At 36.8% G+C, this 72,089-nt stretch overlaps 3 protein-coding genes, 1 long non-coding RNA gene, 1 other non-coding gene and 1 pseudogene across 8 annotated transcripts in view; 1 reads left to right on the top strand and 5 right to left on the bottom strand.

Annotated features, from left to right (window-relative positions):
• Nucleotides 1-1,374: 1,374 nt before the first annotated feature.
• LOC125582093 lies at nucleotides 1,375-2,657 on the bottom strand. The gene is made up of 2 exons (XR_007319952.1): nucleotides 2,235-2,657; nucleotides 1,375-1,680 (listed from the first exon to the last, which is right to left on the bottom strand). It is a non-coding gene; the product is annotated as an uncharacterized LOC125582093 (long non-coding RNA).
• An 8,239-nt stretch (nucleotides 2,658-10,896) lies between these two features.
• LOC125582691 lies at nucleotides 10,897-11,003 on the bottom strand. The gene has a single exon (XR_007320147.1). It is a non-coding gene; the product is annotated as a small nucleolar RNA R71 (small nucleolar RNA).
• Nucleotides 11,004-23,602: 12,599 nt separating this feature from the next.
• LOC106442682 lies at nucleotides 23,603-30,826 on the bottom strand (annotated as a pseudogene).
• LOC106361617 lies at nucleotides 29,898-31,716 on the bottom strand. Its single transcript, XM_013801392.3, has 6 exons — nucleotides 31,505-31,716; nucleotides 31,296-31,416; nucleotides 31,008-31,123; nucleotides 30,513-30,907; nucleotides 30,326-30,434; nucleotides 29,898-30,240 (listed from the first exon to the last, which is right to left on the bottom strand). The coding sequence occupies exons 1-4, from the start codon at nucleotides 31,573-31,575 to the stop codon at nucleotides 30,898-30,900; spliced, it is 318 nt and encodes a 105-aa protein (XP_013656846.1). The 5' UTR covers nucleotides 31,576-31,716; the 3' UTR covers nucleotides 29,898-30,240; nucleotides 30,326-30,434; nucleotides 30,513-30,897.
• Nucleotides 31,717-34,136: 2,420 nt separating this feature from the next.
• LOC106423567 (kunitz trypsin inhibitor 4-like) lies at nucleotides 34,137-35,117 on the bottom strand. The gene has a single exon (XM_022708669.2). It carries the CDS (start codon nucleotides 34,877-34,879, stop codon nucleotides 34,262-34,264), a length of 618 nt encoding a protein of 205 aa, XP_022564390.1. The 5' UTR covers nucleotides 34,880-35,117; the 3' UTR covers nucleotides 34,137-34,261.
• Nucleotides 35,118-69,460: 34,343 nt separating this feature from the next.
• BNACNNG50270D overlaps nucleotides 69,461-72,089 on the top strand; it is a 2,644-nt gene continuing 15 nt past the window's right edge. The window contains exons 1-7 of one of the 4 annotated variants that reach the window (XM_048748595.1): nucleotides 69,462-69,819; nucleotides 69,936-70,091; nucleotides 70,662-70,843; nucleotides 70,984-71,218; nucleotides 71,290-71,375; nucleotides 71,450-71,541; nucleotides 71,617-72,089. The exon at nucleotides 71,617-72,089 is cut by the window's right edge and continues 15 nt beyond it. In XM_048748595.1, the coding sequence (XP_048604552.1) occupies nucleotides 69,996-70,091; nucleotides 70,662-70,843; nucleotides 70,984-71,218; nucleotides 71,290-71,375; nucleotides 71,450-71,541; nucleotides 71,617-71,855 (930 nt within the window). In that variant the 5' untranslated portion in view covers nucleotides 69,462-69,819; nucleotides 69,936-69,995 and the 3' untranslated portion in view covers nucleotides 71,856-72,089. Of the gene's footprint in view, nucleotides 70,092-70,655; nucleotides 70,844-70,983; nucleotides 71,219-71,289; nucleotides 71,376-71,449; nucleotides 71,542-71,616 lie in introns of all 4 variants that reach the window. The other 3 variants (XM_013821149.3, XM_013821150.3, XM_022696157.2) reach the window with 3 other exon arrangements.

Genomic DNA, 72,089 nt, shown 5'->3' with positions numbered 1-72,089 from the left:
ATACTTGGTCCACGTAGAATAATTTTAGTGGTGAGAGATTATTTTTTGGCCATTTGGTCCATATGAGATTTTTGTCCGAAGTTGTATGGCCAAGATTAAAACATAGATGTGACGATCCAATGGTTCATATTACTCTTTCATTAATGGCAAAATCGTCATTTCCCTTTAATTGGTCCATATAGATTTTTTTTGGATGTTGTAGATTTTTTTTGGACCATTTGGTCTATAAGAGATTTTTGTCCGTACTACACTTGTATCACAATAGCAAAAAAGGTGAATTGGCTGAATGACTATAATGAACTTTTTTAAAACAAAATAGGCATGTAAAAATAGGGTGGGAAATGGGATAGTTTGACACAAAATTGAACAATCTATTCCCTACTGCAAGTGACCGTACAACTCACAACGTCGACAACATCTCATTCTATATAGATATTTATAAATAGAATTGTATGGTATATTTTTTATTAAAGTACATGAAGGTCTAAAACTTTCAAAACTCAATTTTATGAAATTTCAAAAAATACTAATATAAAATTATAAGTTTATAATGTTTAAATATCATCAAAACCATAAAATACTATTTATCTTATAAATACTCGTAGAATTATTTTATCGTAATGATTTCTGATGACAATGTGAATCCTATAACATGTGTCGATTTGTGGCATTCTTCTGATTGTGATGGCTATTCAGTGTCGGTGCTTGACCTATAGCTGGTAAAACTTGGGCTTTAGGCACCAAATTAGAATAAGAATCAAAGGACATCCAAATTGGCAAAGGTTGTGTGTATTCTAGTGGTTATGTGCCTACGTCTCTGTGTTTAGAGTGCAAGGTTCATAAAACTTTAGAAACATTGATCTGGTAAAGTCAAGGTTCAAGGTTAAGGCTAAGATGATCAAGATGGTTATTGTAAGATTTGACAAGTTTTATCCAATTATCGAAAGATGGCATTGAAAGATTTGTATTTTGTCTTTGTGCTTGGAGTTTAACAGTAGTTTCAAAAGGGTAGCATCTTCGTTAAGTTTCGCAATCAACGATCTTAATGTGTGAACTATATGTCCTCCCCCAAAATAATGTAATGCAGCGCACTATTTCTTCAAAAAAAAAAAAAAAACCAAGTGAGAGAATCACAGAACTAAACTGTGTGTGATTGAATTGAACTAACTCTAGCTCTTATTTTTCTATGCTGGTTATGTCTCCACATCTCAAGCTTGATGCGTTTACGCTTTGTAGTTGTAACTTGTAACAGAAATCGAGAAAATGTTTCTCTCTAATTTCCAAGTTATACGAATCTTAAAGTAGGAAGAGAATTATAAAGAAAAAAAAAATCAAAGGAACGATGTTTTATTCCATTTAAGATGAACGAAGAAAGCATGAAACACAGATAGAGTTTTATTACTATTCGTAGCTTGTAACTCTTATCCTTTTAGTTTTGTTGTCTTTCCTTTTTCTTAGACAATAGACATAGTTTTGGGCAATGCCTCTGTCCCAGAAGCTTTCATGAACACGGCTGTGACACACGTTACCTCCAATCCGGAGAACAGCGGGCCACCAACAATATCTCGTATAATAAAAGTCCATATACCCAATTACACTCACCCAAAGCGGAAATAAAAATCCGAATAAAAAGTCCAGTAGCACCAATCCGTCCAAATATCATATACTCATCTGTCTCACCTGAAATGGGGAATAAAGAGGGGTGAGTAACAGGGGAGTCATTCAGTGAGGTATGAGATACTAAACCCGAAGTCCATGGACCCGGACAGAATACTCCGAATAAATATAATTTAATCCTAACACATTGCAAACACAGTAACTAAAGTACCCAGAGATCAAACAAACTGCCCACTAACAGGCCAAAAACACCACCGAATATGTGCTTGGTAACACACGCCCGTAGACGATTTATCGACCTCCACGCCTTGGCACAACAGGTCGACTACGCTGTGCCGCGGCAAACACCACACCCAATGTACTGTCTCCAGCCGATACACTCATGGTCGGCTTTCATCCAAATCACACAATATACTATATATATATATATATATTATCAATTATAAATAAACAAGTATTGTTGAACCATCTATAACCCTAGTTCCAGTTTAATCAAACCTACAAACTAAACAAGCAATGACAGACTCAATTTCACGCAGACGGAAACACATTATAAATAAATTATACTTATTCGTGATACTAAGCCGTGTAAGAGAAGCTCGAGAAAAGACCCTCACCTTAGCCAAGATCGAATCGGAAAATGCTCGGAAATGCTTGAACTGAAATGGCTCGTCAAACATCTAGGTTTTAAGGAGAATGACTTGGCAAACAAGTCAACCATAAGATCCATGCTTGGTTCCTACGCATGCCATGATAAAGTCATGATAAAATTGTACGTTGAATATATTTCTTGTAAACACAAGAAACAACTAATGATACAATTAACCTTCTTGGAATAGACATTGTTCAAAGGTCTAGATCTCTTGTGACACGGCAAGGCTCTCCTGTTACTAAAAGGATCACACGGCATAGACTGGTGGTTTGAGACGGTGGCTCCGTTTTATTGTTGGGTCTTCTCATCGTCTAGGTACGTAACCACCACGGGCACAAAATAGAAACACAAAACGGAACACTACAAGAAAACAGCGATATTCTGACAGACATTCCGACGGAAAATGAAATCCTCAGAAAATCCCGAGGAATTTCCGAGGAAACACAAAATTTGGTTTCCTCGGAATTTCCTCGGAATATACCGACGGAATTCCGAGGAAATATCAATCCGTCGGAATATTCCGAGGAAATTCCGAGAAAATACATTTTCCTCGGAAAAAACCGATGAATTCCGAGGAAATATTATAGCCGTTGAAAAGCCGTTTGGGGATTTTACAAAATTCCGAGGAAATTCCGACGAACTAACCGTTGGCGTCGGAATTTCCTCGGTCTGTCGGCAGGATTTAACCTATAAATACAATCACTCCTCTTCCTCTTCATTCACTCCATATCTTTATCCTCCCTCTTACTCTATTTACACACGAATTTGATTCATAAAAAATATGTCTTCCTCAAATTATTTTCGTTCTTGGATCGATCGACCTCATTTGGATCCGAACACGAGATTGCTTACGGAAGAATACCAACGAGGTATAACCGAATTCATGGGGTTAGTTCACCGACAACCGGAAGCAAAAACAGGTAAGTTAAGATGTTCTTGCTCTAATTGTAAAAATAGAAAGGTTATTAAAGAGTGAGATGCTTGGACTCATCTATATTTGAGTGGGTTTACACGAAGTTACAAAATTTGGTATCATCATGGGGAAACTGATTATGAACATGGTAGTACTAGCGAACCTCAGCCAGCGGTTAGATTAGAAGAACCAATTAGAACGGATGTAGATTATGGTGTAGGTACTGAGCAGATGGTAAATGATCATTTTAGAGGGGAAAATTTACCCAATGCACAAGCTAGGAGATTTTATGATATGTTGGATGCTGGAAAGCAACCATTGTACGAAGGTTGCAGAGATAGTCATTCAGCTTTATCATCTGCTACAAGATTGATGGGCATTAAAACAGATTATAATTTGGCTGAATACTGTGTGGATGCGATTGCTGATTTTGTAAAAGGTATTCTACCCGAGGATAATGTAGCTCCTGGTTCATACTACGAGGTTCAGAAACTCGTAGCTGGTCTTGGTTTATCGTATCAGGTAATAGATGTATGCAGCGACAACTGCATGATTTATTGGAGGGCGGGTGAACAGCGGGTTACATGCAAATTTTGTGGGAAGCCTCGTTATAAAGATACAAGTGGAAGAGTTCCAGTGCCATATAAAAGGATGTGGTATTTGCCTTTGACGGAAAGGTTGCAGAGGTTGTATATGTCTGAACGCACAGCGCAACCAATGAGATGGCATGCGGAGCACTCAACAGATGGTGAGATCAGACATCCTTCAGGTGCAAAAGTGTGGAAGCATTTCCAATCAAATTATCCCGACTTTGCGTATGAGAGAAGAAATGTCTACCTTGGATTATGTACTGATGGTTTCAGTCCGTTTGGCAAGAGTGGAAGACAGTATTCTCTATGGCCCGTCATTCTTACACCATACAACCTACCCCCAAAATTGTGCTTGCGACGAGAGTTTTTGTTTCTCTCGATTCTCGTTCCCGGACCAGAGCATCCTAAGGGATCACTTGATGTGTTTCTTCAGCCACTAATATATGAGTTACAACAACTATGGGCTCAAGGTGCTGAAACATACGATGTTTCGTGTAAAGAAAACTTTCAAATGCGGGCAGTACTAATGTGGACAATAAGTGATTTTCCAGCATATGGTATGTTGTCTGGATGGACAACGCATGGAAGGCTATCATGTCCATATTGTCAAGATAACACTAATGCTTTCCAACTAAAACACGGAAGGAAAACGTGTTGGTTTGACTGTCACAGGAGATTCCTACCACCTGATCATCCATATCGTAGGAGTAGGAATTTGTTTACGAAAAACAAGAGGGTGTTTGACAGTTCACCTCTGGAAATTTGTGGGAAAGATTTGAAGATACAACTAAGAGATTTTGGTGCAGAAAGGACGCCAAACGTCGGTGGACATGAGCGTTTTCCGGTAGATGCTGTTGGAGAACTACATAACTGGCACAAAAAAGTATTTTTTTGGATCTGCCATACTGGGAGGATCATCTGCTAAGGCATAATTTAGATGTCATGCATATTGAGAAGAACCTTTTTGACAATCTCATGAACACGATCCTTAATGTTCAAGGTAAAACAAAGGATAATTTGAAGTCAAGACTGGATTTAGTCGATATATGCGCTCGTTCAGAACTTCATGTTGATGAGAATGGTAGGGCTCCTTTTCCCATATACCGACTTGACGCAGAGGGCAAAGATGCGTTCTTTGATTGGATTTCAAACGATGTGGAATTTCTAGACGGTTACGCATCAAATTTGCGTAACTGTATCGACAGAAAGGAATGAAAGTTTACTGGCTTGAAAAGCCACGAATGCCATGTAATGATGCAGCGCTTCCTTCCGTTTGCCTTCAAGGAACTATTACCACGAAATGTTCATGAAGCAATTGCAGGGATAAGTGGTTTCTTCCGCGATTTATGCACGAGATCAGTGACTCTTCAAGGTATTGAAAATTTGAAGACTAACATAGCCGTGATTCAGTGCAACCTTGAGAAGATATTTCCTCTTTCATTTTTTGATGTTATGGAGCATCTTGTTATTCACCTGGCAAGAGAATTGGAACTTGGTGGTCCTGTGCAGTATAGATGGATGTATCTGTATGAGCGGTATATGTTCCATTTGAAGAAGATGGTGAAAAATTTAAGTAGGGTGGAAGGTTCTATAGTCGCACAGATGATCAATGAAGAAACTTCAAACTTTGCCGAGTACTACTTTCCAGCAGAAGTTCAGACCAAAAACAGAAGACCTGCTCGGCATGATGATAGAGGCGAACGGGCAACATATCCTGTTACGGTTCCAGACATTTTCACAGACGTTGGGCGACTTAGCGGAAAACCAAAGGACCGTCGACTTACTGAGCAGGAGCGCAGTCATTTGCAAACATATTTGCTCACCAACTGCGAAGATGTTCTTCAATATGAGAGGTAAATAAATTAGCTTACAAATTTTTATTTTAACAAGTTGAAATTTAAATCTTAATTAATTACATTATTGTCATCATATGTACAGGATTTTCATGGCAGAAAAGCGGTTCGAATATAGATACGCCACAGAGGACGAACTAGAAGAAATGAAGCAGAGAGAATTTGCTAGATGGATGTTTATTTATGTGAGTGCTTTAAACAAATTAAAATATCATTTATCACATATTTATACTAATTCACATTTATTGATATAACATATATATGTGCTATTAATAGGTGTCTGCTTGTTTGGCCAGAGGTGAAACATTTGACGATTGGATACGCGATATGGTCGTTGGACCAAACTTTGTTGTGAAGTCATATCCGAGATTTTGTACTCGAGGATATGCATTCACAACTCAGAAGAGGAGACGTTCGAGTACGACTTATGATGCTGGCGTTTGTTCTGCATCAGGAGATGATGTATACTACGGACACATACATGAGATTTTGGAAATCAAGTATTTGAGCATGGTTGGATTGCGCTGTACTGTTTTCTATTGTGATTGGCACGACAACACTCCAGATCGAGGTGTGAGAACAGATGCATTTGGTGTTACATCAGTAAATTCGAGGCGAAAGCTGCAATATTATGATCCTTTCATTCTTGCTTCTCAGGCCGATCAGGTAATTAAATGTTAATTATTCAGAATGATTCATCATCATTTGTATTAATTTATAATTTTTCTAAATGTTACAGGTTTGTTATATCAAGTACCCCCGGGTAAGGAACAGAGATGATCCATGGGTTACTGTTACAAGACTCAACCCGAGAGGCCGAGTTCAGGGAAGTTCTGAGCTGGAAGACCCACTACCACCAAGCACATCCGGCAACTTAGGTGCAGCAGAAGATTTAGCTGGAGTTGGCCTTGTAGTCGATTTAACCGACTTCGGAGAGGAAGCCGTCGTTCACGTAGAGGATGAACCAGTGATTGGAGAGTTTCACCAAGATCCAGATTCAGATTCATCTAGTGATGATGATTCGGAAACAGAATACCACTGATTTTTTTTTTTTTTTTTTTAAGAAATACCGAGGAAATTCCGAGGAACACTTGATATAACCTCTTTCCTCGGATATTAGTTATTTGGTTTATCTAGCAAGGCAAAGCTGAATACGAATTAAAAACTACTCAAAACACAACCAAATAAAACGAAGAAACCATGTAAAAGATATAGGAACTCGTAATTAAGAAAAAAAATAAAATAAAAAACTAAGTTCAAAACTAAGTTCAAAATTAACCGAAAAAAAAACATAGCTCCTACTCCTCGTCTCCTGCTCCAGATGTTCCTGCATCTTTGGCTCTCTTAGACCTCTTTCTTACCTTGTGTGTACCACTCGAACCCGAACCAGAGCTGGATGGAGAGTTGTCCCGATGAACTACATCATCCTTTTGGCAACGACACGGCCTGATACGTGAAATGGCAGCCCAGATCTTGTGTAGCATGTCGTTGTTTGTCTTTATGCTCTGATCTCTCCAATGTTGTTGCTGGCGCGAAATGTCGTTCGGTGGAAGCTCTTGCAGCTTGTACTGGCTGGAGTCTGATGGGGTTGTGAATCATCTGGAATGGCTTGTGCAGCCTCATCTTCTCCTTCTTCATCATCCACGGCCTTGCCTTTGGTCTGATATTTTGGCGTGAAGAAGGATGGCTTGTCTACTAGTGCGGTAGCAGGGGGTAGGAACTCAACTGCAGCCTCTGAAAGTAGAGCAGTCAGGCCGATCTAAGGCAGGTGGCAGTAGAGTGTTTTTTTTTTTCTTCGCTCGGTCCTGGAATACGTAGACGTAAGGACCATCCCGATGGATCCTCGAGTGGGGACCAGCTATGAACTCCTTACTTACTAGATTTATGACATCCAGGTAGTTCCAAGCAATGTTGTTCGATCTGTCCAGTGCTACCTGATGGTTCTCGCAGTCTACACCCACATGTGTAAGGATCCGAGTAATCACTGCACCAAATTCACATGCACTGCTCTTGGATTTGGTTACTTTCCCCTTGTATCCTGCTAAGTTTGCGGCCAGCACCGCTCCCATGTTGAAGGCAGTAGCAGGTGGGAATGTGGAGTTTCCAAATGCCGGTAGCAAATGCCTCACACCTTGGTACAGGAGGCACAACTCCCATTGCGTGACTGATGCGGCTGTGGTTGTCCCGTATAGCAATGAGCCAATGAGGCGTGTGGCATATCTCAGTACTGGGCTCCGGATAAGTGACTCCTTTGCCTGAGAAGATCTATAAACCCCTGTGCCAATCGTTTCCCAGAAGTTCAACAGCTCTGAAGTCCAATAAAGACCAGATGTCCTCTCCCCTGCACTCAATCCAAATAATCCACAGAGGTCTGTGAAAAATACCTCAAAGTATTTTTTCTGCACTACGAATGCCAGAAAACCTTCCTGATGGCTATCATCGGGATGGCTGACGTATGCGGATGCTATGAACTGGCGTACCAACTCCGGATAAGTGGATTCGTTGAGGTTGCATAGTTGGCCTAGACCCATGTTCTGGAACAGCCCTTCAATGTCTGATTTGATTCCCAATATTGTCATCTTCTCAGGACATGCTAGTTGTGTAGCCGGAACGGCTACCTTCTTCATGTTGTTGTAGTGGGTGGTATCAGACTTATCCCACTTCTTTGGCCTTTGCTTCTCTCGCTGAGACGAACCCTCTTCTTGTGTGTTCTTCTTTGCTGATGTTTTCGGGCGGTTCATTCTCTACAAAATAGAATCTTTGAAACAAGTGAGTATGCAGTATATGTTTTGATAAAAAACAAGCGAGTTGTGATAAAAAAAAAATTGAAAAAAATTCTCAATCCCTAAATCATCTCAAATCCTGTTCCAAACTCGTTGATCACAGACAATTGTGTTCTATTCCATGTTTAAACATCTGTTTCATACATATTTGATCAAGGAATCAACACGGAAATAAGAAATTCACAAAACCCAAAAAATTGCTCAAGAACACGATTTGAGAATGTGGAGATTCGCGGAGTATATATGTCTTACGGTGAAAACTGATATCTTGTGAATTTACATGTTTTTAACTTCTTATTCTTGCATGGTTTGGTCATCTAGAGTATCATTTAGGCACATTTAGGTTGCATATCATTGCATTTGTACATATCAGGTGTTGGAGAGCACCATGGATGAGTTAGAAGACCATTGAAGGGATTTTGAGTCCAAAGAGTGAAAGATGAACACGGATGAAGGCCTTAAAGATCTCTTCTGAAGCTCAAAATTTGTGGAGACACTGGAAATTGAGTTAGCTTTACAATGGAGGTGGTTTCAAGTCGTTTGGAGCTGTATTGAGGGATTTATGATCAAAATACTACACACATATCAATATGACATTCCTAGCGGCCAGGCGTAGCGGCAAAAGATGGTCGCTACAGAAGATAGAGCTGAGGCGCCTAAGTACCGTAGCGGGAGTGTGTAGCGGGTTAGAGAGACCGCTATAGTTGAAGCGCTTTCTGTAGCGGTCTTCCGTAGCGGCATAATGAGGTCGCTATGAGTTCAAGAATGCGAAAAAAATCGTCTAAGTGTCCTAGCGGCCACCCGTAGCGGGCATGTCAGGTCGCTACAGGCGTAGTGACCTCTGGTAGCGACCTTTTATGGTCACTACGGAGAAAAATATCTGTTTTTATGGGTCAACCCCAGCTCGAGTTTTAGATATATATAACTACTTTTCAGACAATAATTGGGGATCTATCTACTTTTTATGAAGAACACAAGAACTCTTGAGAGAGAAAGCTTGAATCTTTAGTTTCTTTTCTTCTTATTCTCTTGAATTTGCTTGTTTAATCCTTGTTTATCTTTATTCTCTGTTGTATCTACTTGAATATGCTTCAATCTATTATGAGATTAAGTGTTTTCATGGAGATTAGTGAGTAGTTTCCTTAAGAATTCATGGGTTAGGGAGATTAGAGTAACTTAGTGAAGATCTATGGTGTTATTGTATTAGATCCTTGTATGAACTTGCTTGTTGAGTATTTTTAATGCTTGTTTAGTCTTGATCACTCTAAACCTGATTTCTAAACACTTCTCATCAGACATGATTAGATGAAGTGTTTGAATCAACTCAACTAAGCTCTAGTGAGATTAGCCAAGGACACTTGATGTTAAAATTGCTAGATAGTTATTAAACTTGAACTTAAAGATTGCTTGATTGAATTAAGCCAAAGACATTTGATGTTTAATGATTTCTAAGCAAATGGACATTTACCTAGACATAGGACTTGTCTAAAATTGTGTTTAGACTTAAGAGATTACTTTGATTGAAAGCTTGTCACCTAGATTGGATCTTAGTTACTTGAAGTCAATTCCCAATACCCATGGATTCACTTGTTTAAATTGATTAAAACCTTGTTGTATTGCTCTGTTTGCTATTGTTAGTTGTCACACACTCACCACTATTGAATCTACTTAGCTTAAGAAATGACTTGTATTCTCACTGATTCACATCACTAGGACTGGTTCGACATTCACCCCACTATACTACAACATTTGCAATAGGCAAAAACCCTATTAACAAATTGGCGCCGTTGCCAATCCTAGTCTGATTGTGACATTGAGTTTGAGTCTTTGCTTGAGACTGAGTTTTACTTTTATTATATCTAGTTACTGATACTCTATCCTAGCCATTTTGTATCTCAGGTGCATGAACTTGAGGAGCAGAGGCCCAACAAACCTAGTTCCACCAGTTGAAGACATTAAAGCACTTGAAAGGCAGATCGCAAGGAGAAGAAGAGAAGAAGAGCACCAGGCTCACCTACACAGATTGGGATTTATGATGGAACAACATCAGAATCAGCCTCAAGAAGGAGAGGCCATTGGTCAAGGAGCTGCCAACCTTCGACCTAGACAACCACAACGCCAAGCTAGGGCCATCGGTACATATGATCAACCTAACATAAATGGGAATAGGTTGGGCATTAGGGCACCGCCAGTTGCCAACAACAATTTCGAGATCAAGTCCAGCCTCATCAACATGATTGAAAACAACAAGTACCATGGACTTGCCTTGGAAGACCCACTAGATCACCTGGACAGATTTGATAAGTACTGTGGCTTGTCAAAAACAAATGGAGTTTCAGAGGATGCTTTCAAGCTCAGATTGTTTCCCTTCTCTTTGGGAGACAAGGCTCACACTTGGGAGAAAAACATCTCAAGTGATACTATCACAACTTGGGATGAATGCAAGAAAGCCTTCCTCAACAAGTTCTTCTCTGCTACAAGGACTGCCAACCTTAGAAATCAGATCTCTGGTTTTCAACAAAGAGGACTTGAAGGATTTTCAGAGGCATGGGAGAGATTCAGAAGCTACTTGTCTCAATGTCCCCACCATGGCTTCAACAATGAGAGCTTGCTAAGCACTTTCTACAGAGGAGTCTTGCCTAAATTCAAAAGCCAGCTTGACACTGCAAGCAATGGAAACTTCTTGGGGAGGACTGTCGAAGATGCATTAGAACTCTTGGAGAACATGGCACAGAGTGACTCTGTCTACAATGATGAATATGATAGAAGAGACAGAGGTGGTGGAGGAGAAGATATGACCACAAAGAGAGAGCTGAAAGCACTTCAAGACAAGATTGACATGCTACTATCAGAAAAGACCAAGAAAGAGGAGTTACATATGGTTGCTGAAGTTGATGGAGTAGAATGCCAAGAAGATATGTACTATGTCAATGCTCAGGGTACATGGTACAAGAAGGAGCCTGACTATCAATACCAGAACAACTACCAACAGAAACCCTTCTACAACAACCAACAGAAGCCATTCAACAACTACCAGCCAAGACCATTCTACAACAATCAGCCTAAGCCATTCTACAACAACAACCAAGGTGGTTACCAACCAAAACAGAACTTCCCTCCTGGATTCTCACCAAAACCAAGTCAACCTGCACAAGACCAAGCTGGATCATCAACACAACCTCCACAAGAGAGTAGTACTGAAGCTATGCTGAAACAATTATTGGAGGGACAAACAAGAAGTGAGAAACAATTAGGGTATGAGCTGAAAAATCTCCACAACAAGATTGATGGGAATTACCATGATCTAAACAACAAGTTCAAAGCCTTGGAGAACCAGTTTGTCTCTATGACAGCCAGCTCAAGTCGCCAACAAGGTTCCCTACCTGGAAAGCCTGAACAAAACCCAAAGGAGACAATGAAGGCAATCACCCTAAGGAGTGGAAGAGAGTTGCCTCCTAAAGTTCTCATTAAGGATAATGAGAAACAAGGTGGGGAGGTGGTCATCAATGTAGATGATGATGTGGTGATTGTGGATGAGAAGACTAATGAGGAAATCTTGGAGAAGATAGTTGAAGCTAAGGGCAAGAGAAAGATTGGAGAGGAGAAAGTTGAGAACAAAAATGAGGCTGCTACATCAACAAAGGAGAAATTGTTCACTCCTCCTCCCTATGAGCCAAAGCTTCCCTTTCCTGGAAGATTCAAGAAGCAACTCCTAGAGAAGTACAAAGCCTTGTTTGACAAGCAAATGAGTGAAGTTCAGCTCACCATGCCCATAATTGATGCATTTATGCTGGTTCCACAATACAGCAAGTTCTTGAAAGATGCTGTAGAACAAAAGAAGAAAGAGATGGAAGGGATGGTGATTCTTACTCATGAGTGCAGTGCCATTATTCAGAGACTGACTGTCCCAAGGAAGCTAGAAGACCCTGGTAGTTTCACCCTGCCATGCGCCATTGGACCTTTGACATTTGAGAAATGTCTATGTGATTTGGGAGCAAGTGTCAGCCTCATGCCACTATCCATTGCCAAGAAGCTTGGGTTTACACAATATAAAAAGTGCAAGATCTCTTTGGTGCTAGCTGATCGATCTGTCAAGCTCCCCATTGGCATCCTAGAAGATCTTCCTGTCAAGATAGGAAATTGTGAAGTGCCTACTGACTTTGTAGTGCTTGAGATGGATGAAGAGCCTAGAGATCCTTTGATCTTTGGAAGACCTTTCTTGGCAACTGCTGGAGCAATGGTGAATGTGAGAGATGGCACAATTGATCTCCACCTTGGAAAAGATCACATTCTCCATTTTGATATCAAGGAGATGATGAAGAAGCCCACAACTCAAGGAGAAATATTCTACATTGATGAGATGGATGCCTTGGCTGATGATTTCCTTGAGGAGTTAGCGATTGAGGACTCTCTTCAACATGCCCTGACCATTGAAAGAGAGACCCAAATGATTGAAAACAAGGAGAGTGATGAGCTAGTAAGAAGGCTAGATGTTCACCTTGAGGAGGATGGAGAAGATGAGTTCATGGAGTTGCCACAAATGACTCAACATGCTGCCTCAGCAGACATTCAAGAGAACCTCCATGAAGCTGATTGGAGTGAGCTCAAGGCACCAAAAGTGGAGCTTAAACCTCTTCCCCATGGTGTAAGGTACGCTTTCCTTGGACCTAATGAGACATATCCTGTCATTGTGAGTAGTGAGCTGACTGAGAATGAATTGTCTATGCTTTTAAATGAACTTAAAAAGTATAGAAAAGCACTAGGATACTCACTTGATGACATTAAAGGAATCTCACCATCTTTGTGCATGCATAGGATACATCTAGAGGATGAATCTAAAACTTCAATTGAACACCAAAGAAGATTAAATCCTAATTTGAAAGATGTTGTTAAAAAAGAAATAATCAAATTGTTAGATGCTGGTGTGATCTATCCTATCTCTGATAGCAATTGGGTTTCACCTGTGCATGTAGTTCCTAAAAAAGGTGGCATAACAGTTGTTAAGAACGAAAATGATGAGTTAATACCAACAAGAACAATAACTGGACATAGGATGTGCATTGACTATCGAAAACTGAATGCAGCCTCTAGAAAGGATCATTTCCCTTTACCATTCATTGATCAGATGTTAGAGAGGCTAGCTAACCATCCTTATTATTGTTTCCTTGATGGATACTCTGGATTTTTCCAAATCCCTATACACCCAAATGACCAAGAGAAAACGACATTCACTTGTCCTTATGGTACCTTTGCATATCGAAGGATGCCATTTGGACTGTGCAATGCACCAGCAACATTCCAAAGAGCAATGATGTCAATTTTCTCTGATCTTATTGAGGATGTAATGGAGGTGTTTATGGATGATTTTTCTGTATATGGTTCTTCGTTTGCTACTTGTTTGTCAAATCTTTGCAGGGTATTACAGAGATGTGAGGACACTAACCTGGTGCTCAATTGGGAGAAGTGTCACTTCATGGTCAAGGAAGGGATTGTTCTTGGACACAAAGTTTCTGAGAAAGGAATTGAAGTGGACAAAGCCAAGATAGATGTCATGGTTGGTCTAGCTCCACCAAGAACAGTGAAGGATATAAGAAGCTTTCTGGGTCATGCCGGTTTCTATAGAAGATTCATCATGGATTTCTCTAAGATAGCTAGACCATTGACCAGGCTGTTATGCAAAGAAGCTGCATTTCACTTCGATGGGGAATGTATGGAAGCTTTCAAAAACCTGAAGAATGCACTCATCAGTGCACCCATAGTTCAACCGCCAGATTGGGATCTCCCCTTTGAGATCATGTGTGATGCAAGTGACTTTGCTGTAGGAGCAGTCCTAGGCCAGAAGAGAGACAAGAAGTCACATGTGATCTACTATGCAAGTAGAACCCTTGATGAAGCTCAAGCTAAATACTCTACAACTGAGAAGGAGCTATTGGCCATTGTCTTTGCATTTGAGAAGTTCAGAAGCTACTTGGTTGGGTCAAAGGTGACTGTCTACACTGATCATGCTGCATTGAGACACCTCTTAGCCAAGAAAGATGCAAAACCAAGACTGTTGAGGTGGATTCTGCTGCTACAAGAGTTTGATCTTGAGATCAAGGACAGGCCTGGAGTTGAGAATGGAGTAGCTGATCACCTGTCCAGGTTGAAGGTGGAGTGTGGAATCCCTATTGATGACAGACTTCCAGAAGAGCAAATGATGGCTATTCATGCAGTGGTAGCTGTTTGTGAGACAGGAAAGAAACTTGAAGAGGTGAAGGCGGCTGATGAGAAGGGTCCTTGGTATGCTGATATAGTCAACTACTTAGCTAGTGGAAAAGAGCCATTGAACCTTGAAGGTTATGCCAAGAAGAAATTCTATAAGGATGTGAAGAGATATTATTGGGATGAGCCTTACCTCTACATACTTTGTAGAGATCAACTCTATAGAAGGGCAGTGGCTGAAGAAGAAATTGATGGGATCCTTACACATTGTCATGGATCATCCTATGGAGGCCACTTTGCTACATTTAAGACAGTTGCAAAGGTGCTACAAGCTGGATTTTGGTGGCCTCACATGTTTAAAGACACCCAAGACTTTGTCTCAAGGTGTGACTCTTGTCAAAGAAGAGGAAACATCACCAAGAGGAATGAAATGCCTCAAAACCCCATCCTAGAAGTTGAAGTGTTTGATGTCTGGGGTATTGACTTCATGGGGCCTTTTCCTTCATCTTATACCAACAAGTACATACTGGTGGCTGTAGATTATGTCTCTAAGTGGGTTGAAGCAATTGCAAGTCCAACCAATGATGCAAAGGTGGTTCTAAAAATGTTCAAGAGCATAATCTTTCCAAGGTTTGGGATTCCAAGAGTTGTGATCAGTGATGGAGGGTCTCACTTCATCAACAAACTATTTGCAAACCTCCTTAAAAAGAATGGTGTGAAGCACAAGGTTGCAACTCCTTACCACCCCAAACAAGTGGTCAAGTTGAGATTTACAACAGGGAGATCAAGTCCATTCTGGAGAAGATTGTGGGGGTTACAAGAAAAGATTGGTCCGTCAAGCTTGATGATGCATTGTGGGCTTATAGGACAGCTTACAAGACACCTTTGGGAACTACACCTTTCAACCTTCTCTATGGAAAGTCTTGCCATCTACCAGTTGAGCTTGAGTACAAGGCACTATGGGCAGTCAAGTTGCTGAACTTTGACATCAAGAGTGCCAAGGAGAAGAGATTGATCCAGCTGAACGAACTTGATGAGATAAGACTTGAAGCTTTTGAAAGTTCAAAGATCTACAAAGAGAAAACAAAGGCTCTCCATGACAAACATATCCTGAAAAGAGACTTTAAAGAAGGAGATCAAGTTCTTCTCTACAACTCCAGACTGAAGTTGTTTCCAGGCAAGCTCAAGTCAAGGTGGTCTGGTCCTTTCAAGGTTAAAGAGGTTAAACCTTATGGAGCAATAGTTTTGTGGAGTTCTGATGGAAGAGAGTTCACCATCAATGGACAAAGGGCTAAGCTTTACTTGGGAACCAAATCGGAAGACCTGGGAACTTCAGTTCCACTTTCCGATCCAACCACAGTCTAACCTAAAGGAGGCAAAGTCAAGCTAGAGACTTAAAACAAGCTCACTTGGGAGGAAATCCCAAGAGTATCCTTTGTATATATGTGTGAATGTTTTTAATAAATTGTGTGAACTATCCTTGTTTGTGTGTTTGTTTGTGTGAATTGTGTGTGATTTCAGTTTGGAGGGTGCTCAGGAAAAGGAAAGGTTTCAAAAGAGGCTAGGAAAGAAACACAAGTGCTGCGGAGACATGCTCATAGCGACCCACACATGTCGCTATAACCCTTTACGGACAACCTTAGCGACGTGCATAGCGACATACTCATGTTGCTACGACGAAACGAGGAGAATGCAATATTTGGCTAAGGACCGTAGCGACATATCCATAGTGACATGCTCATGTCCCTGCAGTCACAAGGTAACTACTCTAATCCGGTTTAAAATCTCTCCACATCTCTAGTAATTTTTATTTCACCTATCATGTAAACCACTCCAAATTCAAAGTCACACAAGAGACTGTGTGATTCGGGTGTGGTGGAGGTACTATAAAAACTGATCATTTTGCTTGTTTTTATTTGGATGATTTGCATTTGACATATCTAGCACTTTGCATTTTGGATTTTCTTGTGATTTCTAAAAAAAAAAAAAAAAAAAAAAAAAAAATTTAAAAAAAAAAGTTGTGTGTTTTGAATTATGCATAGGGAGCCATGACTGAAATTGCCATGAAAAGAACATATCTACAAGCATCTCTTGAGCCTTGAAAACTCTTTTTGAAACATGTGGCTCATATGATATTGACATTGTTCTTGAAACCAATTACAAACTGAACTTGGGCATAATGAATTTAATCTCTCTTGCATATGGGCACTTGCATACTTGATCATGGATTTCATACACATTTGGGTTATCTTATTCCATGTATTATCCTTTGATTAACCCAAATGGCAGTCCCCTACCCTTGAACCCTTGCCATTCTTTGAAACCAATATTGATTTGTTGAGTGAGGTCTCTTATTGATAGCTTGTTATGTGCAAAATCTTGAGAGTATTGGGAGCGACATATGTTTGTTCTCATCTATTGCTAGCATAAGATCCTCATTTGAACTAGCATCTAGGATGGTGAGTGAGTTTGTGTGTTTTTAAGTTGTTATATCTTGGGTTTGAAAAAAAAAAAAAAAAAAAAAAGATCAAAGAGTGTCAATAAGAAAAGAAAACCAATAGGAACCAAGAAAATAAAAGAAGAAAAACTCTTAAGTGTGTCAATTAGAATTCCCCAAAGTAAAAAAAAAAAAATGAATGAAAGATCATAATGGGGAAAGAAAAAGAGTGTCAAGTTCTTAGTTGGTTGATCATGTAAATAAAAAAAAAATAAGAGAGAGTTCACTTGGTGAGAAATGTGAGTGAAGTGTATATACTTGGGTTTTGAAATATAAAAGATGGGTAGAATTTGTAATCACTTAGGAAGAAGAGTAGAATGATGAGAATGAGCTATGTATGCATGAATTGCTCCTAGTCTTAGATAAATTTTGCATAATGATCATGCTCCTTGTTCTTGAGTGATTACCACCATTAAAAAGATTGTATTTGAACCTTTCTTTTCATTCATAAAAGACCATTAATCTACCAAGCCAAGTGATTGAGATCATGTGCCCATTTGTGAGAATCCACCTTGTGTGTGTGTGTGTGAATGAATGTGAGAATTGGTTGAAGTTACTTGTTGATTGATGAGCATTGCACTTTGTATAAAAAAATAAAAAGAGTTTGATAGGCATTGAGAGGCTAGACTGATAAAAGAATGACCAATGATTGTTTGCTATGATCATTTGGAATGTTGTAGAAGAGCTAGGATGTGTGTCTTTTGGCTATGAGCTCCCTTTTTCAAACTTCTTCCTTCTTAGGACTTAAAGTTTACTTGAGGACAAGTAAAGGACTAGTGTGGGGGAGTTGATATCTTGTGAATTTACATGTTTTTAACTTCTTATTCTTGCATGGTTTGGTCATCTAGAGTATCATTTAGGCACATTTAGGTTGCATATCATTGCATTTGTACATATCAGGTGTTGGAGAGCACCATGGATGAGTTAGAAGACCATTGAAGGGATTTTGAGTTCAAAGAGTGAAAGATGAACACGGATGAAGGCCTTAAAGATCTCTTCTGAAGCTCAAAATTTGTGGAGACACTGGAAATTGAGTTAGCTTTACAATGGAGGTGGTTTCAAGTCGTTTGGAGCTGTATTGAGGGATTTATGATCAAAATACTACACACATATCAATATGACATTCCTAGCGGCCAGGCGTAGCGGCAAAAGATGGTCGCTACAGAAGATAGAGCTGAGGCGCCTAAGTACCGTAGCGGGAGTGTGTAGCGGGTTAGAGAGACCGCTATAGTTGAAGCGCTTTCTGTAGCGGTCTTCCGTAGCGGCATAATGAGGTCGCTATGAGTTCAAGAATGTGAAAAAAATCGTCTAAGTGTCCTAGCGGCCACCCGTAGCGGGCATGTCAGGTCGCTACAGGCGTAGTGACCTCTGGTAGCGACCTTTTATGGTCACTACGGAGAAAAATATCTGTTTTTATGGGTCAACCCCAGCTCGAGTTTTAGATATATATAACTACTTTTCAGACAATAATTGGGGATCTATCTACTTTTTTATGAAGAACACAAGAACTCTTGAGAGAGAAAGCTTGAATCTTTAGTTTCTTTTCTTCTTATTCTCTTGAATTTGCTTGTTTAATCCTTGTTTATCTTTATTCTCTGTTGTATCTACTTGAATATGCTTCAATCTATTATGAGATTAAGTGTTTTCATGGAGATTAGTGAGTAGTTTCCTTAAGAATTCATGGGTTAGGGAGATTAGAGTAACTTAGTGAAGATCTATGGTGTTATTGTATTAGATCCTTGTATGAACTTGCTTGTTGAGTATTTTTAATGCTTGTTTAGTCTTGATCACTCTAAACCTGATTTCTAAACACTTCTCGTCAGACATGATTAGATGAAGTGTTTGAATCAACTCAACTAAGCTCTAGTGAGATTAGCCAAGGACACTTGATGTTAAAATTGCTAGATAGTTATTAAACTTGAACTTAAAGATTGCTTGATTGAATTAAGCCAAAGACATTTGATGTTTAATGATTTCTAAGCAAATGGACATTTACCTAGACATAGGACTTGTCTAAAATTGTGTTTAGACTTAAGAGATTACTTTGATTGAAAGCTTGTCACCTAGATTGGATCTTAGTTACTTGAAGTCAATTCCCAATACCCATGGATTCACTTGTTTAAATTGATTAAAACCTTGTTGTATTGCTCTGTTTACTATTGTTAGTTGTCACACACTCACCACTATTGAATCTACTTAGCTTAAGAAATGACTTGTATTCTCACTGATTCACATCACTAGGACTGGTTCGACATTCACCCCACTATACTACAACATTTGCAATAGGCAAAAACCCTATTACCAAAAACGAGTGTAGGAATCAGGTAGAGCTCGAAAATCAAGGGGAATAGAGCCCAAAATTGTTCAAATCGGATGATTATAGAGAGAGAAAAGGGGGGGGGTTGAATTATAGGGGAAATCAGAGGGGATGAGAGTTCTGAGATTTAGATCCAAAAAGTTCGGGTTTTGCCTTATAATTCTGTTCGCACACGCATCGATCGATGCATTTTTTTACACAAACGCATCGATCGATCCGTTTATAACAAAACGTACAAGATTTTCCGAGGATATTCCGAGGAACGCTTCAGATTTTGTTCGATCGATCGATGGTATAATCTAATCGATCGATCACATTCTTACGGCTTTCGTCCATCTGGTGATCGATCGATGCGTTTTTTTACACAAACGCATCGATCGATCCGTTTATAACAAAACGTACAAGATTTTTCGAGGATATTCCGATGAACGTTTGAGATTTTGTTCGATCGATCGATGGTATAATCTAATCGATCGATCACATTCTTACGGCTTTCGTCCATCTGGTGATCGATCGATGCGTTTTTTTTACACAAACGCATCGATCGATCCGTTTATAAAAAACGTACAAGATTTTCCGAGGATATTCCGAGGAATGTTTGAAATTTTGTTCGATCGATCGATGGTATAGTCTAATCGATCGATCACATTCTTACGGCTTTCGTCCATCTGGTGATCGATCGATGCGTTTTTGTACAAAAACAAATCGATCGATCCGTTTATAAAAAAACGTACAAGATTGAAACACCAAACACTAGTTCCTCGGAATTTCTTCGGAATATTCCGACGGAATTACGAGGAATAATAGGGTTTCCTCGGAATTCCCTCGGAATAGTCCGAGGAAATTCCGAGGAAATAGGGGTTTTAAACCGAAAACAACTTTTGCGGTTTGAATAACACCTATATAACCCTTATTAAGTGTCTTACGTTAATTATGAAGTCTAAAATTTGTTCCTTACCCTTTAATTAACACTTTTCCAATTGTATGAACGAAATCCCACAACATAAGAGAAACACTTATACGTTTTAATGAACGATATAGGGAATACATTCAATTAGTTTTGAAATTTGTTATTTCATGGTTTATGCTAATCTATACAAAGAATCCTCAATGGTATACATTACAATTGTATAAGAAATGAAATACGGCAAAAAAAATTGATGTTTTGAAACCCCAAACACTAGTTCCTCGGTATTTCTTCGGAATATTCCGAGAAATATTCTGAGGAAATTCCGACGGATATTTTACTATCCGTCGGAATGTCCTCGGAATATTTTCATTTTACCGGGCAAATATTTCGCGAAAATTGAAATTATAATTCCGACGGAATTCCGACGGATAATATCCGTCGGACCCTAGGTTTTATAACCACGAGCCCCTTCTTCTTCCCCATTTCTTTCTTCTTCCTCTGCGCGACTCCTCTCTTTTTTCTCCGGCGATTTCCCCCTGAAATCCGACGATATCTCCAGCGATCTCCCCCTTTTCTTACACAAATCATGTAAGGACCCTATCCCTCTCTCTTAGGTTCTATTTGTTAGGTTTTTGTGTAGTTTTGATAGATTTTTGTTAGGGTGATTGGTTAGGACTGTGATTTTTGGTTGTATAATAGGTTTAGAATTGTGATTTGGTTGAATAATTTGTTTTGTTGAATTGATTTATAATTTTTTTATAATTTTTTTATTTTTTTTGTATTTATAAAATCGATTTTTGTATTTTACAAAACGATTTTTCTATATAAATTCGATTTTTTGGATTTCACAAAATCTTTTTTGTATATAAATTCGATTTTTTGGATTTTACAAAACATTTTTTAATATCTATACAACTTTTTTTTTGATTAAAAACTATTATTTGGGATTTAAAAATACTTTTAATATATATATATATATTATTAAAACTATTTTTTGTAACTATTAAACTATTTTTTATTTATTAAAACTATTTTTTTATTAGAACTATTTTTATATATTTATTAAGTATTTTTAATATCTATAAATATTTTTTTTTGATTAAATTATTTGAGACTTTTTAAAAAATAATAATAATTTATATATTTCTGTATTTATTAAATATTTTTTTTTAATTTACAGGTGTTATGATGATCAGATCCGGCCTCGACAGCGTCGTGGTCGTGGTGGTACGGGGAGCCAGTCTCGGGATTCCAGCCATTTTCAGTATTCTCCTTCGCCCAACAGCTCCAACCACAGATCCCTCTGCAGCACCCGCTCCTGCTCCTCTCGCTCCCGCTGCTGCATCCGCTCCTCCTCCTCCGGGTCCTCCGGGAGTGATGAGTGTTGCGGAGTTGGTTCAACAGCCCGGTCGTGACCATCTTCCGTATCTCACTCCGTATCCACATGGACGGGGTCAAACAAGGTAATTAAACATTTTTTTTCTTTAAATTTGGATTCAATATTAACCGTTTGTTCTTTTTATTAGGTTCAACCGATCCGGGAACGGGATCAGCGCATGGATCAACCGTATGATGTACTCAGCCCTCGACAAGGGACATCCGACTTTCACTCACTTCCCTACCGACAAGCAGGTTCTGTGGTTTCGTCAGTTTGCGGCAAGTATTCTAATTTTTTACTTATATTTTTAATCTTTAATATAAATTTTCTACTAATTGTGTTTTTTTTCAGCAAGAGTTCAACTGGAATTCCAATGAGACGCTCTTTATCTATCAACACTTCGTCCATAAAGTTATGGACAACTATGGGAAGCAGATCCACGAGTGGAAGAAGAAGTGGGAAATCAATAAGGTTCGATTTAATTTATTAAACAATTTTTTAAATTATTAAACTATTTTTAAATTTAATAAACTATTTTTTTTTATTATTAAAAGGTCCCAAAGTCGATGAACGACACGGTCTGGAATGAGTTGTGTGCGCATTGGGATAAGGAAGAGACGAAAGAAACTTCTTCCACCAACTCCACCAACCGCAGGAGCGACCGTAAAGGGAAGGGCATCTACAAGCATAACTTGGGTGCTCAATCTATTGCCACTCTGGGAGATCGCATGGTAAGTTCAAACGTTTTTTCTTCAATTATTTGAGTTTCAGAATTTTAATTTATTGTGCATTTCTTCTAATTTCTAATGTTTCTTTAATTTATGTTTTTTTTCAAGGCGGAAGAAAATGATGGCGAGCCGGTTGATGATCTCGCCCTAATGAGGAGGGCGTATACCAACAAGAAGACCGGCCAGATTGATGACGATCTTGTGAGGGACGTGGTCGACCTGGTCCAAACTCAGGTGGTAGACGAAGTGTCTCAGCTTCAAACCGAGGATGACGCTTCGACGGCTTCGACCAACTTGTCCCGATTTCGAATCAACGAAATCGTTGAATCCGTAAGTTTTTTTTTTTAAAAGTTCAATTCATTTATTTCTTGGTTTAAATTTGTAAATTTGGCTATTTTCTATTCAGTCGGTTCCAAAGAAGAAGGGACGTTTGGTCGGTTTGGGTCGTCGCACCCGGTCGGTTCCTCCTTCTTCTGCACCACCGCCCTTTGTTGATCCAGAAGTACTTACGGCTCAGTTGAAAGACAAGGATGATCGCATATCTTTGTTGGAGACCCAGATGGCGGCTCAACAGGCGGGCTATGAGGCACAGAGGAGGCTGAACCAGCAAATGATGGAGATGATACAGAGGATGTACCCGAACGAGGTGTTCCCGGACGTGCCAGACCCGTAGTTTTTTTTTTCCCAAAAACTCAGAATGGGTTCCCGCGGTGGACATAGCTTTCCGTTCAACAAGGCATAGTGATGATCCTTCAAGAGATGATAGGTCGTGATGAAATGCCCCGGTCAAGGTTTCCGCTTGTGAAAAATGTCGGCTAGGTTTTAAAAAGATGGAGATGTATACAACTTATATATAGGCATGGGCATAAAATCCGGAACCCGAAATCCGAACCGAACCCGAACCGAAAAACCCGACCCGTTATCCGACCTGAAACGTAAAAATACCCGAACGGGTATTGTAGGGTGGTACAAAAAATATCCGAACCCAAAGTGTTATTAACCGAACCCGGACAGGTAACCCGAAAAATCCGAAATTAATAGTCAATATAAATATTTTGAAATATATATAAGTATTCCAATTATTAAATTCAATATTTGTGGTAATATTATATATAATAATAAATATTAAAATTCTAATAAATGCTTTAAGTACACAATTAGTTATAAATAAGTATTTTATAATTTGCTCATTGAAATAAAAAGTCTACTCTCTATAAGGTAATACATATTGTTTACAAATGATGTTTGTTTTCATGTTTGATTTAACATTTTATTATTATTTTATCAATTTTATATGTGATAGATTAATTTTTATTTAATTTAGATATTTTTCTTTATGTTTTACTTCAAAAATTTTGTTTTTTACTTTGGTTATATCCGAACAGAACCGATATAACCTGAATCCGAAAAATATATGATTACTTTATGGGTTTTATGATGCAATACAATTTTGAACCGAACCCGAAGTGTTATTATCCGAACCTGACCCGTACTAATAAAATTTTAGTATGGGACCTAGAAGCGTAAACCCGAAAATCCGAAAACCCGAAAAATCCAACCCGAATGCCAATGGGTACCCGAACGCCCAGGCCTACTTTTATATCTCTTTGGTTTATTTCAAATGGTTTGGTTTAGAGAATAATTAATCAAACTAATTTCTAAATCTGGTTTAGAGAAACCGGGTTGTTACAATTCTTCCCCACAAACGAGGAATTCGTCCTCGAATTCAAGTCTATATACTCGTCAGCTAGTTTTACTCTACAAAATAAAATTTCAATATTCAATCCTCATCTTAGACTCGGTCTCTCAGGTTTCCCCCTGGATCTTATTTCTCTCTTATTGAACTTTGATCAATAAGGTCAACATTTTTTGAACTGCTTCCACTTTTCAATTTGTAATCTCCACAGGCCCGATCGGTGCAGACAATTTTTTCTTTTTTTTTTTAGAGATCATTTGATGACTGCTGCAAATAAGTTTTGCCCTCGCACAGCCTTCCTCAATACTGGGAATACGTCGTGAAAGTTTGACAATTATGCTGATAACTGCAATTTATAAGCCACATCTATAATCCGCTCCACAATAGGGTACAGTCTCATATATCTCGGTTTAAGCTACTTTAACTTGTGAGTCTTAGATCTCCTATGAACTTTCCTCATTTCAAGTACATTAAATTATCCAACTTAACTTCCACGTCTCTCAAGCATTAACAATATATATATATATATATAAATATTTTTTTTCCCATAAGCTTCCTTTAGTTCTTGAGCATTTCTATTTGCTTCAACGTCCCTTAAACCATTGGTTGCTATACCTTAGAGTGCTTCCCCACTTTGGTCTATCATAGCATGTGTGCGAATGATCTTCTATAAAGAGCTGCATAAGGTGATATCTGAATGCTCGAATAATAACTGTTACTGTACATGAACTATTTCGGCGGTAGATACTTAGCTCAATTTTTTTTTTTTTCTTCTCGAGCTAAGCACTAAGTCGTGGGCATGTCCTCTAGATTTTAACTTAGTGATACGGTCCATGATCGCTCATATATTATTCTTCATGAAACTTGACGGTCCATGATCGCTCATATATTATTCTTCATGAAACTTGACTCCGATAGTCCAATGAGTAAACCCATGACATGGAGACACAATGTACCTACATCTTTTTTTTTTTTTCACTCTAGGCCAATGATAGTAACACTTCAGACCTTTGCATATCTTAGGCTTCAACCACTCTGAAAGTGTAGTAATATTTTTTTTGAATCTTTAGCAACTCCTGCTTCTGAAACCACATGATCCAAAAATCCAAATTTTTTTTTTCCTTTGCTAGAAACTACACTTACTCAGCTAGTAAACCATTTTTTTCTCCAAGCTTACCTAACACAATCCATAAATGCTCAGCATGCTCCTCTCTACTCCGAGAATAAATCAGGATGTCATCAATGAATACAATCACGCACTTATCCAACTGTTCACAAAAACGTCATTTATAAGTTTCCTGAATGCTACCGGTGTGTTCATCAACCCAAATGACATCATCACAAACTCATACTGTCCATAATACGGAAGGTTGTCTTTCGCACATCCTCGTCGTTTATCGCAATCTGGTGGTATCGTGATGCCAAGTTGACCTTCAAGAACCATGAACCTCCTGTAGGTAATCCAACAACTCATCAATACGCGGATACCATTTTCAAGTCTATGTAGTCGATACGAAGACTGAAACTCCCATCTTTCTTCTTTACAAAAATAATGATGCTCCCCACGGTGAAGTACTCGGTCTGATAAAACCCTTGTCTGATGAAGCTTCCATATTCTATTTCCATCAGTCATCTATGCGGGCGCTAATTGGTATAGAAAATCATGAAACCGGTGTTGTCCTTGAATCCAACTCGATCATAAGAACGTCTCTTGTGTCCGGTGGTGGTCGTCCCAAAGACCACAATTATATCCTCATAATCTGCAATAACTAGAAGATCTTACAACTAATACTGCCCAACATTCTTACCATCGAAATGGTCGCCAAAAATCCATCTACTCCTCAATCCAATAACTCCTCAGCATGAAGCATGCATGCAATAAAAACTATCATCTGCTCCAGCAACATCAACTATTGCCCTCAGGCAGTCCAACACTACTTGATGTCGTGGTAACTAATCCATCCCAAAGATGACATCGTAAAAAAAAAATGTAGCTCCATCTCTGATGAGTCTCCGAACAAATCACTCCTCCCAGCATAACTGGTACACTGCGATGAATATAAATAGCTCCCACATCCCATGCCAGCGGTTTGAACTGACGCATCTCTGAAACAAACAACAATGCCAACAACTGGCAAACAAAACCAAGCGTAACTCCAATATCAACACAACGCAAGCTGCTGCACCCCAATTCAAGAGCGATCTCCACGAGTTCACAAACCAAATATACCTCCAAAATAGTCAATATACTCGTACACAAAACAACACATGCCAACCAATGGCTCATACGTCACACCATGTAATCTCCAGTAACGAAAACTCGTGGAACGATTGCTTGAAGTAGGGTGGAAGCAAAAACGTCACATATCTACTCATGGTTAATCTCTGAATCATGACCGAAGAAACTGATAACTCCTGAGAATACTGACGAACTGAGACATCACACATCTGCTGCTGAACATCTGGCTAGAACCATGTTAGTCGAAGGATGAATGACGATGATTTTACTCATCGTCATAGAAAGAGACAATTGAGTTAGTAATTACTGGACAAAATGGTGCCAAAAGAACTTCGCAAACATTTTTTGTTATAATATATATATAAATTATTTTATACTTTTTTTTAAAACGTACAAAACCGAATCCCCTAATCGCCATCCCGGGTCGAGGTCAGGATGGAACCTGGCTCTGATACCAAATTGTGACACCCGTCACCTCCAATCCAGAGAACAGCGGGCCACCAACAATATCTCGTATAATAAAAGTCCATATACCCAATTACACTCACCAAAACCCCAAATAAAAATCCGAATAAAAAGTCCAGTAGCACCAATCCGTCCAAATATCATATACTCATCTGTCTCACCTGAAATGGGGAAGAAAGAGGGGTGAGTAACAGGGGAGTCACTCAGTGAGGTATGGGATACTAAACCCGAAGTCCATGGACCGGACAGAATACTCCGAATAAATATAATTTAATCCTAACACATTGCAAACACGGTACCTAAAGTACCCAGAGATCAAACAAACTGCCCACTAACAGGCCAAAAACACCACCGAATATGTGCTCGATAACACACGCCCGTAGACGATTTATCGACCTCCACGCCTTGGCACAACAGGTCGACTACGCTGTGCCGCGGCAAACACCACATCCAATGTACTGTCTCCAGCCGATACACCCATGGCCGGCTTTCATCCAAATCACACAATATACTATATATATATATATTATCAATTATAAATGAACAAGTATTGTTGAACCATCTATAACCCTAGTTCCAGTTTAAGCAAAGAACCTATAAACTAAACAAGCAATGACAGACTCAATTTCACGCAGACGAAAACACATTAGAAATAAGTTATACTTATTCGTGATACTAAGCCGTGTAAGAGAAACTCGAGAAAAAACCCTCACCTTAGCCAAGATCGAATCGGAAAATGATCGGAAATGCTTGAACTGAAATGGCTCGTCAAACATCTAGGTTTTAAGGAGAATGACTTGGCAAATAAGTCAACCATAAGATCCATGCTTGGTTCCTACGCATGCCATGATAAAGTCATGATAAAATTGTACGTTGAATATATTTCTTGTAAACACAAGAAACAACTAATGATACAATTAACCTTCTTGGAATAGCCATTGTTCAAAGGTCTAGATCTCTTGTGACACGGCAAGGCTCTCCTGTTACTAAAAGGATCACACGGCATAGACTGGTGGTTTGAGACGGTGGCTCCGTTTTATTGTTGGGTCTTCTCTTCGTCTAGGTACGTAACCACCACGGGCACAAAATAGAAACACAAAACGGAAGAAGCATGGCAGGTGGGAAACGGAGCGGATGGTGATTGGAGGTGAGTAGCGATGGTGGTGCAAGCATGTGAGTGATCACGATCTCCCTAGCTCGGGTCTCGACGGTGGTGGTGGTTGGTGTTAAACGCCACATCTCCGATCGCTCATGTCTCCTCCACACATCTCGGTAGATAACGGCCATGGGGAGAGATGATAAAGGCTCCGGCGCGGCAAGGACCTCAGACTCTTCTCCGGTGTGGTAAGCATGGCGACTTCCGTAGCACGAGGTGAGATGGTTCATGGTGGTGGCTGATGGTGATGAGATGCATCGGCTTGAATCGTCTTCTTCTTGGCTCATGGTAACAACGCAGTGACGGTGGCTGGTGACAAGAGATGGGTTCCCGCGGTGGACATAGCTTTCCGTTCAACAAGCATAGTGATGATCCTTCAAGAGATGAAATGCCCCGGTAAAGGTTTCCGCTTGTGAAAAATGTCGGCTAGGTTTTAAAAAGATGGAGATGTATACGACTTATATATCTCTTTGGTTTATTTCAAATGGTTTGGTTTAGAGAATAATTAATCAAACCAATTTCTAAATCTGGTTTAGAGAAACCGGGTTGTTACAACGGGAATGGCGTAGAGCTTAAAGCCAAACGCAGAACGCCATGTCGGTCTACAAATATCCCAATATTGCTGCAATCGCTATCGTTAGGACAAAACACAATCTTGTAACCACCAAGAGCATCATTTATTTTCTTGATATGGAATAAACCACTCGACGGTTTAAAACCAGCCGCTATGAAAACGGATCAATGACGCCAGCCTCCGGCGGAGGGACATACCAATAGGTTGACTGACCACATATCGTGGCTGGGACGTCCATCTGGATGTTGAGGCTCGTTGATTCAGGAACAAACGCAAATTGAATCATCCAGTCTGAGAATTTTATGGGAATGTCTGAGAATTTTATGGGAATGCCCCTGTTAACCTCTGAATATTCCTGTCCGATGTAGAGGGGACACCAATTGCCACCACGGGAGGTGAGACTCAGGCCGCCACCTCCAGGGCCAGAAATGCGGGGGAGAACGTAGTAACTGCCATCGAATATGATATCACCATCAGTGTCGAGAACTGGTTTTAGGGCGTTTACGGTTGCGGCCAAAGCAGCGGTCAAGGCAAGAAGGAAGCAAAACCTATGATTCATACTTTTTTAAGTTTACGTAGTTGATTAGATATGAATGTTACTGAATGAAGAAAATGTGAGTTCATGTGATTGGTATTTATACACGACTGTGTATACATGCACATACACCTTTGTAGACACTACGGGTGCAACTGGATTACAAGTTTTTGGAATGAAATTGTTTGGAATGGCTTACTTCTACAGATTCCAAAAAAAATTTACCATTTGAATGGAACAAAAAACGAATCTCATTCCAATGATTCCTTTTAAAATTTCTGAAAAAAAATGAAATGTAATTATAAAATATTCATGATTCAAAAAACTCATAAATAAGTGGAATGCGTGGAATGAAATTCAATTTTTTTTATTCCATAACTTCTTTTATTCCATTCATCTGCGTTTCGTTTTTTTAATTACATTCATTTATGATATTCCTTAAATTGGTAATCAGTTACGGCCTAGGATTAGGTTTTGAGTTATTAAATTTAACATCGGAGATTTGAGAAGATGCCTATCTTGTTTTTACTCCACGCACCTTCCACGCTTCTTAATTTAATTTATGTTTTTGCTACAAACGCTTCTTTAATTTCTTATAGAGTTTTAGCCTGGTCTTGGACGGTTGGTTAACGCATAAGTCTATGTATATTCACTACAGCTCTGGTTTTATAAAAAATTTATTTAAACGTTCTGAAAGGAAAAAGAACAGCTAAGAGCATCATTAACCCAAAAACCCATTTTGGGTCTCTTGATAATTTTGAAGTATTAAATGTTACTTAAGAAACCTAGTTAAGAGACACCAACATATTTATACTCCAATAGGAGTTTCTTATTTAGGGGTTCTTAAAAAAAAAAATTAATAAAAACACATGTGAAAAAAAACACGAGAAGGAAGAACAAACATATGAAAACATCAACGTAGACAATCCAAATTATTATCAAACATCATTCATATTCATAGACAGAAAGTGATGAAAGGGGGAAGAAATAAACTGACTTGAAGGGTGGATTTGCAGCGAGAGCACTTGAAGCAAGACTTGCAGGCGCTGAGATATTATGGAAGCACAGATTGGGATGTTGTCTTGAATTTTCAAAAGCTCTGCCGCGAACACATCTAATCTCTGTGAGTAAGCTATCTGCGAGACTCCATCAAAACGTTTTCGTGAGATTAAATAAGTTTCATAAATCAAGAATTTGGAAACAGAAAAAGGCACTACTCACATATCCAAGCCTCCAACCCATCATGCCATAGGTTTTGGAGAAGGAGAAGACGTTAACTATGTTGTCTCCCTCAACCCAACAATGTTTTAAACCGTCATACATGAAATACCTGCCCATTTTCATAATCCCTTACCTCTCAACTAAACTAACATTCAAATCATAGCAAATGAGTTGAGGAGGAACTCACTCGTATGTGTTATCTACAATCAGCCAACACCCTGCATCTTCGCATATCTTTGAAATCCTCTTAAGAAGCGGTTCAGGGACATAGGTGCCGCTTAGGTTACCAGGATTCACAACAGTTACAACTTCTGGGGTCGGCTTAGACTCAGAGAGCGTCTTCTCTAACCAATCTGGCAAAAAAAAAAAAGACTCACGAGTCAGAACTTCAAGAAAAAATGTGATAGACAGAGACAAGGAGAAATCTGCGTCGGGGTAGAGAGTATCAGGATGGCCAGGACCAACGATGATGTTGGTGACACCAGTCATCTGGAAGGCCATGTAGGCATTGAAGTAGTAGGGCTGGAACATGACAACTGAATCACCAGGATCGCATAGTGCAAGAACAAGATTCACAAACGCCTGCAAAAACACAAGTATGCAAGAAAACAAGAAAGGTTTTGTTTTTATACAGAACTACCTAAACCAAAACGCAATGCAGGAAATCAGAAAAGAAACTAACTCGAGTTCTTGGCGAAGAGTATCAAAGAGTTCTCGTTTAGTCTGTTTCTCAGCACCAGGTGTGTTAAGAACTTTGCTCTCCTCTGCCATCTTAATGGTTGTGCTCTTCAACTCTTCCTGTTACAACAAACATGCACTCAAACGCATTACTTATAATGGAGTAACTTATATACTATTAAGACAATCAAAATCTCCGAACTAAACTAGACCCTGAACGAAAAAAAAAGAGTTGTCTTTTGGTAAGAATTTGGAATCGAAAAGAAAAATTAGGTTTAGTTGGAGAGAATACATTGGCTTTGAGTTGATTGATGATCTCTAATCGAAGGGCATCGATGGTGCCATCGTTCATAAGAGATTCGAGCACGTCTTCTGGTGTAATTACCGAAGAAGAGGACATTGTTCTCCCACCTCTAATCAAAAAAACAAGAAAGGTTTTGTTTTTACGATTGATGCTGTGTCTGAGACATGAGATTCTGGAAAGTTCTAGGTTTCACTGACCTTAGAAGAATCGCGTTGATAGCTGCTTGTTGCTGCTGAGCCGCTTCAAAATCAGCTAGAGTACGATTCATGTGATGCTGGGAAGAGGACGAGAGATTCGACGGAAACAAGAGCCGTCTCTTCCGTCTCTAAATCAAGAGACGTCGCTTGAGATAATTACCTTTTTTCTTCTTTTTTTAATTTCAAAAACACTAAGAGACGGGTTAAGAGACCCGGTTAATGATGGTCTAAACGCTCCTCTTAGTTCTGCAACTTCTGTAGTTTTATCGGTTCAATCTGGTTTGGTTCGAAATTGAGCACCCTGGTCAAAAGTTTGGTTCGATAGTTTCCACACGTGTGTTTTGGTTCTTGTGATACGAGCACAAGTCTTTAGACGATAAGGATAACAACAAGGTTAATTTATTTTTTTTTTAAAAAGAACAACAAGGTTATATTTTTAAAGAGGAATGATACCAAAGCATATGCTTATAGCATAGAAGTAAATTTTTAGCCTCGTGTTATCATAGACTCGCCTCGTGTGATTATTTATATGAGGAAATTGTTTAAGAGAGAAGCTCTTACTAATCACAAATAAACACAATAAAAACTCTATAATATATTTATTCCATTTTCCAAGCACCAATCGCTAACTGGTTTTGTCCTTCTATTCTATTAAAATAGAATCCTATTTTATCGACTATATCGACTATTTTTGGGACTACGACAAAAATTATAACAGTCCAACTAAAATAAATCCACAATTCTTTTTTTTTAATTAATGTTAAATTTAGTTTTTAAAAAAATCTTTGTACAATGTCTGTAACTTGAGCTGAAAGTTTTGCTTAAAGTTTAGAAAAAAACTAACAATTCACTTCTCATCTCACCGAAAACTAGGGGTGGGCGCTCGGATACCCATTCGGATTCGGTTCGGATCTATTCGGGTTTCGGATTTTCGGGTTCAAAGATTTCAGCCCCATTCGGGTATTTCTAAATTTTGGTTCGGGTTCGGTTCGGATCTTTGCGGGTTCGGTTCGGGTTCGGATAACCCATTTAAATTATTTTAAAATTTTTAAAATTCATTATATACTTTAAATTTCTCAAAATCTATAAACAAAACAATATATTACATATAAATTTGAATAGCATATGTCAAAGTACCTAAAATTAACATATAAATTGGTTTGGTTTGAATATTTGGATTGAGAATCAATAATTATTGTTGGTGTTTTGAGTATACTTTAGTTATTTTAGATATGTTACTTTTGACTATTTGTATATATTTATAAGTATTTTGGATAAGTTAAAAGTATCTTATATATTTTGATGTTCTTAATATATATTAAATCTAAAAATAATTAATATATATAGGTATATAAATCAATTTCGGATATAATCGGATACCCGAAATATTTCGGTTCGGTTTCGGTTCTCTAAATACCAAAATTTTGAACCCATTCGGATATTTAATCAATTTCGGTTCGGGTTCGATACTACTTTTTCGGATCGGGTTTGGTTCGGTTTTTCGGATCCGGGTTTTTTGTCCAGCCCTACCGAAAACCATGTTTCCATGGCTTTGACATACTGTTGATCTCCCATCATCCTCATGCTCGAGATCCTATTCCTGACCACCTTATCAATGCGTTTGGTCAGACAAGCAGGATTGTTTGGGTTCTCGCTGTGCCTTCTTCCGTTTCTCTCATTCCAGACTGTTGACAAAGTGTTGGAAAACATATCTGAGAAGAAACAAGTGCAGCTTGCTTCGTGTTTGGTCTGATAAAAGTTGAACGACCTCCTCCCACACATTTGTGTAATGCGATAACATTAAATCCACGATTCATTATCATATAATACTTTTTAAATATAACTAAAATCAGTATGCTCTTATTAAACTAAATATTTCTAATTTTACATAAATAATGGACGCAAGATTTCTTGTTTTTACATAAACAATGAATGAACGATTCCTCTTTCACAACTAAGAATATATCAAATATATACTGAAGCTAGCTTTAATAACATAGTTACAAAATAATATTTGCTTACATATGATTTTTATGAATCGGTTCATATCTTCATGTGAAAGAGAAAATTTTATGTCCAATGTTTTTACTTGGTTCACATAAAGATTATAATCAATTCAAATTTCTTTACAATTTTGTAGAACATTAAAAAAACTTTCACATATTTAGACTAGTGACTATGTGGTTTATTTGGGGTTTATGTGGAACCTATGCGTTAGCGAATTGTACAAATATATTACCTTTATATAAGATATTTTAGTTTTGAGTTTAACTATAAATTATTTTGATGAATTATCAAACTGTAATATTCCAAATAAAATAAATTAGATAAATTTGTGGATTTTTGTTAACATTATTACTTACTGTAATGTATTTAGACTAATTTATATTGATTTAAACTGATTTAGAATTGTTTAAACCGATTGTGAGTTATATATATCTGATTTTCAGAAAATTATTTTGGCTATAACCAATTTGCCGTCTAGACGTGGCCTATACAATTTTAAGAACCATAATAACACATGATTAAAAGGTTAGGTCTAATTTGTGATCTTGTTTCATTGAGATAGATGTTTATGTTTAGTTTCCAAGTTATGTGAATCTTAAACTAGAGAAAGAATTAAAAAGAAAAAGAAACAAAGGAAACATGTTTTATTCCATTTATGATGATTGGTGAACAAAGAAACAAAAAAACACACAGATAAAGTTTTATTATTATTAGGATGTTATCCTTTTAATTTGCAGTCTTAAATTTCTCTTAGATAATAGACATAATAGGCTTGGACGAAGTCTTTGTCTCGGTAGCTTTCACGAACACAACCTCGAATGACGTAGAGCTTAAAGCCAAACGTCGAACGCCCTGTTTGTCCACAAATATCCCGATATCGCTGTAATAGCTACCGTTAGGACAATACACAATCTTGTAACCCGCAAGAGCATCTTTAATTTTCTTGATTTGGAATAAACCATTCGATGGTTTAGGGCCAGCCGGTAAGTACACCTCCTTCATGACAATGTCGGGCCCAGCGACATTCCAATAGGTTGACTGGGCACATATCGTGGCTGCGACGTCCATCTTGATGTTGAGGTTTGCTGATTCGGGAACAAACGCAACTTTAATCCTCCAGTCTGAGAATCTTACGGGAATGCCCATGTTGACCTCTGAATATTCCTGTCCAATATAGAGGGGACAATGGTTGCCACCACGGGGGGCGAGAGTCAAGCCGCCACCTCCAGGGCCGAAGATGCGAGGAAGGACGTAGTAACTGCCGTCGAATATGATATCACCATTAATGTCGAGAACTGGTCCGCCAGCGTTTGCGGTCGCGGCCAAAACAGTGGTTATGGCAAGAAGGAAATAAAACATAGGATTCATCTTTTTTTTTAGTTTATGCAGTTGATTAGATTTTAACTTATAGGATGACGAAAATGTGAGTTCATGTGTTCGGTATTTATACACGTATGTGTATACATGCACATAACGCTACGCTTAGGGTTTGAATTATTAACTTTAAAATTAAGCAAGTACATCGAGATTTGAGAAGATTGCCTATCTTAATTCACTCCACTTTCTTTCAACGCTTCTTATATTTTTAATATTTTTTTGTTGCTATGAACGATTTTATTAGTTTGTTTAGTTATTTCTTATAGTGGGAGAGTTTTAGCCTGGTCTCGGACAGTTTTTTCTTTTTTTTTTTTGTCTCGGACAGTTGCTTAACGAATATGATTATGAATGTTATAGCTCTGGTTTCATAAGTTTTGACTTAAACGTTATGAAAGAAACAGAAAAAAAAACAACAACTAAAAGCTCCCCTTGCTTCTGTAACTTAATTTACTCGGTTCAATCTGGTTTGGTTCGACATAGAGCACCCTGGTCAAAAATTTGGTTAACCATCGATAGCTTCCACACAAGTTTTCGATTATTGTGACATGAGCGCAAGTTTTTAGAAGATGAGGATAAGAACAAGGTTATTTTAAAGAGTAAAGATCCAAAGCATATACTTATATAGTATAGACGTAAGTTTTAGCCTCGTTTTTCCTACTCGCCTCATGTGCGAAATTGTTCAAGTGGGAAGTTTTAAAAGCGCCAAGAGCAACACTAACTTGACTAATCTAACCCTGTTAACCAATTTACAATTCTAACGCCTTCCAAATTATGTTTAAAAAGTAGCTTTTTATTATACTTGTATCACAAAGACCCCAAAACCTAAATTTTCTAATTTCACGAACTGTATAAATGACCTAAGAATAGAAAGCAAATAGATGGTAGAGACGATGAATACTGACTGACTTACGAGGAGAAGCATGTGATCGAGATAGTCTATTGTAGGAAGTTTTGTTGCAAGAGAAAACATCCTATGAAAATGACATTAATTTAAAATATGAAGGTAATAGAGTTAGTATCTTATTCAAACACTTTTTTTTTACAGGAGGTTGAAAGGCGATTCGTAATCCGCACGTGGTTTCCGTTTGCCCAAAGGCCCGTAATCTGCACACGGTTTCCGATTGCCAACCATCTAATCCCCCTGGCCCGGAACCAGCCGGCACTAATACCCATTACCCAAGGACCCGACACCAACGCCGCGTTAACTTTAAACTTGGGGAAGGCGTAAAGCGTTCCGTGGCCACAGAGTGTATCGAACTCGGGTTCGTATCGATTGTGGTAACTACCTCAAGACTACTAGTCCACCACCCCGTGGTTAAAATATGAAGGTAATAGAGTTAGTATCTTATTCAAACACTTTAGGAGGACATAATATTAGCCTTATTAGGAAATCGTGATAAACTATATTAAACAATAAATGTGATAATATATTAAAAATAAAATATAAGAGAAAATGTTGTAAAAAATATAAGAAAAAACATCCCATATGAAATGACATTAATTTAAAATATGAAAGTAATAGAGTTAGTATCTTCTTCAAACACTTGAGGACATACTATTATAGCCTTATTAGAAAATCGCGATAAAATATATTAAACAATAAATGTGATAAAATATTAAAAATAAAATACAAGAGAAAATGTTGTTCAAAAAAAATACAAGAGAAACATCCTATGAAAATGACATTAATTTAAAATATGAAGGTAATAGAGTTAGTTTCTTGGGTTTTTTTGCAGAATTGACCTATAACTTAAAGTCAAACACAAAACTAACCTTCTTTTTTTTTGAAAATTGGTTTTGCCATATTCACCCCACAAGTTCATATAATTTACGAAAATGCCATCAATTTTTTTTTTCTTTTTTTTTCGAAAATAACATTTTTACTCTCTCACCCTCGTTATTTTCAAGTAATTACAAGATTGCCATTGTCATCAATACCACAACCACCATGAACAACCAATTTGAAGCTCTTAATGCTCCCAAAATCGATTTACCCATCTTCTTTTTCCATTCTTGTGAACTAAACACAACATATCTCTCACTTTCTCTCCACAATGAGCTAAAAAAACCCAAGATTTTGATTCTAAATTTTTTTATGGTTCATAGAGTCATAGAAGCTAACGATTCTGGGTGGGTTACTTTCGTTTGTGATTCTGTGTGCTTGGAGAAGCCTTATGTATGCTAAGGAACTTATCTCACCAATTTAAGGTATGACATCGAGTTTTATTCCAGATCTGTTCGTCAGACAACTTACTTGGGAAGTCGTCTGGCTGTAGACAACTTACCTGGAAGTCGTCTGGTCAACGCAGAGGTTATTTTTGCAATTGACTTTGAAATCTGTAACCTGAGACGACTGAAAGTTAAGTCGTCTATTTTTGTTTGGTTTCAAAAAAATTTCCAAAGAACATAGACGACTTACATTTCAGTCGTCATAGGTTAGTTTTGCATTTGACTGGATAATTTCAGAAGTTTGACTTCCCCAGACGACTTACATTTCAGTCGTCTGGCGAAAATTAAAATAATAATATTTTTTTAAAAGTAGACGACTTACAGTTAAGTCGTCATAGGTTAGTTTTGCAATTGAAAAAAAAACTTCAAAATTTAATTATACACAGACGACTTATAATTCAGTCGTCCACGAGACGACTTACTTGTAAGTCGTCCAGGATTTTTTTCCGAGATTCTGGTCAAACCTCGTAAATCCTGGACGACTTACATTTCAGTCGTCTCGTGGACGACTGAATTATAAGTCGTCTGTATATAATTAAATCTTGAAGTTTTTTTTTCAATTGCAAAACTAACCTATGACGACTTAACTATAAGTCGTCTACTTTTAAAAAAATATTATTATTTTAATTTTCACTAGACGACTGAAATGTAAGTCGTCCAGAAAAGTCAAACTTCTGAAATAATCCAGTCAAATGCAAAACTAACCTATGACGACTGAAATGTAAGTCGTCTAGCTTTTTTGGAGTTTTTTTTTAGCCAAAAAATAGTAGATGACTTATTTTTCAGTCGTCCGAAATAACAGATTTCAAAGTCAATTGCAAAAATAACCTCTGCGTTGACCAGACGACGTATAGTTTAGTCGTCTGGACAACTTAGATTTAAGTCATCCGCGTCTTCTCCGCTAGTTTTTAAGTCTTCTACGTTAGTTTTTGAATAACTTGTATTTTAAAGAGTGATATGTAACTTCAAGATATGTAAAACTCATATTTACAGAATATGTTCTCTCCCTTAGTTTTACTAAATTTGACTAAGTTTTTCAACGTAAACTTATAATAAAATATGATATGCTTTGACTAGTTACTATTGTTTATTTCCATCTCTTAAGTATTATTGTTATAGACAATAATGATGACTATTGTTATGAGTTGGAAGAATGGTTAAAATGCTTCTTAAAATGTTGTATCAATATAAAGCTACCAACATTCACTACAAGAAAACAGCGGTATTCTGACGGACATTCCGACGGAAAATGAAATCCTCGGAATATACCGAGGAATTTCCGAGGAAATTCCGAGGAAACACAAAATTGGGGTTCCTCGGAATTTCCTCGGAATATACCGACGGAATTCCGAGGAAACCTCAGTCCGTCGGAATATTCCGAGGAAATTCCGAGGAACAATGTGTTCCTCGGAAAAAACCGATGAATTCCGAGGAAATATTATAGCCGTTGGAGAGCCGTTAGGGGATTTTACAAAATTCCGAGGAAATTCCGACGAACTAGCCTTTTCCGTCGGAATTCCGTCGGAATTTCCTCGGTATGTCGGCAGGATTTAATCTATATAAACAAGCACTCATCTTCCTCTTCATTCACTCCATATCTTCATCCTCCCTCTTACTCTATTTACACACGAATTTGATTCATAAAAAATATGTCTTCTTCAAATTATTTTCGTTCTTGGATCGATCGACCTCATTTGGATCCGAACACGAGATTGCTTACGGAAGAATACCAACGAGGTATAACCGAATTCATGGGGTTAGTTCACCGACAACCGGAAGCAAAAACAGGTAAGTTAAGATGTCCTTGCTCTAATTGTAAAAATAGAAAGGTTATTAAAGAGTGGGATGTTTGGACTCATCTATATTTGAGTGGGTTTACACGAAGTTACAAAATTTGGTATCATCATGGGGAAACTGATTATGAACATGGTAGTACTAGCGAACCTCAGCCAGCGGTTAGATTAGAAGAACCAATTAGAACGGATGTAGATTATGGTGTAGGTACTGAGCAGATGGTAAATGATCATTTTAGAGGGGAAGATTTACCCAATGCAGAAGCTAGGAGATTTTATGATATGTTGGATGCTGGAAAGCAACCATTGTACGAAGGTTGCAGAGATGGTCATTCAGCTTTATCATCTGCTACAAGATTGATGGGCATTAAAACAGATTATAATTTGGCTGAAGACTGTGTGGATGCGATTGCTGATTTTGTAAAAGGTATTCTACCCGAGGATAATGTAGCTCCTGGTTCATACTACGAGGTTCAGAAACTCGTAGCTGGTCTTGGTTTATCGTATCAGGTAATAGATGTATGCAGCGACAACTGCATGATTTATTGGAGGGCGGATGAACAGCGGGTTACATGCAAATTTTGTGGAAAGCCTCGTTATAAAGATACGAGTGGAAGAGTTCCAGTGCCATATAAAAGGATGTGGTATTTACCTTTGACGGAAAGGTTGCAGAGGTTGTATCTGTCTGAACGCACAGCGCAACCAATGAGATGGCATGCGGAGCACTCAACAGATGGTGAGATCAGACATCCTTCAGATGCAAAAGCGTGGAAGCATTTCCAATCAAAGTATCCCGACTTTGCGTATGAGAGAAGAAATGTCTACCTTGGATTATGTACTGATGGTTTTAGTCCGTTTGGCAAGAGTGGAAGACAGTATTCTCTATGGCCCGTCATTCTTACACCATACAACCTCCCCCCAAACTTGTGCTTGCGACGAGAGTTTTTGTTTCTCTCGATTCTCGTTCCCGGACCAGAGCATCCTAAGAGATCACTTGATGTGTTTCTTCAGCCACTAATATATGAGTTGCAACAACTATGGGCTCAAGGTGCTGAAACATACGATGTTTCGTGTAAAGAAAACTTTCAAATGCGGGCAGTACTAATGTGGACAATAAGTGATTTTCCAGCATATGGTATGTTGTCTGGATGGACAACGCATGGAAGGCTATCATGTCCATATTGTCAAGATAACACTGATGCTTTCCAACTAAAACACGGAAGGAAAACGTGTTGGTTTGACTGTCACAGGAGATTCCTACCACCTGATCATCCATATCGTAGGAGTAGGAATTTGTTTACGAAGAACAAGAGGGTGTTTGACAGTCCACCTCCGGAAATTTGTGGGAAAGATTTGAAGATACAACTAAGAGATTTTGGTGCAGAAAGGACGCCAGAAGTCGGTGGACATGAGCGTTTTCCGGTAGATGCTGTTGGAGAACTACATAACTGGCACAAAAAAAGTATTTTCTGGGATCTGCCATACTGGGAGGATCATCTGCTAAGGCATAATTTAGATGTCATGCATATTGAGAAGAACTTTTTTGACAATCTCATGAACACGATCCTTAATGTTCAAGGTAAAACAAAGGATAATTTGAAGTCAAGACTGGATTTAGTCGATATATGTGCTCGTTCAGAACTTCATGTTGATGAAAATGGTAGGGCTCCTTTTCCCATATACCGACTTGATGCAGCGGGAAAAGATGCGTTCTTTGATTGGATTTCAAACGATGTGGAATTTCCAGACGGTTACGCATCAAATTTGCGTAACTGTATCGACAGAAAGGAAGGAAAGTTTACTGGCTTGAAAAGCCACGATTGCCATGTAATGATGCAGCGCCTCCTTCCGTTCGCCTTCAAGGAACTATTACCACGAAATGTTCATGAAGCAATTGCAGGGATAAGTGGTTTCTTCCGCGATTTATGCACGAGATCAGTGACTCTTGAAGGTATTGAAAATTTGAAGACTAACATAGCCGTGATTCAGTGCAACCTTGAGAAGATATTTCCTCCCTCATTTTTTGATGTTATGGAGCATCTTGTTATTCACCTGGCAAGAGAATTGGAACTTGGTGGTCCTGTGCAGTATAGATGGATGTATCTGTATGAGCGGTATATGTTCCATTTGAAGAAGATGGTGAAAAATTTAAGTAGGGTGGAAGGTTCTATAGTCGCACAGATGATCAATGAAGAAACTTCAAACTTTGCCGAGTACTACTTTCCAGCAGAAGTTCAGACCAAAAACAGAAGACCTGCTCGGCATGATGATAGAGGCGAACGGGCAGCATATCATGTTACGGTTCCAGACATTTTCACAGATGTTGGACGACTTAGCGGAAAACCAAAGGACCGTCGACTTACTGAGCAGGAGCGCAGTCATTTGCAAACATATTTGCTCACCAACTGCGAAGACGTTCTTCAATATGAGAGGTAAATAAATGAGCTTACAAATTTTTATTTTAACAAGTTGAAATTTAAATCTTAATTAATTACATTATTGTCATCATATACAGGATTTTCATGGCAGAAAAGCGGTTCGAGTATAGATACGCCACAGAGGACGAACTAGAAGAAATGAAGCAGAGAGAATTTAGTGGATGGATGTTTACTTATGTGAGTGCTTTAAACAAATTAAAATATATTTTATCACATATTTATACTAATTCACATTTATTGATATAATATATATATATGTGCTATTAATAGGTGTCTGCTGGTTTGGCCAGAGGTGAAACATTTGACGATTGGATACGTGAGATGGTCGTTGGACCAAACTTTGTTGTGAAGTCATATCCGAGATTTTGTACTCGAGGATATGCATTCACAACTCAGAAGAGGAGACGTTCGAGTACGACTTATGATGCTGGCGTTTGTTCTGCATCAGGAGATGATGTATACTACGGACACATACATGAGATTTTGGAAATTAAGTATTTGGGCATGGTTGGATTGCGCTGTACTGTTTTCTATTGTGATTGGCACGACAACACCCCAGATCGAGGTGTGAGAACAGATGCATTTGGTGTTACATCAGTAAATTCGAGGCGAAAGCTGCAATATTATGATCCTTTCATTCTTGCTTCTCAGGCCGATCAGGTAATTAAATGTTAATTATTCAGAATGATTCATCATCATGTGTATTAATTTATAATTTTTCTAAATGTTACAGGTTTGTTATATCAAGTACCCCCGGGTAAGGAACAGAGATGATCCATGGGTTACTGTTACAAGACTCAACCCGAGAGGCCGAGTTCAGGGAAGTTCTGAGCTGGAAGACCCACTACAACCAAGCACATCCGGCAACTTAAGTGCAGCAGAAGATTTAGCTGGAGTTGGCCTTGTAGTCGATTTAACCGACTTTGGAGAGGAAGCCGTCGTTCACGTAGAGGATGAACCAGTGATTGGAGAGTTTCACCAAGATCCAGATTCAGATTCATCTGGTGATGATGACTCGGAAACAGACTACCATTGAACTTATTTTTTTTTTTTTAAAGAAATACCGAGGAAATTCCGAGGAACACTTGATATAACCTCTTTCCTCGGATAATAGTTATTTGGTTTATCTAGCAAGGCAAAGCTGAATACGAATTAAAAACTACTCAGAACACAACCAAATAAAACGAAGAAACCATGTAAAAGAAATACGAACTCATAATTAAGAAACCCAAAAAAAACTCAGTTCAAAATTAACAGAAAATAAGACCATAAAACGTTAGAATAGAAAAGAAAATAAAATAGCCGGTGATAGCTCCTACTCCTCGTCTCCTGCTCCAGATGTTCCTGCATCGTTGGGTCTCTTGGACCTCTTTCTTACCCTGTGTGTACCACTCGAACCCGAACCAGAGGTGGATGGAGAGTTGTCCCGATGAACTACATCATCCTTTTGGCAACGACACGGCCTGATACGTGAAATGGCAGCCCAGATCTTGTGTAGCATGTCGTTGTTTGTCTTTATGCTCTGATCTCTCCAATGTTTGTGAATCATCTGGAATGGCTTGTGCAGCATCATCTTCTCCTTCTTCATCAACCACGCCCTTGCCTTTGGTCTGATATTTTGGCGTGAAGAAGGATGGCTTGTCTACTAGTGCGGTAGCAGGGGGTAGGAACTCAACTGCAGCCTCTGAAAGTAGAGAAGTGAGACCGATCTGAGGTAGGTGGCAGTAGAGTGTTTTCTTCGCTCGGTCCTGGAATACGTAGACGTAAATACCATCCCGATGGATCCTCGAGTGGGGACCAGCTATGAACTCCTTACTTACTAGAGAAATGACATCCAGGTAGTTCCAAGCAATGTTGTTCGATCTGTCCAGTGCTACCTCCTGGTTCTTGCAGTCTACACCCACATGTCTAAGGATCCGAGTAATCACTGCACCAAATCCACATGCATTGCTCTTTTTTTTGGTTACTTTCCCCTTGTATCCTGCTAAGTTTGCGGCCAGCACCGCTCCCATGTTGAAGGCAGTAGCAGGTGGGAATGTAGAGTTTCCAAATGCCGGTAGCAAATGCCTCACACCTTGGTACAGGAGGCACAACTCCCATTGCGTGACTGATGCGGCTGTGGTTGTCCCGTATAGCAATGAGCCAATGAGGCGTGTGGCATATCTCAGTACTGGGCTCCGGATAAGTGACTCCTTTGCCTGAGAAGATCTATAAACCCCTGTGCCAATCGTTTCCCAGAAGTTCAACAGCTCTGAAGTCCAATAAAGACCAGATGTCCTCTCCCCTGCACTCAATCCAAATAGTCTGCAGAGGTCTGTGAAAGATACCTCATAGTATACTTTCTGCACTACGAATGCCAGAAAACCTTCCTGATGGCTATCATCGGGACGGGTGACGTATGCGGATGCTATGAACTGGCGTACCAACTCCGGATAAGTGGGTTCGTTGAGGTTGCATAGTTGGCCTAGACCCATGTTCTGGAACAGTCCTTCAATGTCTGCTTGGATTCCCAATATTGTCATCGTCTCAGGACATGCTAGTTGTGTAGCCGGAACGGCTACCTTCTTCATGTTGTTGTAGTGGGTGGTATCAGACTTATCCCACTTCTTTGGCCTTTGCTTCTCTCGCTGAGACGAACCCTCTTCTTGTGTGTTCTTCTTTGCTGACATTTTCGTGCGCTTCATTCTCTACAAAATAGAATCATTGCTCTCAACATGGTTATAATCAATTAAGAACTCAAAGCAACATGAAAATGAAAAGCGAAATCGAGTTGTGATAAAAAAAAAACCAAATTGAAAAAAATTCTCAATCCCTAAATCATCTCAAATCCTGTTCCAAACTCGTTGATCACAGACAATTGTGTTCTATTCCATGTTTAAACATCTGTTTCATGCATATTTGATCAAGGAATCAACACGGAAATAAGAAATTCACAAAACCCAAAAAATTGCTCAAGAACACGATTTCAGAATGTGGAGATTCGCGGAGTATACCTGTCTTAGGGTGAAGACGAGTGTAGGAATCAGGTAGAGCTCGAAAAATCAAGTGGAATGGAGCCCAAAATTGTTCAAATCGGATGATTATAGAGAGAGAAAGGGGGGGGGGCGAATTATAGGGGAAATCGGAGGGGATGAGAGTTCTAAGGTTTAGATCCAGAAAAGGTCGGGTTTTGCCTTATAATTCTGTTTTCCGAACACACATCGATCGATGCGTTTTTGTTCTATAACGCATCGATCGATCACAATCTTACGGCCCGGTCCATCTTTGTAATCGATCGATTTGTTTTTGTTCAGAAACGCATCGATCGATGCGTTTTTAAAAAAACATACAAGATTTTCCGAGGACATTCCGAGGAAAAATTGAGATTCTCGATCGATCGATGGGATACTCTCATCGATCGATCACAATCTTACGGCCCGGTCCATCTTTGTAATCGATCGATTTGTTTTTGTTCAAAAACGCATCGATCGATGCGTTTTTAAAAAAACATACAAGATTTTCCGAGGACATTCCGAGGAACAATTGAGATTCTCGATCGATCGATGGGATTCTCTCATCGATCGATCACAATCTTACGGCCCGGTCCATCTTTGTAATCGATCGATTTGTTTTTCTTCAAAAACGCATCGATCGATGCGTTTTTAAAAAAACATACAAGATTTTCCGAGGACATTCCGAGGAACAATTGAGATTCTCGATCGATCGATGGGATTCTCTCATCGATCGATCACAATCTTACGGCCCGGTCCATCTTTGTAATCGATCGATTTGTTTTTGTTCAAAAACGCATCGATCGATGCGTTTATTTAAAAAAAAAATACGTTTTGAAACCCCAAACACTAGTTCCTCGGAATTTCCTCGGAATATTCCGAGGATATTCCGAGGAAGAAGAGGGTTTCCTCGGAGTTCCCTCGGAATAATCCGAGGAAATTCCGAGGAAATAGGGTTTTTAAACTGAAAACAACGTTTTGCCGTTTGAATAACACCTATATAACCCTTATTAAGTGTCTTACGTTCATTATGAAGTCAAAAATTTGTTCCTTACCGTATAATTAACACTTTTTCGATTGTATGAACGAAATCTCGCAACATAAGACAAACACTTATACCTTTTAATGAACGGTAAAGGGAATACTTTCAATTAGTTTTGAAATTTTTTATTTCATGGTTTATGCTCATCTATACAAAGAATCCTCAATGGTATGCATTACAATTGTATAAGAAATGAAATACGGCAAAAAAAATTGATGTTTTGAAACCCCAAACACTAGTTCCTCGGTATTTCCTCGGAATATTCCGAGGAAATTCCGACGGATATTTTACTATCCGTCGGAATTTCCTCGGAATATTTCATTTTACCGGGCAAATATTTCGCGAAAATTGAAATTAGAATTCCGACGGAATTCCGACGGATAATATCCGTCGGACCCTAGGTTTTATAACCACGAGCCACTTCTTCTTCCCCATTTCTTTCTTTTTCCTCTGCGCGATCCTCTCTTTTTCTCTCCGGCGATTTCCCCCTGAAATCCGACGATATCTCCGGCGATCTCCCCCTTTTCTTACACAAATCATGTAAGGACCCTATCCCACTCTCTTAGGTTCTATTTGTTAGGTTTTTGTGTAGTTTTGATAGATTTTTGTTAAGGTGATTGGTTAGGATTGTGATTTGGTTGTATAATAGGTTTAGAATTGTGATTTGGTTGAATGATTTGTTTTGTTGAATTGATTTAGAATTTTTGTATAATTTTTTTTTTCTATTTATAAAATCGATTTTTGTATATAAAATCGATTTTTGTATTTTAAAAACGATTTTTCTATATAAATTCGATTTTTTGGACTTTACAAAAAAAAAATTTCTATATAAATTCAATTTTTTGGATTTTACAAAACATTTTAAATATCTATAAAACTTTTTTTGTGATTAAAAACTATTATTTGGGATTTAAAAATATTTTTAATATATATATATTATTAAAACTATTTTTTTGTAATTATTAAACTATTTTTATTTATTACAACTATTTTTTGTTTATTAGAACTATTTTTATATATTTATTAAAAATTTTAAATATATAAATCTTTTTTTGTGATTAAATTATTTGGGAATTTTTTTTTAAAAAAAATTAATTTATATATTTATGTATTTATTAAATATATTTTTTAAATTTACAGGTCTCATGATGATCAGACCCGGCCTCGACAGCGTCGTGGTCGTGGTGGTACGGGGAGCCAGTCTCGGGATTCCAGCCATTTTCAGGATTCCCCTTCGCCCCACAGCTCCAACCATACATCTCCCTCTGCTGCACCCGCTCCTGCTCCTCTCGCTCCCGCTGCTGCATCCGCTCCTGTTCCTCCGGGTCCTCCGGGAGTGATGCGTGTTGCGGAGTTGGTTCAACAGCCCGGTCGTGACCATCTTCCGTATCTCACTCCGTATCCACATGGACGGGGTCAAACATGGTAATTAAACATTTTTTTTCTTTAAATTTGGATTCATTATTAACCGTTTGTTCTTTTACTAAGGTTCAACCGATCCGGGAACGGGATCAGCGCATGGATCAACCGTATGATGTACTCGGCCCTCGACAGTGGACATCCGACTTTCACTCACTTCCCAACCGACAAGCAGGTTCTGTGGTTTCGTCAGTTTGCGGTAAGTATTCTAATTTTTTACTTATATTTTTAATCTTTAATATAAATTTTCTACTAATTGTGTTTTTTTTCAGCAAGAGTTCAACTGGAATTCCGATGAGACGCTCTTTATCTATCACCACTTCGTCCATAAAGTAATGGACAACTATGGGAAGCAGATCCACGAGTGGAAGAAGAAGTGGGAAATCAATAAGGTTCGATTTAATTTATTAAACATTTTTTAATTTATTAAACTATTTTTTAATTTATTTAATTTTTCTTTTTTTTTATTAAAAGGTCCCAAAGTCGATGAACGACACGGTCTGGAAGGAGTTGTGTGCGCATTGGGATAAGGAAGAGACGAAAGAAACTTCTTCCACCAACTCCACCAACCGCAAAAGCGACCGTAAAGGGAAGGGCATCTACAAGCATAACTTGGGTGCTCAATCTATTGCCACTCTCGGAGATCGCATGGTAAGTTCAACCGTTTTTTCTTCAATTATTTGAGTTTCAGAATTTAAATTTATTGTGCATTTCTTCTAATTTCTAATGTTTCTTTAATTTATGTTTTTTTTCAAGGCGGAAGAAAATGATGGCGAGCCGGTTGATGATCTCGCCCTAATGAGGAGGGCGTATACCAACAAGAAGACCGGCCAGATTGATGACGGTCTTGTGAGGGACGTGGTCGACCTGGTCCAAACTCAGGTGGTAGACGAAGTGTCTCAGCTTCAAACCGAGGATGACGCTTCGACGGCTTCGACCAACTTGTCCCGGTTTCGAATCAACGAAATCGTTGAATCCGTAAGTTCTTTGTTTTTAAAAGTTCAATTCATTTATTTCTTGGTTTAAATTTCTAAATTTGGCTTTTTTCTATTCAGTCGGTTCCAAAGAAGAAGGGACGTTTGGTCGGTTTGGGTCGTCGCACCCGGTCGGTTCCCCCTTCTTCTGCACCACCGCCCTTCGTTGATCCAGAAGTACTTACGGCCCAGTTGAAGGACAAAGATGATCGTATATCTTTGTTAGAGACCCAGATGGCGGCTCAACAGGCGGGCTATGAGGCACAGAGGAGGCTGAACCAGCAAATGATGGAGATGATGCAGAGGATGTACCCGAACGAGGTGTTCCCGGACGTGCCAGACCCGTAGTTTTTTTTTTCCACAAACTCGGAATGTTTTATTTTTATTTGTGAAACTTTGAATATTAATTAATATGATTTCAATTTTACTTTTAATTTCATATTTTCGAATTTAAATTTCAGAAATTTTATCTTTTTAAAAAAATTAATATTTTTTACATTCCGAGGAAATTAATTATATTTTTCACTTGATCGATCGATGCGTTTTTGTTCAAAAACGCATCGATCGATGCGTTTTTTAAAAAACGTTCGGGCTATACCGAGGGACAGGTTCCTCTGTTTATTCTGAGGAACTTTTCCCTCGGTATATTCCGAGGGACATATCCCTCGGAAAATTCCGAGGGAGCCGTCCCTCGGAAAATTCCGAGGAACTGGTCCCTCGGTAAATACCGAGGGAAAAGTTCCTCGGAATAAACCGAGGAAAATGTCCGTCGGTATACTCCTATCGATCGATGTATATATGTCCAAAAATGCATCGATCGATGAACTTCCGAGGAATTATACCGACGAAGTTCTCCCTCGGTATATTCCGAGGACATTTCCGACAAACTAGTGATCCTCGGAATTTCCTCGGAAATTTATTTCCTCGGAATTCCGACGGAAAATTCCGAGGGATTTCCGAGGAAAAAATAAATTCCGAGGAATTATTTCCGACGACGTGTTTCGTCGGTATGTCGTCGGAATAACGATATTCCGACGAAATTCCGACGATTTTTTCCCTCAGAATCCTTGATGTTTTCTTGTAGTGATTCTTGTTTATTAAGATGAGAAAAATGCCATTGGAGTTTATTATTGCATATGAGAGATCCAAAGATAAGAAAAGGCTACTAAAGTCTATTATTTCATTGATTTGTAAATGTGTAAACACATTGTTAGCACATTTAATACATCTTGGAAAACATTATTACTGATTTTACAAAAAATTCACAACTAAAAGAGTAGACATGCAATTCACAAAACAGGCCACAAACAAAACTATTATAGATCATTCCTCTACAAAGACAAGCTTGGATTCCACTTGAGTAGACAAGACCACACGACTTTTAAGAAGTCCAGACGACTTCTAAGGAGTCCAGACGACTTTCAGGAAGTTCAGATGACTTTGTCAGAAGACTTTTAGGAAGTTCAGACGACTTCCAGACGACTTTACAGGAAGTCCAGACGACTTTACAGGAAGTCCAGACGACTTTACAGGAAGTCCAGACGACTTTACAGGAAGTCCAGACGACTTTGTCAGAAGACTTCCAAGAAGTCCATACGACTTCCAGACGACTTCCAGACGACTAACAGGTAAGTCATCCAAGAAGTCTTCCAGATCTGAAAAACCTGCATATTAAATCCAGATCTGAAAAACCTGCATATCCAAAAACGTTCAAATGGCTTAAAAACAGAAAAAATGAGTGAAAGATTAGATAGATCTACCTTTACAGAACACACAAAAATACATATCTAAAAATAATATATCTACCTTTAAAATAGTGGAAGATGAGTACCATCTGATTAAAAACTTGCAAAAAAGATAGATTAGTAAGAAAGACATGAGACAAAACTGGAAAATTCATATAAGTTTGGTGTTTTCAAGTCAAAGAGATTAGAGTGGGTTTGGAGGGTTTTAGTTTGGGAAAAAAGTAAGAACTTTATACAACAAGAAGTTACCAAATGAAGAAAAATCAGACATAAGAACTTACCAAAACGCTCAGATCTATTATGAAAGGGAGACTTCGTCAGAAGACTTCCATGAAGTTCAGACGACTTCCTGGAAGTCCAGACGACTTCCTGGAAGTCCAGACGACTTCTCTGAAATCCAGACGACTTCCCTGAAATCCAGACGACTTCCTGGAAGTCAATATGACTTCCTGGAAGTCCAGACGACTTCCTGGAAGTCCAGACGACTTTGTCAGAAGACTTCCAAGAAGTCCAGACGACTTCCAGACGACTAACAGGTAAGTCGTCCAAGAAGTCTTCCAGATCTGAAAAACCTGCATATCAAATCCAGATATGAAAAACCTACATATCCAAAAACGTTCAAATGACTTAAAAATAGAGAAAATGATTGGAAGATTAGATAAATCTACATTTATAGAATACACAAAAATACATATCTAAAATTAATAGATTTACCTTTAAATTAATGGAAGATGAGTACCATTTGATTAAAAACCTGCAAAAGAGATAGATTAGTAAGAAATACATGAGACAAAACTGAAAAATTCATATAAAGTTTGGTGTTTTCAAGTCAAAGAGATTAGAGAGAGGTTGGAGAGTTTTGGAATGATGAACATTACATTTTTGTTGCAGCCATTTGAGAGGAAGAGAGAGAATATGTAAATTTTTCTTTCTATAGGGAGACAAAAAATCCAATTAGGTTAAATATTTTTGACTCAGACGACTTCCTGGACGACTTGCATTTCAGTCGTCTGGTGAAGAAATTAAAACAGACGACTTACATGTAAGTCGTCCAGAAGAGTTTAATATTTTTAGCGGGAAACTAAAACAGAAGACTTTCCAGACGACTTACAAGTAAGTCGTCTGGTTTAAATTATTTAAGCGGGAAAATAATTTTTTTAAAAAAATTTAGGCGGGAATATTTGGACGACTTACATGTAAGTCATCTGTTTTAATTTCTTCACCAGACGACTGAAATGTAAGTCGTCCGAGTAAATTATTCAACAGACGACTAAAATATACGTTGTCCGAGTAAATTATTCAACAGACGACTGAAATATAAGTCGTCCACACCCTAAACATAACCCCTAAACTTAATTATCTAATTAAAGACTTCATAAAATCAAATCGAACTTGAAAAGTGTTTACTATACACATAAATAAACACATATAGGTGAAAACTAATTTTTGAAAAAAACATTTTAGTTTTCCAAAATCTAACTCTAACAATACATACAATACTACAACATATGTTTGCCAAACTCCTAAACCAAAGTATTTCATGATTCACTACTTCCACTCATCTATTTTCAAAACAAATCAATTTTATCATATCTTAATTTATATCACTTAAAATTGTTTATAATTACTTGATTTTTATTGTTCACGCATCAAAATATTTTTTTACAAGATTTATAAATTATTTTTAAAATAAACCGGTACCAGACGACTTACACTTCAGTCGTCCAGACGACTTCCAACATCTCAGACGACTCAGACGATTTACTAGGGCTATATTCGTAAAAATGGCTTCTGTTTTTTTGTTTGGTCACAAGGGGCTGAGCTGTAATTTCACTAGGCTTTTAGGTTAGTTTTGCATTTGATTCAAGTTTGGATATAGGTTTGGGGTTAAAATCAAGTTGTGGGTTAGTTTTGGCAAAAACTCATAGTTTCTTCTTCAAACACTTTAGGAGGACATAATAATTAGTTTGAAATTGAATGAAGAGGAAACAGTAGTAGTCCAGTGGTAAAAAATATACTATCATCTTGGTCATATAATGTTTTTCCCTTCACTGGTGTTGAAATTGAACTAAACCGAAAAAATATTATTTGAACTAAATCACAATAAATCCATTTCTATCAAACGCAAAATATGTTATAGAGAAACAAGATAAATCATGATTTTGTCTGAATTTGATATTTGATAGATATCAGAGACCACCTCTTTTTTTTTTTTTCTCAAACATACATGTCCATAATCTTGAAAATAAATGACCTCCCCCCCCCCCACCCCCCCCCCCCCACAATAATCCATTTCGATCAAATGCAAAATATGTTAACAAAAAAAATCATGATTTTGTCCGAATTCGATATTTGATAGATATTAGAAATCACCTCCTTTTTCTCTCAAAAATACATGTCTGTTATGAAATAACTTATAATTTATAGTATCGAGAAATTTAAATAAGAGTAGAATTTAATACCCGTATGAAGCAAATAACACTACTATAAGTGAGAGAGTTTATTATAAGTAAGAAGAAGAAGATGTAATGGTGTACAAAAGAGTGAGATGAGTGATGGTATTTATAGTGATCAACAATACATAAAATATCAAAGATGGTGCTTGATTTGGTAAATGAGTGGGTGATCATAGTGCTTGATGAGTAGATGATCATAATGCTTGATGAGTAGATGATCATAATGCTTGATGAGTAGATGATCATAATGCTTAAGTTGGTAAAGGAGTGGAGGATCATTTCAAAGTTTATCTTATAACACTCCCCATTGATCATCCATCTTGTATTAAATTAAGTTTCGTAACACTCTCCTTGGAAACCGGTGTTACTCTCCGCTCTCGCTTAACGTCTTTGTTGCCTCGTTAAAAACCTTTCTAGGAAAACCCAATGGGAAAAACCATAGTTAGGTAAAAAGAGTACAACTACGTAAACTCCCCCTCGATGGAGCAGTCATAGATCCTTCTGATGACGCATTCCAATGTTATGGACATGTTTTCTGAATACCGAAGTAGGAAGTGCTTTTGTGAAGAGGTCGGCTGCATTGTCGCATGATCGAACATATCTTACTTCAATCTCTTTCTTCTTCTCGAGCTCTTGAGTGTATGAGAAGAACTTCGGATGTATATGTTTTGTTCTATCACTTTTGATATATCCTCCTTCGTTTGAGCAACACATGCCGCGTTATCTTCATATAGAATGGTTGGCCCCGTACTTTTGTCAATCCCACTACTTGAACAAATGTGTTGGCTTATTGATCTTAGCCATACACATTCTTTACTTGCTTCATGGAGTGCGATGATCTCAGCATGATTTGAAGAGGTAGCCACAAGCGTTTGTTTCTGAGAACGCCAAGATATAGCAGTGCCTCCGATCGTAAAAACATATCCTGTTTGCGATCGGGCTTTGTGTGGATCTGAAAGATATCCTGCATCTGCAAAACCAACCATTTGACCATTTGAATCTTTAGGGTAAAATAAGCCTAAATCAATAGTCCCTTGTAGGTAACGAAAGACATGTTTAATTCCATTCCAATGTCTTCGTGTTGGAGATGAGCTAAATCTTGCTAGAAGATTAACAGCGAATGATATATCAGGCCGTGTACAATTTGCAAGGTACATCAACGCTCCAATTGCACTTAGATATGGTACTTCCGGACCAAGTATCTCTTCTTTTTCCTCAGGTGGTCGAAATGGATCACTTTCAATGTTAAGTGATCTAACGACCATCGGGGTGCTAAGAGGAGTTGATTTATCCATGTTAAATCGTTTCAACACTCTTTTAGTGTATGTGGATTGATGCACAAATATACCATTTTGTGAATGTTCTATTTGTAGGCCAAGACAATACTGTGTCTGTCCAAGATCTTTCATCTCAAATTCTCCTTTGAGATAGTCTGATGCCTTTTGTATTTCTTTTTGAGTTCCAATAATATTTAGATCATCAACATATACCGCGATTATCACAAATCCGGATGTTGTTTTCTTGATGAAAACACATGGGCATATAGGATCATTCACATATCCTTCTTTTGTTAAATGTTCACTGAGACGATTGTACCACATACGTCCAGATTGTTTTAACCCATATAATGATCTTTGCAATTTTATTGCACATAACTCTTTAGGTTTGGAACTTAATGCTTCTGGCATTTTAAATCCATCAGGGATTTTCATGTAGATATCAGTATCTAATGATCCGTATAGATAAGCTGTAACAACATCCATGAGACGCATCTCAAGATTTTTATCAGCGGCTAGACTCATCAGGAATCTAAATGTGATCGCATCCATTACAGGAGAATATGTTTCCTCATAATCAATACCAGGTCTTTGAGAAAATCCTTGGGCTACAAGGCGAGCTTTATACCTTGTAATCTCATTTTTCTCATTTCGTTTTCGAACGAAAATCCATCTGTACCCAACTGGTCTCACATCTTCAGGTGTGAGTACAATAGATCCAAACACTTTTCGTTTGTTAAGCGAATCAAGTTCGATTTGTATTGCTTCTTTCCATTTATTCCAATCATGTCTCTTTTGACATTCATATATGGATTTCGGTTCTGGATCATCGGTATCTTCATTTACCTCACTTGACACGATATATGAGAAAGCATCATCAAGGTCATTTTGTTCATTTCTATTCCATATCCTTTTATTATGGATGTAATTAATAGAAATCTCATGATTATCTTTCGATTCATGATGCTCTGATTCATCAGAGTCCTTATCATTTATTTCTTCCAAAATATTTTCTGCTATTTTGGGTGCATCATATATTTCAGCTTTCTTCTGTTTCCTAGGATTCTTATCCTTAGAACCAGCAGGTCTACCACGCTTCAGGCGTGTTTTTGGCTCTCGTGTGTCATCCTCCTTTTCTTGTTCATTTGGCATTTTGATACGAGCAGGAGCATTTGCAGCTGGTATATGAGATTTAGTTACCGTCTTGGTATCTGCAAATGCATCAGGTAGCTGGTTAGCTATACTCTGTAAATGCATAATTCGTCGAACTTCTAGTTCTGACTCTTTAGTAGGAGGATCAAGATATAACAATGATGGTACACTCCATTTTATATCACTTCCAACATTTTTGTTTTCTCCCCCTAGAACTGGGAATACATTTTCGTCAAAATGACAATCAGCAAAACGTGCTGTAAAGACGTCACCAGTCTGTGGTTCTAGGTATCTTATAATTGATGGAGAATCACAACCAACATATATTCCCAACCTTCTTTGTGGTCCCATCTTTGTTCGTTGTGGTGGTGCTACAGGCACATATACCGCACAACCAAAGATTCTAAAGTGGGAAATGTTTGGTTCTCGACCAAACGCTAACTGTAGTGGGGAATACTTATGGTATGCACTCGGTCTGATCCGAATGAGTGCTTCTGCATGCAAAATGGCATGTCCCCATACAGAGGTTGGAAGTTTTGATCTCATGATCAATGGTCTTGCAATCAATTGCAGACGCTTAATTAAAGATTCAGCCAAACCATTTTGCGTATGAACATGAGCAACCGAATGTTCAACTTCAATTCCCATTACCATACAATAGTCATTGAATGCTTGGGATGTGAATTCACCAGCGTTGTCTAGTCTAACTCTTTTAATAGTATAATCAGGAAACTGTGCTCGCAGTTTGATTATCTGAGTTAGAAATCTCGCAAATGCCACATTTCGAGATGATAATAGACAAACGTGTGACCATCTACTGGATGCGTCAATTAATACCATAAAATAGTGGAATGGTCCACATGGTGGATGTATCGGTCCACATATATCACCTTGAATTCTTTCAAGGAACTTTGGTGATTCTTTATCGATTTTGGTTGGCGATGGTCTTACGATTTTCCTAGAGAACATGCAACACATGTCATTTTATTCCCTTGAGAAATCTCCTGGATTTTCAATGGATGACCATGTGAACTTTCTATGATTTTACGCATCATTGTAGTGCCTGGGTGGCCAAGGCGATCATGCCATAACGTGAACTCTTCTGGGTTCCGTTTTACTACAAGATTTGATTCGATCTCATCGATATAAGTATGATGTAATCCCGAAGGAAGTTCTGGAAACTTTTCCAATATGTGTTTTCTGCCACATTTTTCAGAAATTACATACATGTATTTCTTTCCATCCTCAGTTGCAGACTGAGTATCATATCCGTGAAGATATATGTCTTTAAAACTCAACAAATTCCTTTTAGAACTCGGAGAATATAAAGCATTATTTATGGAAAATTTTGTTCCATTCGGCAAAGTAAAGTTTGCTTTACCAGTTCCTTCAATCACGTCTGCAGGACCTGATATTGTATTGACGACAATTCTTGTCGGTTTTATATCAGAGAAATATCTCTTTTGTCTCAGAATAGTGTGCGTTGTTCCACTATCTGGTATGCATATTTCACGAATCCGTTTCTTGGATTTTGCTCCATTAGTATTTTGATCCATTTCTGAAATTATCATAAACATTAAATAAAAGTGAAACGTGAAATTTATTCATTGATTATATAAAGAAAACACACAATAATTATACATATATTGTTGTTAAAACAACATTATTCTTTGAAAACATAATTATTATACATTACAAATGAGGACTATTCAGCAGTCTTATTAGAAACATTTTCGTACTCTTCAAGAGTATTCTAGTCCAGCTCATTTGCGAAATCAGAGGATTCAAGGTATGAGGTCCCTTCAACGTTTTCCGTGAGGTTCACCTCTTTAGCCTTTCCTTTTATGGATTCTTGATATAACTTGCACAAATGTGGGGGAGTACGACAGGTACGGGACCAATGTCCTTTACATCCACATCTGTAACATACAGTCTCACTTTTCTTTGTGGTATCCTCTTCGGTTTCTTTTCCTTTATGAGGTTGTTCAGATATAACCCATTTGTTAGATCTAATACTTTTAGGATAGTAAGGCTTTCCGCGTTTGTTGTTGAAACGCCGACCACGACCTCGATTGGTATGGTTTCTCCTTCCCGAATATTCTACCGCCGTAGCATTCACTTCGGGAAATGCCTTGGCTCCCGTAGGTCGGGAATTATGGTTTTTGATTAGTAACTCATCGTTCTTTTCAGCCAACATGAGTGTTACCATCAATTCAGAAAATTTGGTGTACCCACATTGACGTTGTGTTCTTTGTGGAAGGTATTGTATGTCTTGTCAAGCATTTCTGCTTCGGTGACAGGGTTACCACAATATTTTAATTGTGCAACTATCCTCAAGATAGTGGAATTGTAATCTCTAACCCTTTGGAAATCCTGAAACCTCAGGGTTTTCCACTTTTCAAGAGCGTGAGAAAGATTGATTTCCTTTTGATTATCGAATCTGTCTTTCAAGGCTTGCCATAGTACAGCTGGGTCCTCAACGTCTCCATAGTCGTGAGTTAGATTCTCATCTAAGGGCTTCTTCAGGAAGATTATCGCCTCGGCTATATGCTCGGGTGGCGATTTGTTACCGACTTTTATAGCTTCAGATATCTTTTTTATTACAAGATAAGGTTTCACATTTGTGACCCATCTGACATAGTTTTCGCCGGTTACTTTTAGAGCCGGGAACTGGAGTTTCTCGATGTTTGCCATTTGAATTTCTAAAATACAAAATAATAATTTTATTAGAACTTCATAATTTAAAAACCGTTTACATTAATCATACAAGCAATTATAAGGAGAAGCGATGTAAATAAAATTAAACCGATAATCATCTTAAATTCACTCGGAGTAAATTCTCCATCGAATAAACCATAAATAGAAACACAAATAAAAATGGCACATAAAAACAAAAGTGCGCGAATCATCTTTCTTGAAAAATCGGAGGAGAGCGATTTTGAAATTTTTGAGAGAATATGAAATGTTTTGGATGATGAAATGAAGTGAAAATGAGTTGTATTTATAGATGAAAATTACTGTTTATGACCGTTGGAGAAAGGGGAAATTTTTGAAACTATTTCTTTGTGACCGTTGGGGTTAAATCGAGTGCACCAAAAATTAGTCCGAAAATATCGTATTAAACGGTCAATCAAATCTATAAAATTTCATAAAAGTGAAAAATTATGACAATGAAATATTTATGTTATATGACAACAAATCATGCGACGGCTCAGCCGATCAATGCATAATATCAATAAATTATACGGCGGCTCGGCCGACCAATTAATAATAAACAGAATATAAGGCGGCTCAGCCGACCAATAAATAATAAACAGGATATAAGGCGGCTCGGCCGACCAATAAATAATAAACAGGATATAAGGCGGCTCGGCCGACCAATAAATAATAAACAGGATATAAGGCGGCTCGGCCGACCAATAAATAAATTAAATTACTAGTAAATAATATAGGCGGTATTCCGGCCATTATAACATGATATAAATAATAGTAGAGGCGGTATACCGACCATTATAACAGGGTATAAATGATATAAATAAATTTTACCGAATCGCAGAGTGATCGTGCTGATAACGTGTTATGAAATAACTTATAATTTATAGTATCGAGAAATTTAAATAAGAGTAGAATTTAATACCCGTATGAAGCAAATAACACTACTATAAGTGAGAGAGTTTATTATAAGTAAGAAGAAGAAGATGTAATGGTGTACAAAAGAGTGAGATGAGTGATGGTATTTATAGTGATCAACAATACATAAAATATCAAAGATGGTGCTTGATTTGCTTGATGAGTAGATGATCATAATGCTTGATGAGTAGATGATCATAGTGCTTAAGTTGGTAAAGGAGTGGAGGATCATTTCAAAGTTTATCTTATAACAATGTCCATAATTTGGAAGATACATGATGTGCCCCTCCCCCCTACCAACTAGCAAATGGGCCTAAAGAAGTGAGGTTAGCCCAAGCGAGATTCTTGACTAGATTATTTTAGCCGAGGTCACATCAACAAGGGTGACCATTTTCGTCGCATCACTGTCCGACACATGGATTTATACGTATATTATTTTATTTTAGTTTTTTGAACAACAATATATTATAGGAAAATTTGAGCATATAATCAAAAACAAATCTATATCTCACCAACTAACACCCTTTCTCTCCTCTTTTCTTTTTCTATATCTCTCTACCATTTTACTATAAAACTAATATTTTTCTCAATATAGTCATTCAGCAAATTAACCCTATATTATATAACCATCGATATATATCATTATTTCACTATAGGCCTTGAGTGTTAACAGCGGGAAAAGAAGAACGCATAGCTGGAGAATATATGTTACCATTCAATCACTTTTTTTGCTATTAATTTTATTAATAAAATAAATAAATAAAAAAATTTCAAAAGCTGTGCGAGAGATATTTTGTCTTTGACCGCACTCATTGTAGAGTTGCCATTGATATAGTGTGGTTAGAAAGTTATGGTTAGAAAGGTATGTTATAATAAATTAATTATCGTTTTAATTATTAAAATGTAAAACAGAACAAAATACAACAACTATTTTTATCTATAGGACATACGTAGAGTAAATTTTAAATGTGTATTATTTAGTTAATAAAATTAATTATACTAAAAATATATTATTTTTAAACTATAATGCATATTATAATTTATTTAGTTTTCTTTAAAATACAACTGGCTGTCTTTACGTTAAAAATTTGGTATATTATTTTTAATTACATAATAAAGATTCAATAGTAAAATTTTGATATTGATGTAGTTACATTTTATTTTAAAATAACAAATTCAAATTAATTTTGTTTAAAGACACCTAGCGTAATTATAATGTTTAAAAGTAAAATAAAACACTGGCTTAAAATCTCAATAATAGCATATTAATTTCATAATTCAAATATATAAATATTTCAAAATAATACATTTTTAAAATTATATTAATATCACTGATTTTTATTTGTTAAATATAAATATATTATATGTATCATGCAGTTATACTATTCATTATATATGTCACCATTTATATTTTATTTTGAACCGCTTATTTTAAAGAACCATTTGGTTCGCAATATGTGGTTTTCTAAAATAAACCGCAATTAAACCATATTGCAGTATTTTATCAGCTTGTTCCATATTTCTGAGTCCGCTGTTACCATTTGTAGCCATAATACAACTATGAAGAGCACTAACAACGATGCCAATCGGACTAGTGTGATGAGCAAAGGACAAATCATATGACACCTGACTTTATCTACACTAACCACCTTTTAACAGAAAAATGGACACCTCTCCTTGTTAATTTCTTATAAATAAGTTTATTTAGGTTATTTCATTCATTTTTTATTTAAACAAAAATTCTCTCAAAATTATAGTTTAATATATATCTTTAATTTTATGTAATATTTTTTTGGATGAATTATTTACAGAAATAAATATATATATATATATATATATATATATATATTATTTTTATACACATATATATATATATATATCTTCTACAATTATGCTTAAAGAATATATCTATATATATCATTTATATATTTAGTTTTGTAGAATTTGTTTATAATTAATTTATAAATAATAATCAGTAAATATTCTTACAAAATAAAATATTTAACATAATTTTTTGTTCTTACATATATATATATATATATCATAATAAATGCATGTATTTTTATTTTTAATCGGCTTTTATATTTTAGGTTTTCATATATATATCGACATTCATCAAATGTAGTTATAAGAATCAAGATACGGTTTTTAAATTGATTATGTTTTAATAAACTATGTAAATTTTAATACGGTAAAAAATTGGATAATCAATAAGTTTTTTTTATTTATTCTCAACAAATATATTATAACGTATGCATGTATTTTACTTTTATGTAATTAAATTTTTATTTTTTTGGATAGATAACTTCAATTATTTTTACATTTTAACATTCGGTTAAGTATATTAATTCATTAAATTAGTTTTATCAGTTAGATATACATTTGTTTTGCATATTCTGATTTGCATTTGTTCTACTTGATCTACATTATCTGTTTGATCTGTATTTTTTGATCATTGTCACGAAGCCTAAAATGCCCTTTCACAAAACAAAAACAAAAACAAAAATCCAACTTATCTTTTGATTGGCTAATTTACATCTATGTAATCGTTTAAATATCTAGTAGGAATTAATTAAGTTTTCTACGATGACCTTCATCGTACACCAAATAGGAGTCTAGCTGGGCAGATACAGCAACTAAATTAGTATGGGGCCACTAGTGTAAAATATATTTAGAACAGGGACATTTACATGAATTATGGGTTAATTTTCCAAAGAAAAAGAAAATTCAGCATGGGGCACATGAGCTACCCAAGCCCTTACTGGGTCCGCCCGAGTCTAGCTAGTGCTTGCTAAGCACAATTAACAACGAAGAAACAAAGACAACAAGAAAACAAAATAAAATAAAATTTAAGGGGTAAAACGCGAGAGACCGACGCAGTTTAGGCAAACACGCGGCGACATGGTCATTAACACCACACTACTCTTAACTCTACAGTGTTCATTATCCAGACACTCTCAGGACATCTGCAATGGAAATCCTTAAAAAAAAAATAATTAAATAATTAGTAGATTCCACCAAAAGTTAAGGTTTCAATTTTTAAAATTCATAAATAAGAACTCTTTCTTATTGAATCCTTGCATTATTTGCGGGTCCCCACGACTACGTGGCGGCCAGTGAATGGTCATCTTTTTTTTTTTTTTATAAAAAATCCAAACTATCCAAGATTAATCCGAAATGCCCTTGTCGCTAAGGACTCCAGTGAGTCTCACCGTTGCGCATGCTCTCAGTTCTTCTCTTCTCCTTTTCATTTATTTATTTTCCTTTTCATAAAAATATCATTTCTGAGTTATATAGCTGTCTTTGTTCTAAATTTTCATTATATAGCTAAGTTTTGAAAGTACATCTGTATAAAACTATTAACTGGTAAATGTACGATGTAATTTCTCTTCACCATTTCCATTTTGGAAAGATATTATTTTAAGATACGATCTATATTTTTAAATTATACTAGAATACGATCCGCGTTAAACCACAGATTATGGTTTTTCGTTTTTAATTTACAAAATAATATTATTTCGTAAAATCGATAGCATATTCTGATTTCTATATTTTAGGATCAGTTACATGAAGTTAAGATTTGTAATCTAAAGAATGTAGATGGAAAATTGATATATAGAGAGCTCGAAATATAAGAAAAAAATCTTGGAAAAAAAATCTCACTTTTCAAATATAACAGATTAAAGAAAATTGAAAACCAAATTAAATTGTTAGTGGATATTTTGTTTGCAAGACATGTTAGTGTAGATTTAATCAAATCTATTCTTAATGTGATTAGAATATTCTGGATATAAGATTGTATTACAAAATACAATATATATATAAATGAACTGATTTATATCTAAACTATAACTTATAGCTAATCTTATATACGTGTATGAATTGTATGATGTGCTACGATAAACAAAAGACAAATTTATGATATGTAAAAGGTGAACTGGATCTAATCTTTACAAGATTCAAGCTTATATGCTGACAATATTTTGTTCGTAATGCCAAGTTAATACATGAAAAGTGTATCAAGTGGACAACAAGTTACTATATTATTTGGTAGAGTTTAGACTATGTGATGAAAGATGGACAAAATTTGATTAGATTAGATTTTGTTATGTTGCAGGTGGAGTTAGTGATGCGAAGAGAAGCAAGTACAATTTTGTATTGAAGAGAAGAGAAGCGCAGCAAACACAATCATACATACATACATACATACACTAAAAGGAGAATATACTTTTCAGGGAGGCCCTCCACATCGACAGATTAAATCGTCCAATAGGGTTGCGTGTTTCTTCCACGTCAGACACGGTTTGGGCTGTCTTTTTTTGATCCATAAATTGTACGGAATTGGGCTTCTTTTGTTAATCCATAATTTTTTTATTATTGGACTGGTCTGTTAACGAGCTACGCATTATGTTATTAGTTTTGAGAAACCTGAGTCTTAGAATGGACTTTGGTTAAAGAAAATCATTTTTATGGCCCAGTAGATCTCTTTGGTTTCGAAACGTTCTCTTCAATGGGAGTTAACTAATCCAAACACAAAGCGGCTGTTTGTGTTTCCATGAATCTGTTTCTCTTACTCTACCTCCACGTCTCCATCTTTACTATGTTAATCAATAGTGGATCACGTTCGTAACACCTCCTGCATTCCACTTTATATATACTCTATCTAAACAGATGAACCCTTTTTCTCTGATTAAGGATGGGCGGATTTCAGGAACATATTGGCTGAGATCCTTGAAGCATCAGGGCTTATGGTGTCGAATCAGGTTGGGATACTCTCTACTGGTGTTAACTAATAAGCTCTATGTTTCTCTCGGGTCTTATTCTCACTTCCTCTTGAAAACAGAAGCCTTTTGATGCAGAGGAACATCTGGTTGGACTTTCAGATGATGTGGGCGTTGGATTTATACCTGACCATGGTAACCAACCCTCCTCTTCTACAGTTGATCGAGCAACTGACTCGACATGCCAGGATGAAACCGGTGTTTCTAAGGTAATCAGAGCTGACCAGAAACGGTTCTTCTTGGATCTTGGGAATAATAACAGGGGCCATTTCCTGAGGATATCTGAGGTAAATCGTAGAAACATTTCTTCTTTGATGTTATTTAAACTCTCTTGAGAGCGTGGTTTTAAGCAACTCTCAATACATGAAAATATATAGGTGGCAGGTTCTGACAGGTCCTCGATGAGCTTGAATTGGTGAGCAAGACGTTGCAAGTGGAGCAAAAGCTATTCTACTTAGATCTCAAGGAGAATCCTCGCGGGAAGTACCTGAAGATATCAGAGAAGACGTCGGGTTCGAGGTCAACCATCATCGTTCCTTCCTCCGGCATCTCCTGGTTCCTCGATCTCTTCAATTACTACGTCCGACGAGCACGATAGCAAAGAGTTGCAGCTTGATTCCAAGGTTCCTTATTAACTCTGTCTCTGTCATCTCTCTTTCACTCTCTTATTCTACTGGCGTTGACCTTTTTGAGTTCTTTGTGATTTAGGTGTTTTACTTTGATACCACTATCCGTCGTCGGCAAACACCTCGAAATATCCGCCCGTGACTACCGCTCTTCGAACCAACCCTATGGTTTCAGCGGCTTTAACATCATGGCGATGCAAATCAGCAAGAAGAGGAAGGTGAGTTTCATTGTGTCCTTTTCTGTCCTCATTGATCTCCTTCGCGGAATCGTAGTTTGAATTGTATCTGTGTTGAGTTTCTGTAGTTTGTAACCGACGGTGTGTTCTTTGCTGAGTTGAATGGGGTGGTCTTGCCGTTGGCAAGTATAGTTTTTAATGCTTACTGCGAAATATTATTCATCAACTGATACTTGATTTTGCTCACATCCCAAAAGAGAGAGTGTGCTTAGTTTAGTTATCAAGCCATTTCCTTCATAGGGACAGTGGCAGTTTCTCTAAAGTTGTTGTGTAGTTTTCATTTCTCTTGCTGATTTTGGAATGATATTGTATTGTATAGGGCTTGATATGGTGTCTTGAGATTCGTCATGGAGAGTGGAGCTAAGGTGAGGTGTGTACACATCCCTTTTCTCTATTTTTTTTTATAATTTCTTCTCCATTTATTAAAGCAAACCTTCAGTTTAAGTAGTCAACAACCTTGGGATTCCTCTATCTAAGGTTCCGTGTTGAGCTTGCTGTGGATGACGGCAAAGATATCGGCTATGTTTGTTGTCTCTGATAAGGAGATGACATAGCTTACCAACAAAGAATTTGTTGTCCTTGCGCTTAAAGAGGTATTCTCATTTACCCACAAAACATTTACAGTTTGTTTGGCATTTTCACATGCACTACCAATGCCTCTGAAACTACTGCCCTACTACAGCTACCAAACGGGTGGAGAGGATGAGCTACTTCCCTTGAAGAGCTTACTGGCAAGGAGTGCGTTTCAGATCCATGTGACACTTTATAACTTCACACCCAACCACCGTACCTTCAGTGTCTCGACCATCACTGAAGATCTCATCATTGACAACCAGGCCGACGTTGTGTAATCTTGCTGGTGAATCTTTAGTTTTCCCAGCTTTTATTTATACATCACTTTCAGAGGCTGCTGAGAACATTCTTCCAAGCAGTGAAGGTGCCAGAGGATTAACTGCATCATCTTCGGGCGTGGCGGTTGTGGGAAAGAAGGTATGAATGGAATGTAGCGCAGCAAATCAACATATTAGCCCGCAAGTATTGAAAACACCCGCAAGCGCCACCGTAATGATAGGAAATTATTATTCATATCATCCCGTCAACCTCTGTTTCAGTGAGTAGTTTTTTAAATTGCTATCATCTTTGTTTCTCATTTAAAACTTTTTTTTTTTTGCCCCTGCAAGGTTTATCTCTTATGTAGTTTTCTTTGTCTTTTGAATTATTAAGGAAGCGTTATTAACGGATTTTCATAATTCAACATAATCTTAGGGGGATGTATTCAACCGAGAGTTTCAAGTGATTTATATTAAAATGACAAATCCACTGTTATTGAAACATGAATTTTAAAAACTCATTTAAAGTCCACTGTTATTGAATTTGACATTTCTTAAAGTACTTTGAAATCCACTGTTATTGAATATATTTTAAGTTGTGGAGTTTTAAAGTTTTCAGGTGATTTTAGGGTGTTTGGGTAGAATTTCTTAGTTAAAAAAATTAAAACCCAAATCCCATAGTTTTAGGTGATATTCTAGAGTAGTTTAACAAAAATTATTTAAATCTCTGCAACTTATTGAAATCATCTAAAACCCCACTAAAAATCAAATCACATTAAATGTTAAATTGAATACATCCCCCTTAATTCATTTAACTCGAACATGTTCACTAACAAACACAAAACTTAACCATTACTATATTTTCAAGCGAGCTTTATTTTAACAAGATAGTGAAAAATGGTACGTATGCATCCTCATAAGATCACATTTACGGAAAAAAAAACCTTGTGCATTTTAAGAGACTGGATACTGCTTGCCCATATATATAGCTATTTTAGAGTAATGTATCTTTAATTGTTTCCTCTAACAACCCAACTCGAAAAATAAAATATAAACATTCATGAAAATCACAATTAATAATTATTGAATGATAACTAATATTTTTGAAAAATATTGAACATAAACAACAAAATATAACCTAATAAATTTGCTAGAATTACCCCCCAAAATAATTGAATGGCATAAATTACATATGTAAAGCTATTGTATCTAATAAAATATCCACAATTTAGTCAGCTTCTTTTTCAATGAGTAAATAGATACAACATTGTAAATCAAAACCTATAGATTATTGACATCTTTAAAAATATACAAAGTACATTAGCAGATACAGGAAAACGAATGGAAGTACATGTTGTAACCATTTTAAAACTTAGAAATATACACATTTAAAACATGCCGCCAACGAATTACAATTATTAGAAGGATATAACGTCAAAAAATGTGACAAAAAGTTTTAAGCAAATAACATCAATCCCCTACACTATATTTGCGAAGTGATTTTGCCACATGTCAATTCTACAATCAATTTCACAAAACAAATATGACATGTCTATTGAAATTGATGAAATTGCATTGCATTTAATGTTAATTTATATTTTTGGTAAACTTTTTAAAATATGGTAATATCTCATATATGAATAAAACTATATTATGTAAATAAAATAGATTTTAGATTTTAAAGACTTCTAATTCAAGTAATATTACAAAATTCAAAATTTGTTTATTACAATTAATATTTTACCATTAGATATATTAAAATAATATTCTAGATCTATATTCAATTGTCAGTTTTCAACTATTACACGTAAAAAAATATTATTAAGTACGTTTTTTTTAAATTGAGTTTTATATTTTAAGTTGGTTATTGGATTACTTTTTCTTTTCGTTAATTTATTCGAGATGAGATTCCAATCTTTTAAACTAAGATAATTTATGTTTAATACATAATTATATTTTTAACATAACTTTAAAATCTCGGACTTGATTCTTCATATTTTATTAGTTAATTTTGTTACATATAATTGAGATACTTACTTCAAACTAAAAATATATTAAAAAAAATCAAATTTGAAACTTAGTTATAATATAATTTAATATAAAAAATTCACATAGAAATAAAAATGATAAATGTAACAAATTTAAATATATAGATAGAATTATTCTAAAATAACGTGATGCCTATTTAGAATCGGTACTGAAGACATATTATAAGCAGAGTCAATAATATTATTCACTTTGTGAATTGTGCTTCTATTAGCAGATAACCAAAGAATATGACACTGGTTTAGTTTTACTTTTATCTTACGATGTTGGTTCAGTTTAAGTAGCTTGGTTACATTTTATAGGTAGCATGTGATATTCTATAAGTCTATAACCTATTTATATTTATAAGGGTCCAAAACTTAAATGACAATTTTAAACAATAGATAAAAAATAGAATTCTAAATTAATAGATTAGATTTTCAGAATTTTAAATGTATATAATGATAAATAGTTCATTTTCATAGTTAAGCATGGGAAAAATAAGTTAAAACATAGTTAAAAAAAAACAAAATTGTTTTAAAAGTTCAATACAGTATTATATCTTTTGTTGCTTCTGAGACACCTCATAAGAAACCGATCTTTAATATGGATTGAGTAATTGTCAAAAACGCATCTATTATATAAAGAGAGACACGATTGAAGTTAGAGTTTCTCTGGTTAAAAATTATTGGCGAACAAAGTTATATTAGATGTGACGATGATGGAGTTTTAGATGTAACGATTATTTTCCACTAGCGGTCGGACTTTTATAACTAAAAAACTCAATTTCTAGTTTTTCATATGCTTATCATGCATGTTCTTATTACTAGAACTTTCGTTTCGTATGGTTGGTTGGTCATTATGCGGTTGCTTCTGAAACTAGTTGGATTCTTGGAGATTGCCAATCTAAACGTAATTAACATACAACATTAAAGAGGTAACTAGATTCTAATGGTATATTTTTTGTTTTACATTTTTTTAGGTCTTTTCAATTGGTAATTTAAATATAGATCTAATGGCATAAAGCATAATAAATAATATTTTAAATAATGATAAAGATAAAAAAAATAATAGTTGGATCATACTTTTATCAATGGGTCACACTGCTATTTTAATAGAATAGATCTATGTCACTTTCATTTGTTGTTATGTGTGATTTTAACATATAGGAGATGTTTGCCCAAAAAGAAGTATACGAGATGATTGCTTTTCCGTTTCGCTTAATTTTAGATCAATTTTTTTTTTTTAGAATAGACCTTATTCGATCTATCCTAAAAGTAAATAAACATATACCATAATAGAGATATCCGATATTCCGATGTCACCTAGATATTTTTGATGTGTGATTTTCAACATACTTATAAGAGATTATGGCTTCTTTCATTTCATTTCATTTCATTTCAGACAAAAACTTTGTTTTAGAATAGATTTATTCGAGCTAAGGATTGAAGTCTACCTCTAATATAATGTAAAAAATAAGCTACAGAAGATATTACTTCATTTAATTGCATAACAAAAGAACATTTATTAAAAGACCAAAAAAAACTTGTTCGGTTTTTGAATATTTGTCTCTACAGTTTCTCAACAAGAACATTGATATTTCACGAAACCCTTAAACAAAAATAAACCATTAGCATTTGACATAAAGATAAAAATTACTGGAAAATAAAAAAACTTATTAAATGGCTTTGTAGAAGGCTCACTCACCACAGAAATAAAAAACGAGTAAATTTAATTGTAACGTACTCGTGATCTCCAAAATCACATTTGATCCATATTTAGTTAATTATCTTCTAAAAGAAAACATATAGAAGTAGAAGAACGTCAGCATATTCGATACAAACAAATGAAACTTTATAACAATTAACTATTTTCATTTGCAATGTGACTAGGATTTTGGTGTTATAATGACGTAATCATGTCTACTTTTATAAAAAATACTCCATTTTTATCTATAAACATACAAAGAAATTTATGTACAATGAATATCGCAATCCTCTTTAATTAATTATAGCTAGATTACAAGTTAAAAGAAACATATAGAACCAGAAGGTCATCAGCATATTCGATCAAAGAAATGTAATCCTTAAAAAAATTACTTTTTCATTTTGCAATGTGACTTGGATTTTGATGTTGAAATGGCGCAATGATATCTACATATATAAAAACTCATTTTATCTATAAATATACGTTTATGTACGCAATAGGCCTGGAACTTTTATCCGAGATCCGGATTCGATCCGTGATCCGATCCGGATCCGATCCGAAAATCCGGATATCCGGAGAGGCCGAATCCGAATCCGGATAGTAAAATGTTGGATCCGTCAAAGCCGAATCCGGATCCGGATATCTTGATTTTTTAGTCCGGATATCCGGATCCGTAAATTTTATTAATAACTATTTCAAAAATAGTAATATCTATATATAAAAACTAATTTTATTTAATATATTTTCATTTTTATAATAGTATATATAAATTTTATGTAAATTTTGTAATATTATACATAGAAATAATTAAAAACATTATATATATTTTTATTTTTAAATTATTGTTAATATTTTATATATATTAATATTATTTTTTATTTATTTTAAGGATCCAAATCCGGATCCGGATATCCGCCGGATATTATAATTTTTAGAAGGATATCCGACACCCGGATATCCGCGAACCCCGGATCCGGATAAGGATAGTAAAATTATGGATCCGCCGGATAAGGATCCGGATCCGGATATCATAAAATTGTCCGGATATCCGATCCGTCCCAGGCCTAGTACGCAATCCTCTTTTTTAATTATAGTTAGATTACAATTTGTTTTGATTAAATTATTTATTTATTAGAAACCAAAAGAAAAATGTATCATCAGAATTTAGAAAAGTCTTCGGTTTCATATTTGGTTTTAAAAAGGAGTATAATATTATTTAATAAATAAAAAGTATCAGAGAGTGAGTGAAACAGAGAGAAAGAAAAGAAGCGTTTCGTCCTTTTTGTTTTCTTCTTCTGCTTCCATTAATCATACTCAGAAAGCTTTTTTTATTATAAGAACTCAGAAAGCGTTTCGTCCCTTTTAATATAAAAACTGAGAAAGCTTTGTTCATCTCTTTATTTCAGTTTCTCTGGAGACTTGTTTTCACCTAATTAGAACAAAATTCGAGCTTTCTCATTTTCTGTAGGCCTCTGAGATTGAAAATTTCGATATTTCGATAAACCCATAATCAGTTTCGTTCTTTGGTGTTTTTTGATATTCTTAAAAAGAAAAGAATCTTGGAATTGGGATATACTGAAGGTATTAAAAGGAAAGACAGTAATTTTGAGAAATATAAAGCTACCATATTTGTATCAATGAGAGAAGACCAGAACCATAAATATTAAATTTCCAAACTTTTGTGTGGACTGGATTAGGGATGAAGATCTGACATCAGAAATAGATTGAGACAAGAAGAAGAAAGAAGAAGAGCCATAATGTGGTGGTGGTGTTCTTCGGGAAAAGGTCGTTCTAATCTGGAGAGGTTTCTCTTAGGATTCACTCCTAAACCTCCTTCTTTCTCTCTTCCTCTGGTAATGTTCTTTCTTCTTTTTTTTTCTTAAAAATATTCTCTCTCTCTCTCTCTGGTAATGTTAATTCACAATTATATCATTTACAAAAACCATTTGAATTGGCTTTCTCCTCTTCGAAACTCGTCTATAATCAACAGAATTTCCAAATGGTCTTATTTAAAATTAATGTTGATGTATCAGACAACAACCTAGATTTGTAATATTTTAATGATTTTGTGTGAATTTTCAGTTGGAATTGGCTATAAGGACAATCATTGCATGGTCCATACATAGTCCATCACGGAAAAATAACTATGAAAAGTCTTTTCTTTTTAATGGTCACATCATTCTTGGATTATTGTATCACCACGTGGAAACGTGAGAAAGAATTTGTTTCACTGAAATAAACATTAATCCAATAGCTAAAGTGCTGAGCTTTGGTTTGAATCTTCTTGATGCTCCTTTGAATCTGTATCCGTCTTATTCAGTAATCATGGAATTTATGTTTAAAACCATACGATTACCTTGATCACATTGCATTATCAGCTTAACAGGGTGTAACTGATCTTTACTATTTTGTGGCAGCAACAGGGGAAAGAAGAGGAGACCGAGTATTTCACGCTTGGTGATCTTTGGGACTGTTATGATGAGCTAAGTGCTTATGGCTTTGGATCACAGGTTGATTTAAACAATGGTGAAACGGTTATGCAGTATTATGTCCCATATCTATCAGCCATCCAAATCCAAACTACCAAACCAGCTATGATGTCCAGGTTAAGTGATGATGCTTGATTCATTAACAATCAGTTGTCTTTGTAGTTTTGACAATGAAAGTGTTTAGTACAGGTCTATAGATGGTTGATGTGTTTGGTTTATTGGTTTATGTAATGACTGCTTTTATTTGGTGTTGCAGGAACCAGAATGAGGTGGTTGAATCTGAGAGTAGTGAGTGTTGGAGCGATAGTGAGAGCGAGAAGGTGATGTCAAGGTCAATGAGCAATGATTCGAGCAGAACATGGGATGATGTCTCTGATGATTCTGTTTATGATCCGGATGGCACACCGCTACTGCGAGATAGACTTGGTTACATTGAGTTTAAGTACATTGAAAGAGATCCTCCTTACAAGCGGGTTCCCTTAACCGACAAGGTTCTCTTCTCTCCATTGTTCTCTTATTAACCACACTCTCCTCTTAAGGAAGTACATTGATTCTTCTTTAGATAAACGAATTGGCTGAGAAGTATCCTGGATTGATGACCTTAAGGAGTGTAGATATATCTCCTGCAAGTTGGATGGCTGTTGCGTGGTAAGCAATCAATCATCAGTTAATACAAACCCTTGAGCTATGGGACTGATAAGCGTGATGGTTTGGTGTATTAGGTATCCGATATATCACATCCCAACCTGCAAGAACGAGAAAGATTTAAAGACAGGCTTCTTAACTTACCATACTTTATCTTCTTCTTTTCAAGGTACGTTTGATCACTTCTTAGTGAAGTAAACAACAAGCATCATTTCTGGTTCTTTAACGGTTTCATGAGCTGCAGATAATGTGGTGGTGGGAGATCAAGAAGAGATAGAGTGTTGTGAAGAATCTCTCATGAACAAGAGAATCCCACTGCCTCCATTTGGTTTAGCTACTTACAAAATGCAAGGAGACCTCTGGGGAAAGACAGGGTTTGATCAGGACCGGTTGGTTTATCTTCAAAGTGCTGCGGATTCATGGTTGAAACAGCTGAATGTTGATCACCATGACTTTAACTTCTTCATGAACTCCAGCTTTTAAGAACCTTGAACTGTTCTTTGCTGTTTTAAGCTCCCTCTTTTGTTGTTGTTGTCTGGCTTGTTGTGTTGTTTTAAGTAGCAACCGCCATTGCTGAGTTGTTACTTCTGTTGCAAGTCATGGGAGTTACTTTGAAGAAAACAATTTGTTTCCTTTCTTTTTAGGTGTTGAGGCGATAAGAAAACAAAAATAATGATTTCGTACTTGAGTAAGACAATGTAAATGAAGTTCTTTACT

This window comes from Brassica napus, chromosome C2, assembly GCF_020379485.1.
Source record: "Brassica napus cultivar Da-Ae chromosome C2, Da-Ae, whole genome shotgun sequence".
NCBI lineage: Eukaryota > Viridiplantae > Streptophyta > Magnoliopsida > Brassicales > Brassicaceae > Brassica > Brassica napus.
The sequence above is the reverse complement of the archived record's forward strand: the minus strand, read 5'-3'. Positions and strand labels throughout refer to the sequence as shown.

Coding starts and splice junctions, on each gene's coding strand:
- LOC106361617 (XM_013801392.3), bottom strand. CDS start 31,575: ATGAATCGTACTCTAGCTGATTTTGAAGCGGCTCAGCAGCAACAAGCA. Junction 31,417..31,504: donor ATCAACGCGATTCTTCTAAG/GTCAGTGAAACC, acceptor TTTTTTGATTAG/AGGTGGGAGAACAATGTCCT. Junction 31,124..31,295: donor TCAATCAACTCAAAGCCAAT/GTATTCTCTCCA, acceptor TTGTTGTAACAG/GAAGAGTTGAAGAGCACAAC.
- LOC106423567 (XM_022708669.2), bottom strand. CDS start 34,879: ATGAATCCTATGTTTTATTTCCTTCTTGCCATAACCACTGTTTTGGCC.